Consider the following 72,089-nt stretch of genomic DNA (forward strand, 5'->3'; position numbering starts at 1 on the left):
CTAGTAATACTATTAATATCATCACTATTTCCTTGTGGGTTTAGGACAAAACTTTAGTCACACTGGATACTACCGGATCTCTGCACCACAACATTCAATTCATGGACGTATGTTTCAAAATATAACCAAATTTACAAATTTTAACTATCTCTACCTCACTATCTTTTACCTCCCATCTGGACAATTGCAATTTGACCTCATTAACTCTCCTGCTTCTGTCCTTGCCCTATAACTTTTTATTCTACACACTAGCTATCTCCTTGAAAATGTAAACCAGTCACTTTTAAACCTCCCCTTTACACCTACTAAGCTCATTTGACATGGGTCATGTAGTCGCCACCATGTTCCCTCAAGCACCTGCAACCTTATAGGGGGTCTTTGGGAGTCAAGGATCATTAAACTTGCTGTTATTTTCCTGATAAAAGGAAAATAAACTGTTTTTTCCTGAAGTCACAACAAATAAGCCTATAATTCTCCAGACACAAACAATATATCCTACATTTAAACTCAATTCTGACACTACCAAGAGTTAATACAGACCCCACAGATCAGTGGCTCAGTCATACAAGCCTATCCATCACTTCAGATGATACTCACAAGTAGCTGTCTCCAAGTTACCCACACTTTTGTTCAATTTACCTACACCTTGGAGTTTCCCATGACCACCTCACTGTGTTCCATAATGTGCTGTCACATCTCACAGTGGGAGAACACTTGACTTACTGTTGCAAGTATATTATAAAGAATACAACCCAAGAACAAGCAAATGAAAGAGAAGCATAGAACACAGTGTGTCATAAGGTGGACACAGCGTTCACATCCTTTCTGAGCACTCTACTTTCCCAGCACATCCATGTGCTCACAAACCCAGAAGCTCCTCCAAATCCTATCACTTAGGATTTAATGGAGTTTCTATTGTAAAGACACAATTAAATAAACTTACTGGCCATTGATGATTGTACTTAGTTTCTGGTCCATCTCTTCCCCAGAAATCAGGGGGTATGGCTGAAAGATCCAGCCCTCTAATTTCATGGTTGTTCTGTTAACCAGCCTGCATGCTAATCCATCTAAGGCCTTTCTATCACAAGATACCTATCTAGGCCATAAACAGATACTATAACTCTGGAGAACCCAAGGGACCTAGAAGCTCTTGTGTTAGAAACCAAGAATTAAGAGCAAACAAAAGATGCTACTATCAGCTCAATACTCAGAAAATTAGAAAAGTTTTAGCAGCACTGTGTCAGGAACTGGAGGCAAAGACTAATTATATATAATTCTTATTATATCTCACCCAATATATTCTTCCAAGACCATCACTGGATCTTCCCATTTCAGATATTCTGCTCTATACTTAAGTGGCCCCCTCACCTTGGTCACACTCCCACTTACTATGTTATCTGAAACACCTACATCCAAGTGTACCATTTAATTTACTTGGTGGCTAACTGTCTCCTATTTTCTAATTGTTGATCTTTCCCCACTAGAAGATAATTTCTAACAAAGGGATGTTATAGTATATAGCATTTGTTCCTCTGGCTCCAATATCTAGAAGAGTGTTAATATGTATCAGGTTCTCAGTAAATGCATTTTTAATTAATAAAGGCCTAAAAGTAAGTTAGGTTTCATTTTCTTTCTAAAATCATACAAAGTAGGTAATTCCATATACATTTGAATAAGATGTATGAACTCAGTAGGCATTTAGTACAAGGACACATAGTTGGTAAATAATGAATTCAAATTAATTACAAATATTTGTTTGTTTGTCACCTACTCCAAGCAATATTTTGCTCTTGTCATTGAATGTTGTCTAAGATTTATATGTACAGAATTAAGCTTAGAACTACCAAACTAAGGGTAAATATATATTCTAAAATCCATGGTAATTTATTCTATTCACAGGAAAAAATGAATTTATTTAATCAATATGTATGTGTGTGTATGTATACATGTGTGTATACATATATATGTATATATATATATATATATATATAAGCTTTAAGCTCTTTGAAATATTAACTCAGCCCTCATAACAAACATGAACTTTAGTACTATTACCATTTTATTTTACATATGAGGAAACTGAAGACTGATTCTTTTAAGTATCTTCCTCAAAGATTCCATGAGGAAATATACTACAAGGTTACAGAAAAGAAGAGCCAAGAAACATGTACACAAACACTTGATATATCACAGATGGCACAGCAGATCAGTATATAAAGCAATGTTTTTTGGTAGGGGGGTAATATTGGGGACTGAACACATGAGTGCTGTACCACTGAGTTAAATTCCCAGGCCTTTTTTTTTTCAGACAAGATCCAACTAAATTGCCCTGGCTCACCTTGAACTTACAAATATCTGCCTCAGCCTTGAAAGTCACTGGGATAAAAGGTGTGCACCACCACACCTGGCCAAAGGTTTTCTTTTCAGTAAATGCTGCTACAGCAACTGGTTATCTGTGTGGAGGAAAAATGAAACAGACCTCTACTTCCACTAAATAAAAATTGACACTAAGTGGAATAAGATCAAAAAAGCACAAACCATAAACAAGAAATAGTGATAAATTTTAGCTTGTTAAAATCTTCATTCAAGAAACTATCTTTTTAAAAAAAGAAAAAAAATTAGAATATATTTGAAGCTCACATAAAACAACAAAGTAGTAAAAAAACACATGCATGGACAACTCCTGTAAATTGATGAGGGGAAAAAAAAGATACATGATCTAATAGAAAATGGGCAAATGACCTGAAGTCTTACTTCACAAAAAGAGGAAATACAAAAGATTCTCAAAGTCATGAGTAACCAGAGAAATGCAAATGAAAACCACAATAAGATGCCATTCATTAAATACCCTTGAGATTGACAAAACAAATAAACAAAGAAAACCCTCTACAATAGCAAGTGGGTGGTGAAGATATAGAGCAACAGGAACTCATACTCTTCATGATGGTGCAAATTGGTACAACCACTTTGGAAAACAGTTGCTAACATCTAGTACTACTGAAGATAGGAATTGTCTGTGACTCAGCAATTTCACTCCTAGGTTCATCATCCATTTTAAAAATACAAGTAGCTGTATACCAGGACACATACACAAAAATGTTTATATCTACACTGTAACAGTCCAAAGCTCCAAAATTGGTCATCTGTGACTGAATACGTAACTTGTGGCATAATCATAAAATGGACTTCAATACAGCAAAGAAGATAAAGCACATTCAATTTAGGAATCTCACAAACATTTTAAAAATGAAGCAAAACTCAAAAGAATACATAATAAAAACTAAGATCAGTAGTTACAAGTTCAAATATATTTAGGAAGGCATACACACATGGTAGAAGTATAAATATAAACAAGGAAACTACCCCAAAGTCAAGAGAATGGTTACTTATGTGGAGAAGATGGATGTAACTGGAAAAGGACATGGGTGGTGTCAACATTGCTAGTAATATTCTACTTCTTACCTGGGTGAAGGTTATAACACTGTTTGCTTTATAGTTGTTACTGTGCATGTTTTTATACCCTTTTTGAATGTGTACTTTAAAATAATAATAGGAATACAAGGGCTCTTCGTTATGAAAATATTTGTTATCCAGCTAGGTGCAATGGCACATGCCTACAATCCTAGAAGCCAGGGAGGCTGAGGCAGGAGGATGATAAGTTAGCAAATTTGCAAGGTTCTGTCTCAAAATAAAAATCAAAATATTTGGGGTGTGGGTCTGTGGTAAATCTCCCCTGGGTGCAATTCTCAGTACTAGAGCAATTTTTCTGATCCTAATGCCAGCAACTCTAAGGTTGCTTAGGGAGAAAAATTCATCATGAAAGGACATTTACTAATGTGCTGATCACTAAATGCTAATCACACAAAACTTCTCAACTTGATTAACAACAGCAGTTTCTCTTGCTTTGTAAGAATCCATAAAATATATTTGCAAGTTCATTCCTTCAACAAATATTTACCAACTTCTAAGGCTTGTCAAAGACTGTTCTCAGTGTACCAGCAAGGTCCAAAGTAAAAGGCCAGACAGAGAACCTGAGAACTTTCATTTTCACCCCCATTTGGCCTTGGCCTTCTTACTCTCCTACCAAGTTTTACACACATAGAACCTAAAAGCAGCATTCCAAGGCTCACATCAAGTCATTATCAAAACCATCACCCTAGGGAGGAATCATCCCTTGGATTCATATGATAAAATTAGGGTTTCCTATTTTTAAGTAGGCAGAGATCCCCTTATCAAGAGCTCTCAGTCAAGGCACTAATTGTAACAATGGTGATGATTTTTACACTGCCCAAAGTGGGGTTAAAAACTTTCAAGGATTGCTTTGCCTGGGATCCAGAGACCAGAGGCTTGCGATATTTTAGAAATTATATACTAGATTTTGCATGTATTGTAGTTTTTCTCAGGTTAAAGTCCATACCTTCATGGGATTCTCAAAGTTGTTCAACCAAAAAGAACAGCTGTGATTAAGAACAGCTCCCAACAGTTGAATAGTCGAGCTTTTGAGGGACAAGTCCATGTAGTCACTGCTAGGTTATCTGAATTGAAACCCAGCTGTCCTGACCCCTAGGCCTGTGCTCTCAATGCCCAATACTTACTCTTAGTTCTTTGAAGGCTTCACCTAGAGTGGAGAACTTGTGGCCCTGGTGAGCTTCAATGACCAGATACAGGAAACAGATAAGCTGCCTATCTTTCTAGCAGTTGGGGCTCAAATCAAGTTCCTGATCTGGACACTTCCTCTGGGCCACTCTCTGCTTCCTATCCTATTTCTGGGTGAAATCTGCTTTCTGCCTTGGTGGCATCTCCTCCCTCCTCAGACTCTCTTTTGTTGTCCTCCTCTACCTCCTTTTTTGGTGCATCTTCCATTTCCTTCTCAGGGCCCTCCTCACTCTCTTCATTGCTCTTGTCCTCACTCTCTTCCTCAGCCTCACTCTCATCCTCTGAGTCACTGTCCCCCTCCTGCTTGCTTGCTACCTTTCCTTCCTGCTCCACCTTGGCCTGACCTCTTTTTCTAGGCCCCTCCCTGTTTGCTGGCAAGGTCCAGGTCTGGGTGTCATGAATGTGCTCAGCCAGGTAGTGACCTAGGAACTTCTGCCTGTGCCTTTGGCAGTGCAGTGGCAGTAGCAGAAGCTACATTCTCTGCATCTTTCCTTGTCCCAGAGCCTTCACTGGATGGCACTCATCATGTGCTGTCATGGGGCAGATCCTACAAGGCCACACCCAATCTGGAGGCCAGGTGAGTGCTGTGCCACAGTGGCCTAGGCCTTGGGCCACAGGATTCTAGCTTCCCCTCTCCTGGTGTTGGATCCCCTCAGCAGGAGTCGTCACCATGAGGGGCCATGTGGGTCCCAGAGCAGGACCTAGGGCCTCCCTACTGCCTCCGCCTGCTTCCTGGGTGGTGTGTGTGTGTGTGTGTGTGTGTGTGTGTGTGTGTGTGTGTGTATTTTGCAAAGATTGGAGCCAGGGCCTTTTGCATGCAAAGCATGTGCTCCAATAGTGAGCCACACCCAGCCCTCTATACTTTTTTCATCACAGCATAATGTTTAGGAGACTTAGCTGGAGTTCTGTGTATGAGTAGTTTATATGATCATGGTCCATTGTACAATTGTATCAAAAATGTTTTGTTTTCTGTTGTCAGATGTTTGAATTTTGTTCAACTTTTGGCTCTCAGGAATAATGCTGCCAGTAATGTTCTTATAGAAGTTATTCATGGGCAGTGAACTAATCTCTCATGAGCAAGTGAGGTAGTCCTGAGTCCTAGAGTAGGTATATGTTTGGTTTCATAAGGAACTAACAAATAGCATCCATGAGAGTTCCAGTGACTGCATATTCTCAGCAACCCTTGAGAATGGCCTTTGAAATTTATTAACCATTTTTCTGAGCATCTGTTTGTGGTTTTAATCTGCATTTTTTGGCTCATATTCTGAGCACTGTCAGGATCTATGTTGGTTGTTAGAATGTCTTTTTTGAAGGGCTTGCTTAAATGTTTTGCTCATTTTAACATTGAAATGTCTTTTGCTTATTTATTTGTAGGGTTTCTTAGTATACTCTCTATACAGATTCTGTATTGGTTGGTAGCTGATATATTTACAGTCTTAATGATATCTTTTGATAATGAGATGTTTTTGATTTTAATCAGGCCTGATTTATCAATTTTGTTTTGGTTTAATGTATAGCATGGTGTAATATAAGAAATCTTTACCTACCCCAATCCAATATCAGGAAAAAATTCTGTTTTCATTTGGAAATTTGTTTTAGATTTTGAATATAGATGTAGAATAAACCTAAAAAACCCCGTTTTTTTGGTGTATACCTTGGATGAAGGATAAGAGTTTATTATTCTCCTTGCTCGTGTTATTCCAACACCATTTTTAAAAATACCATCTTGCCCTGTGTAATTGCAGAGGTGATCTTAGATGTAAATGAAGAAAACATGCAGTAATCTCCTTCCTCTTGATTTCTCTGATCCTGCTGCAGCAGGGGCGACCTCTGCAGAAGGGACTGGGCTTAGGGGCAGGGTAAGGGGACTCTATGTACAGTTTGTTCCATTTTTATAATGCCACATAGAGGGTCACTTGTGGGAAAGAGGTGGGATATACCCTGGAAGACTAAAGAGCTCTGCCCTTTGGATCCCTAACCTGTCCTTCTCTTGGACCCCAGGTCCCTTCAGGGTCTAGTCAGCCCCTGCCCACATTTCACTGCGCTGGCCTAGGATCTGTCTGGGACCCCAGCTCAGCTGCCCGTCCTAGGAGGCCCAAGTTCCCTGGGGACCTCACCTGCCCAGCTGGCGCCTCACCTCAGAGGGCAGCTCCGCCTCAAGAATCCCCAGGAGGCTGTAGTTGAGCTAAGGGTTACCCAGGCACAGCAGCCAGAGATGCCAATTTCCCAAGGAGGCAGGAGCTTGGTGCGGGTCCCTCCAGCCCAGGAGCCAACACAGGCCCTCAGAAAGGTGGGAGAGAGGCAGCAATGGCTGCTGGAGGGCTCTGCACTGAGAGCTGGAGCAGGCTGTGAGGGGCCCTGCGTGACAGGAGAGCATTTTCTGCCAATCTCCTCTGCTTTGCGTATTCATAAGACTAAGCTCCGCCTTTGGTTTCTGAAAACCCAGAGAGAAAAATACATTATTCATGAAGAAGCATCGCCCCTCCCAGGAAGGCGGGGCTGATTATTCATGAGACCGAGAGGTCGGTTTGGAAAAGGCCCAGGAACCAGGGCAACAGGTTGAGAGGGAGGCTTTGACCGCTGAGGTGAGCGCTGTCCTGGGCCCTATCTCCAGAGAAAGGGCGCTTGGGCCCTGATAGTCCAGAGCTCTTCATGTTGAAATTTTCTTCTTCTAGAAATTGGAAGTTCAATTTTAAAGTTTTCCCCGAGGGACCTAAATTTTCCGAGGACTAGCGGAAACTCGAGGCTGAGGGGGCGACAGAGGGGAGGCCATGGGTGACACCTGTCCCTCCCTCCCTCCGACTTTCCAACAGGAAAAAATCCAAAGTACAAAAAGCAGATGGAGAAGGAAATAGAAATGTGGTGGGACCCCGTATCCCGCATCCTCCATTGAGCAGCTTAAGGTTGTGTTTGGAGGTGCTGCAGGGACAGGCTGGGTGAGGACCCGCAGCAGCCATCATTAGCCACCAAGCAGCCACAGGCTGTGCCCTGGGAGGAGGTGCCTGTGGAGTTTTGGGAGTCTTCCTCGACCTGCCAGGTTCTCTCCGCCATTGGTGGGTCCCCCTGTAACCACTGCCTTGGTGGGTCCCCCTGTAACCATTGCCTGGTGCAGACCAAGAGATGACCAGGTGGCTCCCAGTCCCCCGGGATGGCCTGGCTCCTCTCTCACCTTGTGGAGGGTTTGCCCCTTAATCTCTGTAGACTTCAGTCCTCCCAACAGACCAGGGCAGCCAATGTCCTGGACCTCAACACTGGCCAATCACCAAAATGTGCCAGGTGTGCCCAGCGCTCCACTGGCTATGCTCCCCTGGTGAAAAGGAAGGAAAAGCTGGTTATTGCCCCTGAAGGGGGTTCAATCTCATTAAGGTGAGACTCCACTCTCTTCCCCATGAACTCAACTATTTGTTGAGAAGACTGTCCTTCTTTTGCTAAGTTCACTTTCCTTTTCTTTAAAATGAAGGGGTCAAACTTATAGTAGAGGAAATTACTGTTCCTTTCTAGCTTTATGAATCTTTCAGCCCACTTTTCCTGATGCTTCCTTTAAGCAAAACTATCCTTTATATCATATATATGTAAAAAGAGGTCATCTAATTGAAATTCAGAATTCATCTGTTGGATACTGACTGTTCAGTTGATAGGAGATTTTCCTGTAAGAACTATGGTTTTAGAAGTTTGATGAAAATGCATAGAAATTCAAAGTGTTAAAAAAATCATTAGTCTATCAAGTATGACTTTTTTGGACAAACTCAACAGATTGTGGGTTTTGCTTCACTTGGAATGGAGGGAAAAAGATGGTTTACTTCTCAATTAAAAAAGCAACAGCTGGCTAATCTTTGTATTGGATTCATAAACTGAAGGGGCAAAATAGTAATTGTGTTATGATTATAAAATAGAGTGTTTGAGGTGGAGGTCAAGAGGTAAGTCTAGAGTCAACTTTTTTTCCCCCCAAAAGATCATGGAAATCTTTATTATCAAGAAGATCATCAATCCTCATCACAGAGAAAACATATCAAACAAAAGTGAATGGATGCCCTATAGAATTTCACATGTTTGTGTATCAAGTATGTAAACAAATATATAAGCAAAAGACATTTTAGAGTTCTGTTCCTAAGATCCATAGTTGAGAAATATCTTTTTAGTTTTTAGATAATGAATCTAAACAAGGTGATATAATACATGTCAGAGCTATTCTCTGAGAATGCGTGAACTCTTGAGTCATACTTCCTGGAGCTGTCAGCCTATGAGCTTTCAAAATTAATCAGGGCTTGTACTTTAGTAGGAGATCTCCACAAAACACTTGCTTAAAGGGAAAAACAATAGAAGCAACCAAATAGTAGAGGTTGAAGGGGCCTGGTTATATTGAGAAATGATTTGGGTCTTTTTCTTGAAACAAGTTCATCCTAAAACACCAGAAAGAGACCCAACCATGTTTAGACACAAGCAAGTAAGAAACCCAACACCTAAGGAGCTATTGATCACTGTATCATATTAGATGAAGTGAAAGAAAAAGGGAATTTTTATTTTCGGGAGACAATCTACAAAAACTCCTACAGTTTAAATCAAAACCTTTGTGTTTTAATTCTCACTTCTGTCACTATATGTCTGACTACCCCTGGAGCAGTCCAGAATTTTTTGGAATCTAGATTTCCTCACCTATAAAATTAAGATATTTGGAGTAGATGACATTTAAAGTTTCTCCTACCTCCAAAATTTTGTTATATTTTCCTAGACCATAAACTCTTTCTTTCTATACTGCTTCTCCATTGGTTCAGCAAATATTTATGGAGCCAATATTTTGTTCCTGTACTGTGACACAATGGATCACATCTTATAAAATTTATAAGAAGTGTTTAAAATAGGCAAATTCATAGAGATGAAAGGTAGAGTAGTAGTTGCTAGGGGCTGAGAGTAGAAGACAGTGAGAGTGATGACTAATGGGACTGGAGTTTCTTTTAGGAGTGATACAAAGATCCTGGAAATTGATAGTGGTGATGGTTGAATGGTAAAGAATGAAATAGATATATACATTTTTGCCCTTATTTTACTTCATGGTATATGGTCAGTATATAAAGGCAACTATGATAGAGTATATTTTGCAATGGGCACATAATCTGGCCTTGATTGTGTTGACAGTGAGAGTCAGGAAATCATTATTTGAGAAAATCATACTAAGCCATCTCCAGTGACTTTGCTCATTCACTACCTTCTTCAAGTATGATTTCATGGCAGTGTCCCCTGATGTTCTTCATTGCAACCCATGAGTGTATTCAGCCTTCCCCCTCCCACCCAGCTTCTCAGACACCCCCCATTCTGTTTTGCTCTGCATTTTTCATGTTCATAGAAATGTAAAGTTGCAATAGAAGTTATTTTTTAAAAGTTTACTTTTGACTGGAATGTAAGGTTTTCTAAGGGAGAGGCTTTCTTAGGTCCCAAGCATTTATCATTTTGATGATGAATGAAAACACAGGGCAACATTACTTTTTATTTCTATGTCCAAAATCCTGGGGTGTAGGGCATGATGTAACACGTGGGGCATGTTGCATCATAAAGGAGGAAACCTAACTTGATGTAGGGCATGCAACATCTAGGGCATGTTGCATCAGAAAAGAGGAAACCTAACTTGATGACTGCTACCCGCTTCCTGGTCCTGGGGCCACATGTGGCTAAGATAGCACCTAGCAATCAACCAGAAGGCATTACTGTGGGGTGACGAAAAATCAGACCACCTCTAGGATAGGCTCAGAATCTCCCCACCCTGCTGACCTTTATCCTCATTGGCTCCTATACATTATATTAGGTGTGTGTTTTCTCAATAAACTGAGATCCTGCTTTGACTGTTCTCCCTGACATGTCTGATTGTCATCCAGGAGGAAGGGCTGGGTGCAGGTGGTCAGTCGACCTTTTCCTTTCTTGGTTCATTTTGGTTGGGGTATGCTCTCCTAATCTCACTTGTAGGTCAGGAGGGAATGGGGGGGTAAAACCCTGACACTGGGGGCTCCTCAGGCTGCTGCGTTGCAGCCTTTCTCCCAGCCACTATGAGAGGAAGCCCAAGCAGCTGCATCTGAACAGCCAAGGGTTGCAGAAGAGGGGGTCAAGGCTTCAAATGAAATGAGGGAAGGAGGGCATTTGAGAGGGAGCAGAGGATTGTCAGGGGAAGGTACAGCAGCAGAACATCCTAGTTTCGCCACGAATATGGGAAGCATGTTCATGTTGCAATCATCTCCCTTCCTGCAGTGAGTTATTTGTCAGTATTTTATTGCCTCACATTTTAAAAGAAATGGAGATCATTATTCATGAATCAATTCAATATTGTTCTCAAAGTTAGATAATGTATTTGTGATAACCCTAAGTTAGCCAGGAATTCTGGGAACATGATTCTCTTGTCTGTTGTTCAAATTGCTGCATTGAGAAGATTGAGCAGCTGCTTGACCATCTGGGTGTGTTCCTACCTCTCAGCATCCTTGCAGGTGACAGGTTTCCTCATTATACAGGTGAGCCCTCAGGGTTAGTTGTCATCATTTGTCAAGGGTATGGCTAGTGCAATCAAACTTCAGACCCCATTCTCTGCTTTGCTTCTTACAGAAAAATAACTTGTGATGGGCCAAACCTGTAAACATTAAATAAGAAACATAGAGGAAGGTTTTAATAATATGCTGATACAAAATCCAGAACCAAGAAAGTGATGTTTGAATATATAACATTAAAACACACTTGTATTCCTCATCATAGTTCTGCAGGTATGAATAAATATCATATTTAAAGTACATGGTGTGTAGCAAATGCCAATAATTGATGCCTGCTGTTTCTTTTTCCACTAAAAATGAATTTGATTGTTGGATGTGTCAGGAGCTGATTAAAACTTTTATACATAAAATATAGTGAAATAGTCTTTCTCCTGCAGAAATAAAGACTCTTAATACTGTGTAAGAGCACAATAAACTAAGAACAATAGCTTCCAGAGTAACATTTTATTTTTTTATTTTTTTAAAGAGAGAGTGAGAGGAGAGAGAGAGAGAGAGAGAGAGAGAGAGAGAGAGAGAGAGAGAGAGAGAGAGAGAGAGAGAATTTTTAATATTTATTTTTAGTTTTCGGTGGACACAACATCCCTGCTGGCATGTGGAGCTGAGGATCGAACCCGGGTCGCACGCATGCCAGGCAAGCGCGCTACCGCTTGAGCCACATCCCCAGCCCCCAGAGTAACATTTTAAATAAAACCACTTTTGTAAGCCGCGCAATTGACTCTTGGCCATTCAGGGAAACAGGATTTACAGATATATTTCACAATGCATTATTTGAGCTTTCATTCAGATATTGCCTTTGTGAAATATCTAAATAAACCTAGAAAGTAATGAAATAGGCTGAAATCCTTTTTCCAGTTATTCTACACAGAAAGATCAGTCCCTCTGTACCAAAAACAAATTGCCTGGATTTTTTTTTCTTCATTCATGTGGCACTTCCTGATGCCCACTAGAGGACAGCAGGCAGGGCCCAAAGCTGAGCTATGAAGCTCTGCCACCAGGAACCAGGGTATTTTTAGAGTCTTGTGAGAATGAGTAAGTCCTGTAACAAGAATAATTCAAGTATCAATAGACGAGATAATTGGGAAACTTTCTTGGAAAATTTTTTCACCTTGTCAATGAAATGATGTTTGGATCTTCAGTGGCATCTTTTTTTAAATTTAAAACCTTGATTGTTTCCTTGATAGATGGGGTTGTGTTGTTCTTTCCCTTTTTTGTTATATAAATTTGTGGCTTTTGCATGTATTCATAAGTAGAATAAACTCCACTGGCTGCTGGACTGCAGGCATTATCTATGAATTCAAGGAGGCATGCCAGAGGTTTTCAAGATCTCCTGGTGAATACCAGGCAGAACTTGGAGCATGTTAGAAATTCAAAAATAGGTTTGCTGGCTTCTGGTCATTGCATTTTATAAAACTTTTCATTTTACACTCTTGATTACCAATAACCTGTGTTTAAGAGATTCCATACAGCTTCCCACTGTCACTCTAAGTAGAGATACTTCATTCTGGCTGTCACTTGCCTTTGTAAAGACATTCACTTTTGCAGAAATGACAATTCATTATAGAGTTTGGGTGAACTTATTTTTTTCCTTTACAGCCCCTAAAATAGAATGACCCAGTTTTTTGTTGTACTGAGCTTTAACAAAACAGTTAAACATTGTTATTACAGTGGCTTATTTTTATTTTTGGTGGTTGTAGAGCTTTAGTTTGTGTTTTGACTTGTGAAATACTTTAAACTTATCATAGTTAAATTCTCTAAATTTGTACTTACATCAATTCTCACCAAATTGATAGGCATTCTGGAGATCGTGTATACAACTGTTCATTTCCTGCTAGGTGTGGAGGTACATACCTGTAATCCCAGTGGCTCAGGATGCTGAGGCAGCAGAATTGTGAGTTCAAAGCCAGCCTCAGCAAAAGTGAGAAGCCAAACAACTCATTGATAACCTTTCTCTAAATAAAATACAAAACAGGGCTGGTTGAGTGCCCCTGAGTTCAACCCCCCTCCTCCAAAAAAAGTTTATTTACTGTTTATTTCCCTGTTTGACCTAACTTTGGTTCTCAATATTATAGTGGTCAGATTATTTGGGGTCTAATCAGTCACTTTGTCTCATTTTTGACACATGCTTCATTTTTTTTTCAGGTTCATAAGGCAAAGTGATAAACCTGGTAATGAACCATTCCTGAGTGACATGTCCCCAGGACTGGATGGATACACAGCTGAGTTCTATAAGACCTTTAAAGAAGAACTCATATCAATACTCTTCAACTTATTTCAGGTAATAAAAAAGAGGCAGCACTTCTAAACTCATTCTATAAGGCCAATATCCCCCTGATTCCAAAACCAGGCAAAGACACATCAAAAAAAAAAAAAAAAAAAAAAAAGAAAGAAAACTTCAGACCAATATCTCTAATGAAAATAGAGGCAAAAATTTTCAATATAATTCTGATAGATCAAATTAAAAACATATCAAAAAGATTGTGCACCATGATAAGTGGGATTCATTCCAGGAATGCAAGGTTTGTTCAACACACAGAAATCAATAAATGTAAATCACCAAATCAATAGACTTAAAGATAAGAATCATATGATCATCTCAATAGACACAGAAAACGCATTTGACAAAATACAGCACCCCTTTATTTTCAAAACAGTAGAAAAATTACAGATAACAGGAGCATATATCAACATCATAAATACTATCTATGCTAAGCCCCAGGCCAACATCATTCTAAATGGAGAAAAATTGAAAGCATTTTCTCTAAAAACTGGAAGAAGACAGGGATGCCCTCTTTTATGACTTCCATTTAACATGTTCTTGAGACATTGGACAGAGCAATTAGACAGTTGAACAAATTAAAGGGACACACATAGGAAAAGAAGAATCCAAAATGGCACTATTTGCTGATGATTTTATTCTATCTAGAGGCCATAAAATTCCCTCAAAAGACTTCTAGAACAAGTAAATGAATTCAGCAAAGTAGCAGGATATAAAATCAACACCCATAAATCAAAGGCACTTCTGTATATCAGTGACCAAACCTCAGAAAGGGAAACAAACCCTATTTACAATAGACCCCCCTGAAAATAAAATGCTTGTGAATCAACTTTAAAAAAGAGGTAAAAGATACTGAGAATTACAGAACCCTAAAAAAGAAGTCAAAGAAGACCTTAGAAGATAGAAAGATCCACCTTGCGCTTGGATCAGCAAATTAATATTATCAAAATGACCATACTATTAAAAGCACTATACAGACTTAATGCAATTTAAAAGAAAATTCAAATGACATTCCTCATAGAAATAGAAAAAGCAGTTATAAAATTCATCTGGAAAAATAAGAGACCCAGAATAGCTAAAGCAATCCTTAGCAGAAAGAGTGAAGCATGAAGAAGGTGGCATCATTATACCACACTTTAAATCATACTAAAAGAAAGAAAAAGTGTGGAGTATTGGCACCAAAACAGACTGGTTGACCAATGACACAGAATAGAGGACACAGAGACTAACCCACAAAATTACAATTATGTTAAATTAGACAAAGTTGCCCAAAACCTGCATTGGAGAAGAGATAGCCTCTTCAACAAATGGTGCTAGGAAAACTGGAAATCCATATGCAACAAAATGAAATTAAACCCCTATCTCTCACCATGAACAAAACTCAACTCAAAGTGGATCAAGGAACTAGGAATAAAACCAGAGACCCTGCATCTAAAAGAAGAAAAGTAGGCCCTAATCTTCACCATGTGGGATTAGGCTCTAACTTCCTTAATAAGACTCCTTTGACACAAGAATTAAAATCAAAATCAATAAATGAGATGGACTCAACCTAAATAGTTTTTTCTCAGAAAAAGAAATAATCTGTGAGGTGAATAGAAAGACTACATCCTGGGAGCAAATCTTTACTCCTCACACATCAGATAGAGCACTAATATTTAGGGCATATAAAGAACTCAAAAAGCTAAACAAAACAACAACAACAAAAAAAAAAAAACCAAAAAACAAATAACCCCAGTCAATAAATGGGCCAATGACCTGAATAGACACTTCTCAGAAGATGATATACTATCAATCAACAAATACATGAAAAAATGTTTGTCATCTCTAGCAATTAGAGAAATGCAAATCAATACTACTCTAAGATTTTATCTCACTCCAGTCAGAATGGTAGCTATTATGAAAACAAACAACAATAAGTGTCGGTGAGGATGTGGGGAAAAAGGTACACTTATACACTACTGGTGGGACTGCAAATTGGTGCAGCCAATATGGAAAGCAGTATGGAGATTTCTTGGAAAATTGGAAATGGAACCACCATTTGACCCAGATGTCCCTCTTCTTGGTCTATACCCATCATACTACTCTGTAGAATGATGACTTAGAAGCATCATACTACAGAGACACAGCCACATCAATGTTTATAGCAGCGCAATTCACAATAGCTAAACTGTGGAACCAACCTAGATGCACTTCAATAGATGAATGGATAAAAAAGTGGCATATATACACAATGTAATATAATCAGTAATAAAAGAAAATAAAATCATGGCATTTGCCATAAATAGATGGAGTTAGAGAAGATAATGCAAAGTAAAGTTAGCCAATCACAAAAACAAACAAACAAACAAACAAACAAACAAATACCAAATATTTTCTCTGATATAAGGAGGCTGATTTATAGTGGGGCAGGGAGAGGGAGCATGGGAGGAATAGATAAACAAACTCTAGATAGGGCAAGGGGTGGGAGGAGAAGGGAGGAAATGATTGTGAAATGTGATGGATAGTGAAATGTGATGGATATTGTAATGCATTCCGCTCTCATATATAAATTTTTTAAAAGGCTGGGGATATGGTTCAGTGTTTAAGTACCCCTGCGTTCCAATCCCTGGTACCCCCCAATAAATAAATAAATGTAAAGAAATAAAACACACACACACACACACACATACACACACACACACACACACACACACACATATATATATATATCATATATGTAGCTGACCTTGGGAGGCTTAAGTAAGTGATTGATGAGTCTTCCCAGACAGGTGGGTATCCTGAAGAGGGAAGGCTGAATAATGGATATAGAATTCATTATGTTATCCATGAAAATTATGTTCAGGTATATCCTGGTATGTCATTAGAAGGACAAATCCCCTAGTTGAGGGGCTAGTTGGTTTTGATGTTGTAGAAATGCTCAAAGCAATAATACACATCAAGTAAAATTATACTTATCAGACAAAATACTGGTTTCATGCTATGTAGAAAAGTAGGATATACAACTTAATTAAAACATGATAGCAACTATGACCTAAAATGAAACTTAGAACTGCAAAAAATATATACAATAAATTTCCAGTAATGATTGTAGGGGATTTTAATTGTTTTACAATTATCACGCACACATTTAAAATGAGCATGTTTTAATAAAAAAGTTACTTATTATTATGCTAAAAATATGAGCTGTATGTTGCTTTAGAGAAGTGATTTCTATGTAACTGTCTAAACAGCAGGAAACAGATCCTGAAACTTAGCATCAGAATCTAAAACCCCGAAAGAAACAGCCCAGAGCTCTATGAAAAACACAGGGAGGTTTAAGTTATTTGACCACTCACATCTCTTGTGCTAAGAAACCAGAGTCAATGAACTGGAAATGATGGAAGTATAGACACACAGGGAACACTTGGGGTTCATGGAGAAATGGTAGTAACTCTTAGAGAAAGCCCTCGTATCTCAAAGAAATTCAGTTTTGTGAGGCAGATGAGCCACATGTCTGTGGTTTGGAAAATCTCTGGAACAGGAACTATGTGAGAATATGCTTGGCTATTTCCCAACCCACCTCCCTAGGACCATGCTGAATCAAAAATGTGGGTGAGTACTCCTATCTTGGTATAACTTTCTCTGAAGGAGTTTCTCAAACTCAAAGGAATTTTTTTCCTGATGGACCCAGAGAAAGAAAATCACAGACAGAACTTGAAAATTGGTGCCCAGTCAGAATTAAGCAGCTCTAAATTTGATTGTCAGCAACTTGGCTGTTGACATTGTTAACTACTAAGAAAGAACTCAGTTGGTTCAGTTAATAACAGAGAGAGAACCAGCCTCAGATTCCAGAATCTGGAGAGCCATTAGCAGCAGCCACCACCCAGAGGCCCCTAATGAGAATAATTCTTAGGTCATTGGCATATATAGAATCTCAAGATATATCAATGGGAGGAACTGACAGTGTTGTTTCAAGAATTTCATATCATATTAGGAGATATAAAAGGAACAAATAAAAATATTTATTATCAAATGAGGCTCAAGAAGAGTAGGTTAGGGGCTAGGAATATAGCTCAATAGTAGAGAATTTGACTAGAATGTGTGAGGTCTTGGTTTGATTCCCAATGCGCTCTCTCTCTCTCTCTCTCTCTCTCTCTCTCTCTCTCTCACACACACACACACACACACACACACACACACACACACACACACACAGTAGATGATGAATAAGGGAAAGACCCAACAAAGCAAAGACAACATTTTTAACTACTCTGATGAATTCAAGCCATTGAAGATTCACATAATAAATTCAGATTGTGAAGATATCTAGACCAAGTTTTCACCTTTGTTGGAAGAAATATATCTATTGTACTAAGAATAATTGATGTGATAGTTTAAAATAATCTTTTGTTTCAAAATAATTTATTTCATTTACTGTAAGACATCAAAAACATAAAAAGGTCATTAATTACCCATATAAATGGTATAACATATTTATGAAAAATTTGGCTAATATCACAAGTATTGTAATAAATGAGAAATTCTTAGTTTGTATTTTAGTTTAGAAAAATCTGCATGTTTTCGTTGCTTTTTTGGTTACAAAAGGAGTAAGTCTGTCATCTCAGGCTCTTATACTCAGCGCTTATTTACTGGGTCTCTGTAAAATGCCTGTGGTTTCTTAGAGGCTAAGATGAAAATGAGGAGTGAGGCATGGTGCTGTTTTCATATACTTCATGATCAACTATTAAATTTAAAATCCCAGCAGTGGATTTCTGTGAGTTCCTTTCTAATAGTGTAAGTGAGACTAAATAAATAGAGCTTTCTAATAGAAAAATTAATCTGTGTGTCACTAAGAATCTTATAGAAGATATCATATTCTGTGAATGAAATAAATTTACTCAGCAGATTAGTGAGCATCGAGCTCCACATGAAGACTGGCATTTATTCTCATGGGCCCATGTTCAGCTGGCTGAAGACCAAGATGAGGATCATGAGAAGGTGGACGTTCAGCTTTCATGGATGTTACCAGAGAGTTTCTCAGAGTGTTTATCAGTTTGCTCTTCACAATAAGGATCATGTAATATTTTGCCTCTATACTCGCATCTGACTTTATCTACTTTGTGTGGGAAGCATCATGCCTAAGACAGAAAATAATCCATAAGGCAATTTTTATTTGTTCATTTTCTCTTTCCTAGTAGGATATAATCTCCTTGAAGACATTGTCAATAATATCCACTGATATATAGCTCAAATTATAAGTATACAAGAACAAACTTGAGACATGTATGAAACTTCTGTTGCTCAGTATCCTCATCAACATTTAGAATTAAGAGACTTTAAACATTTTTGTTAATATGATGACCATTCTCCTCTTTCACCATCTTCTCTTTGGCAAAATTACGATGACTAAGAACACTGTCATCCTCCCAAGGCCCCTTCGCTTTCTTTTATCTCCTTCAGTACCTGTTCTTTACTCTTACTGAGTCAGAAAAGATCTGATGACTAAATTTTTAAGAAATTTCACAAATAAAAATTGTCTAATGGAGTGAGGAGGGGGGATGGGGGCAGGAAAGATGGTGGAATGAGATGGACATCATTACCCTAGGTTACATGTATGACTGCACATATGGTGCGATGCGACATCATGTACAACCAGAGAAATGAAAAGTTGTCTGCAATTGTGTACAATAAATCAAAATGCATTCTGCAGTAATATACATCTAATTAGAATAAATCACTTAATTAAAAATGTCTAATAGATTATCTTTTATCTCAGGTCATGACTGTTGTAGGTACTCCAGTGTAGATAAAGTCAAAGCTGATGGAAATGCAAACTATGTCAGGGCTTCTATTCCTCTCAGGGGTAACTAGTGAGATAATTGTTCTCAGCCTTCATAGTGTAGTCCTTCTAATGGCTGGTGGGGAAAGAGGAGAGAGAGAGAGAGAGAGAGAGAGAGAGAGAGAGAGAAGAGAGAGAGAGAGAGAGAGAGAGAGAGAGAGAGAGAGAGAGAGAGAGAGAGAGAAAAGAATATGAATCATGAAGAAAGCTGTGTTTCTATATTCCTGCAACTAAACAAAAGCATATAATTCTTTGTATCTTAAAACTGTTCTTAAAGATGTGATTTTAGTATTTTAATCTTTGTATCAGAGGTAGATGCTAAGTTTTATAAAGCAAATTTATTTTTGAACAGTCTATCCTTTTTGAATTATGTGTGTTCCTTGTAAAGCTATGTAAATTTTTATTTCTATGTTCTAAATGATAAAAAGAAAACTTTGCTTTTGTTTTTCTTTCTGTTTCTTTATTTTCCACTATCTCCCATAAGTTTCTGCTGAAATTCCCATATCAAGAAATAGTCCGAGAATTTTACTCACTTAATTAAATACTGGTAATGTTCTGATAAAAGACTATATATAAAATCCTGTAATAGAAGATGAAACATAAGTACAGTTGAAATGAAACAGGAATTTAAAATACAACAGTTGCAATACAGGCAAATGATTAACATCATTAATTTATAAATCTTTCTTAAAGCTTAATAAGAGAAAAGGTTATATTAGGATAATATGAGTAAAGAATTTTAAAAGGAAAATTATTAAATAATAAGAATATCTAATATACTAAACTTCAAGTGTAACAGTAATATAAAAATATTCATATAAAGATGCAATAAGAATACATTTTAAAAAATGTATCATACTAGAAAATATTAGATACAGTAAGGCAGTATTGACCAAAAGGAAAGAATGTGATCTTAATAAAACAGATACTGATGAATACCTTATGGAAGATTAAAATCTCATGTCTGGCAAGGAAGCTGGGCTTTAGACTTGCTTCATCACCTTTTTCTCTAATTATGGACTGAGAGTAAACTAAGCTCTGATATGTATTTTTTTCTATTGGAGGGATCTACTCCTGGCACTCCCAGTGACTGCCCCCACCCTTCACCCACCCCATACCCACTGGCTAAATAGCTAAAGTTGAGAGTTTAATTGATTCATGCTTCTCTGAACTGCTTTTTATAACATCTTTATGAAGATATAATTTGAATAAAACTAATTTTATCCCTCCTATCAATTAGTTTTCTTTCTTTTCTTTTCTTCTTCTTTTTTAAGTCTTTTCAGAGTTGAGCAAATGTCACCACTTTGTAAACTTAGTTAATTTTTTCCCACTCCTAAAGAAACTCATATTCATCTGCAGTCTTGATCATTACTCTAATACAGACTGCATCTGGAAAAGAAAACACAGAGAAATATATTCCTAATATATACTCCTGAGATTCTCAAAGATGTAGATGAACCAAAAATTATCAAAACATAATACAAACAAACAAATACTATGAGAAGAAATAATACTTTTACATCTCAAAAATTCAGATATTAAGATTATCAGAAATAGACCAAAAAAGGAACATGTTTAAAATTTACAGATCATAAGTAACTAAGAATTATGGGAAATAGTAAAAGAATACTATACATTTCTTAATTGTTTAAAAATGTAAGATGTTAAGAATTATAATATAAATATTGAGATTAAAATGTCGATGGTTTAAAATTGTTTAGACATACTTAGTCTCTTAATAAGGGACTAAATAGAATATATAATAGAAGAAATTTTTAAAATGCAGAAAGTAAAAGGAAATTTGAAATTTTTGTGTTCAAAAATGAAGTACCTTAATCCTCAGATTTCAATGTCTAAGTGCAGCACTTGAACATGAATGTGCAGGTGACCACCATAGCAAGATTATGGAACTTGAGGGAGAAATGTTTTGCTGCATACATATTACTTAGATTATTATTTTTAAATGGCACAAATGAAAAGCCAGAAATTCATCAAATAAAGTATCAGAATGATGTTTGAATACTACCAACCTCTAACCCTGCTTCCAACTAACTTCCACTAAAGGATAACAGCTAAAATGAAATTATTGGTATGTTAATCCACCACTACCTACCTTTGATCATATATATATATATATATATATATATATATATATATCTACTTTCAGCTGGCTTGATAATGTTTTATTTCTTAAGCAAAATATTGGGCAATGGATCACTTTATATAAATGCTATGAAACAGGTAAAAATAATGATATAAATTACAAGGCACTTATGTAAATAAGAACATAAAACATATGGCCTATTTAAAAAATGCTTCAAAACATTATGGAAACCATATCTTTGTTTATATATAAGATACTAAAATATCATATATTCTCTATGAATATTTATACATACACACATATGAAAAATATGCACAAAACTGATTATCATAACTGAAAGTACAAGAAATGAGTGAAGGTGAATTACAAATGTAACATGAAGGCACATTACATTTTTCTGTGTTGCATTTATTTTTTAAAAAATAATATATGCAAATATGGCTTGACTAGCTAAAATATTTTAAAAAGGAGAAATAAAGACTAGTATACAGATAAATTTTGAAGTGGCTAAACTTAAAGCAAACAAACAAAAATAAACAAGCTTATCATAAATAACATTTATTATGTTGTTAACTTCCTTTCATCCTTAGCTTCTACAGGGTTTTAATCATAAAAGTGTGTTGAATTTTGTTGAAGGCTTTTTCCATATCTCTTTGGATAACCATGTGATTTATGTCCTTGGTTTTATCTATGTAGTGTATTACATTTATTGATTTTCAGATGTCGTATCAGCCTTGCATCTCTAGATGAACTAGCTTGATCATGGCATGTGAGCTTTATAATGTGTTGTTGAACTGAATTTCTTATTACTTTGTTGAGTATTTTTTCCATTTATGTTCATCACTGTTATTTGCAAATGATAAAATTCCATACTTAGAAGATCCTAAAAGCTCCACCAGGAGACTTCTAGAATTGATTAACAAATTTAGCAAACTAACAGGACACAAAATCAATGTACCAAAAAAAATTTGTATACACTAACAATGAATCTGCAGAGAAAGAAATCAGAAAAAAATAGTTTAATCCAAAATAATGTCAGAAAAAAATAAAATATCTAGGAATAAACCTAACAAAATGAAATTCCTCTTCAATGATAACTATAGAATTTTTTTTCTGGTTGCATCTATAGAAAGCAGTTTTCTGGGATTTGCAAAACATAAGGTTGAAAATGATAATAAAGAATGATTTGCAACCACTCAAATTTTCTTTAAAGAAAGGCAGCTAGAACTAAATTACTTATAATTTCTCTCTCCTTTTGCAAATCCAGAAATACATTTCATACATAATTATTTATACAATTCTTAGTTAAAATGGTCAAAATTAGAACTTTTACCTTTACCAGTTCCAAATTATTAAACACCAATAGAAGATCATGTGTGAGAAGAACAATGAAAAACATAAAACAAACACTTCTTTTTTTTTCCAGGAACAGGGGTGTATATATGAGTAGTAGGAGTAATGAAAGTATAATTAATATTAATTTTGAAACCTCTGAGAAATCTATTTTTGATTAGAAACTATTATTTACCTCAGAATATGAAAGGTTAAAAGTCAAATTTATGTACATGTACCTTCTTTCATTTGCTTTTAATGGGGGAAGTACAGAGATCTCCGAGTGGCTCAGCCCTCATTGAGTTCTTTCTATCAAATGACTTGAATGACTCACCAGTCATAACAAAGTGACCCAATCTCTTTCCCCACCAGATTTTTCCTGGGAAGAGACTGGGCCTGTCTGATTGCTGCTGTGAAAACTGGAGTCTCCTCTAACATCTCATAAGCACCTCACTCTGGAAAGAGATGACTATAGGTGGGAACCAAGACTGCAAGTAAGTGTATTTAAACCTACTTAGATTCTTTTTTGCCTGCTATAGTCCAAATACATGAGGTTCTTATGAAATAACATCATATGATACAGATACGAGCAGGCCACAAAATCCAGTCCATCACTTTAGGGTCAATGGACAGACTAGCCAATGGTTCACCTTTTAGGAATTTGAAACATCTAAAAATAGATGAGGTGGTTTCTCAACAACAACAAAAAATAATAAAGAGAGAAAGAAAAAAACATAAAAGGGGAAATAAGGGGAGGAAGGGAAAAAGAAGAGAAAAGATATGAAACCATAAAAAAATCTTAGCTAACAAGAATACTTTACTTAGAAGGAAAAAATGCATAAAATGCATACATTTTATGCAGGTTAATGCAATATTAAACACAGTAGAATATATAGGCCTTATAATACTTTTGTAATATCTCCAAGCACTTTTTAAAAATATGTGAGGCTAATTCAGAATCATTGTAAATAAAAATATACATTTATTTATAGAGAGAGGGGAGGGGAAGACGAGGAAGGTATGGCATCAGGGCAGATCCCCATAGACATAAAAGGATGAAATGTTTTTTTTTGTAATTTTAATTGATATGGCAGTAAAATTGTTGCAAAGATGTAGGCTGATTTGAAGTAGAGGGATATTTTCAAATATAACCTTATAGCTACATTTGCAAAAGAAATTTTTGTGAAAGTTCATTAACCCTGTGGATATGTTTATATCGACCTTTCCTAAAATAAAATAGAAGCAATAGTTAAGAATGGGTCAGGGACTTCAATCCGGAAAATGAGATGAGATCTTTTATATACTTTCATGTTCTTCCCTAAAGCTGGTTGTGAAATGGGTATTCAGCTTTAGTGGGGTATTAATAGGATATCCAGAGCAGACACACATCCAACCATCTTCCTTGAGGACTATGACTGCTTTGATTTTTATACAATAGTCTAGAAAGAAAAAAAACAGAGAAATTTTCTTTAGAAGGATGTTGCCTGTAGATAGGTGGATTGGGGAGAGTAAATAGGAGAGGAAGTCACATGCAGAAAAGTACATTTTCCCCAGCATCCTCCAGTGTGTTTCACCCTTTCTCCTGTGGAAGAAGAAATAAGGGGATGGAGGAATTGCATACTTTATTTTTTTTCCCAAGCACTTTCCTGAGATGGTAAAAGTTGGGGTAAATCCTTCCTGAATATTTCAAGAGTACAGAAAGGGCTAAACTAAGAAACATGGAAGGATTAAAAATTGTTTTTAGGTTTTCCATTGGCTCTGGTGTTCCTCTGGTGTTTCTTATGAATATTGCCTCATAAACAGCCAGAAATGACTTTTTCCTTTCTCTCCAGTTTCAGTGGGATGCTGAGCGACAGGCTGGATGTGGACAATGGAACTCTCAAATCTTCAATTTATTTTGTCTGGCTAATTTGTACGGCACTGCTCCAAGTGTAGATGTCTTCCCCACACTCTCTGTATGAGGTGCATATTGAATTAAGTTTACAAGAATTTCCAAATCTTATATTTTCTCTTCTTACTCTTCTTATGGTTTTCTGTCAGAGAGTTGTAATGTCATGGGATAATGAAACACCATACCAGAATGATAAAGCAAATATCCTTTTAATTTGCATCTTTGGAAGATTATATACAACACACTAGAGTCTACATATCACCCAAAGTCATCACTGATAGTCTGAATGGGCCAATAATTTATAACCCACACAGCTCCACTGCAAAATCTATATGAGAAAGAGAAAATGTATTTTTTCTGGTGTAGTAGCAAGAAAATCAATCTGTGGCTGCTTGACTGATACTGATCTTGTGATTGAGGTGTCCTTAATCAAAGGAGTCATGAAGTCTCATGAGCAGAGTGCATTGGAATAATAAAGAAGAAACCTGGAGAGGTAGAAAAGTTGCAAGCACGGAGCTGCTCACAAGCATCTTCAATGCATGTGACAGGGCAGAATGAATGTGTGACTGTCACCCTTAGCAGCTTATATTTATGGGGCAACTGTGGGTGCATTAAGCACATGGAACTTAATGTTCCTTGTCTACCAATTCTTAGTATGTATTCCTACCTCAGAAACCTTTATTATGGTAGCATAATACTTTATAAATGATTAAACAAGACCATGAATGAATGATTGTGACCGTGTAGCAGTAGGTATGAAGTAACAATTAGGTCCTTTCTGCATCTTGAGGCTTCTTCAAGAATTTCTTCTAAAGCAAGCTCCTTTTCTTTGCTTAAGAGCTCATTTTGATAGCCTGGAAACCTTTGAACCTGTCAGCTGTTCTGGAAATATTTGAATTATTTCTCCTCTATTGTTTTCCTTCTTTGCTGCCCAAAGTTGTTAAAACATAAACCTGAGTAGACAGAAAGAAAGTCAATTTCTGCACCTCCTTTCCAGCCCATAGAAGCCATTTATGGTTATGATACAAACATGAAGTCATGATGATGTGGGAAAAAGACAAGAATCTTTATCAGGTGACCTGGCTAGAATATGGACCCTTTATCCAGAACATACACTTACTCATACTCATCTCTCAATCTGGCCACTCTGGACCTCATTGAGCTCCACAGTGTAATACATAATTCATCAAAGATACCATGACTCATGAAACAGCATTGTTGCTTAGATTTTATAAAAAGGGATTGAAAGTACATGAAGTTGAAGAAGTATCTATTCCTCTTTAAAGAAAAAAACTATCATAAGTAACTGTAGTATCTTACAAAGGTACTTTAAAAATAAATAAATAAATGCTATAGTTGAGCATGCTTTATAAGTTGCACAGTGCTATACAAATATTAGTAACTGTAATCTTTTAAAAATGAAATTTATCCCAGGAGTTATGTCCCTTTTTCAGGAAGGGACATCTCTAAAACTGCTCCTTTTCCCACAGTGTGGAAAACCCACTTACATAAAAAGACATTAGCATAATCTATCAAGAGTGAAAGATACCATGACTCCTGAAACAGTAATACTGCTTAGATTTTTATGAAAAGTAATTAAAAATATATGAAAATAAAGAGTATCTATTCTACTTTAAAAACAAAAACCTATCATAAGTAACTATAGACATTGATAAGAAAGATTTATTTCAATCTACAAGCTTCATAGATCAAAATATTTGAACAGTTCTTAGGAATGATTTGGGGAACATTCAAACTAGAATTGTCTCTGCTTCCTGGAACCAGGCAGGAAGCTGAAATTAGAAAGGAAGCAGGTTGATATCTATATTCCATCTTATCTATATTCAACCGCTCCCTCTAATGATTTGTGCTGGTGCCAGTGGCTCATGTCCATCTAAATGGGGCCACTGTAGATAAAGGATCCAGTGGTGATTGAACCATTCCTTCAATATTAAGAAAAGCTAAAGATTTGATTAGTAATACTTAAATGCTGGCAAAACCTTAAACATATAATGTCTTTAAATGTCAATTTAAACTTCCAAAAGAGTAAAACATGAAAATAAAACTAAAGCACTTGAGAGCTTAATTTATTTTCCATCTAAGACCATAATGAATGTATGGCACAGTCAAGGGCTTCCTACTTGAATTCCCACCATTACACTATCAAGAGGGTGTCAAGTAATATGGCACATGAGTAGGCTAATTCAACTGTTTGTGTTCCCACATATATCTGTGCTCACAGTAACCACTTAGTGAATAAGTACCTCACAGTTTGTTTTGTTCTTAACAATTTTGTTGACTATTTAAATATGTATATGAGTTTTTCCATCTCCTTGGTTTGAGAAATCAGGATATTAACTACCATTCCTTGGAATTAAGAATTATCTGCCCTGTTTCAGCAGCCCAGGTAGGCAGCATACATCAATAACTACATTATATGAATCACCTACTTCTCATCCACTGACTTTTAATGTATGAATTGAAAAGGTATATGCCACACCATGTACTATATAGGCCTGGATTCTCTTCCCAGTGCAAACAGCCTCACAGTTGAAAGCATCATGAATCTTCCATTTAAGCACAGTCATTATAATATCATTTTCTACAGCATGAGATTGTTACAGAAAGACACGAAAGCCTGTGCTCTCCCATAAGGCAGCTATGAATCTTTATGCATGTAATAGATTTTGGAGAGTCCCACACCATTGCTGCTACTGAGAAATTGTGGAAATAGATCATGTAGGAATGACCAGTCCATTCTACTAGGGTCAGGTAACCTAATGGAGGTCTTACTTCCACCTTAAATCTTCTTTAATTTCTGTTTTTGGCAGAAGAAAGATGGTCCAAATTTAGGTATCCACGCTAGAAGAGACAGTGCAGCTCATCAGTGCTCTCACAATCAAACCTAAGAGCAACAGGCCTCCAGAGACTGCAGACAAAGGTGAGCACTGGGCTGGCTTCTGAATATTTCACACAGGCTTCATCAGCTTGCTTTCTCCAACATAGGGAGTGGGAAAGGTGTTTCAGCAGCACTGATGGAACCAAGTGAGGGATGCCTGAGCACAACCAGATGAGGCTGATCCACTTTGCTACCTTTTAGTAAAAGCCCCTTTTGTACCTGATTTGTAATCTAGTCTATTAAGATTTTTTGTTTTTATGTTTTATTTAGAGACAGCATCTCACTAAGTTCCTTAGGGAAGAATGGATAATGTTTGGCTGGAAATAAACTTCTCCATGCAGTGTGCATATGATAATAAGTCAAAAGGTTAGTGTCATGTCATATTCAACCAGCCCTATGTGGTGTTTATGGGACTCTTTATTTCTGTATAAAACTTACTTAAATGTAAATTTTAGTCCTTCTGAAAATCATTACCAGATAATGGTAGGATTATTGTACAGGAAGGATGATTAACTTTGGGGAGGGACATAATTAATTGATATTAGCAGATGCATTTACCTCCATTATGGACTTAACTAAGGTACTAGACTGTGTGGTCTGTGACCCCTCCTCTAACAAGTATTATTCAGTGTGGAAAAGCAATGAAACCTCCCTTGGATTCTTTTGGTTGGGAAACAAACTAGAATTAAAGGCCTTGTCCTGACATTTGGTGCTACATAATCTATGGTAACACTCTTTTAGCACCATCTTATCTTGTAGCAGGCACTCCCAGATGAGGCTTATTGTACATCTCTCAGAATGTTAAGGATCTTTAATATCCAGTTTCTATGCTATTGTCACCTGGCTGCTTAAACTCTTTCCATATAAATATATATAAGGCTAAATTGTGCTATGATGTGAGTATCCCTTATCCAAAATGTTTGGAACTGAAAATGTTTCAGATTTTCAGATTTTGTAATATTTGTGTGTGTGTGTATGTGTGTGTGTGTATATATATATATATATATATATAAAATGAGATGTCTTGGATACTAGTAGTCAAGTCTCATAATGAAACTTATTTATGTTTCATATATACCTTATACACACATATGAAAGTTGTTGTAGGGGAGGACTCTTTTTCCCTATTTTGTTTTTTGCTGTTTTGGGCCTTGAACTGAGGATCTTGCATGGAGTAGGCAAGCACTCTGCCTTGAGCTACATGCCCAGCCCCTGACAATAATCTTATGCAATATTTTTAGCAACTTTTTTTGGGTAGATGCTGCAGATTGACCCCAAAGATGCTTAACTACTGAGCTGCACCCCCAACCCTTTTTATGTTTTATTTAGAGACTGGGACTCCCTAAATTCCTTAGGGCCTCACTAAATTCCTGAGGCTGGCCTTGAACTCATAATACTTCTGCCTCAGCCTCCTGAGCTGCAGGGATTTACAGGAATGGGTCACCATGCTGGATACACCTTCATTTTGACTGCAACCCATCACAGGAGGTCATATGTGGAATTTTCTATCTGTGTCATATCATATTGGCCCTCAAACATTTCAGATTTGGGAGTATTTCAGATTTTTAAATTAGGAATGTTCAACCTGTTGAACATATTCCAGTGGGATTTCTACTTGAAAACTTAATGTAACCTTGATTCACTTCACTTGTCTATGGACATCTCAGTCCAAGCCTTGAACTTCACATAATCACTATGCTACTTAATTCTCAACTATTTCTCTTAAATTGAATACATAGAAATTTCCCTACAATTGCCCTACTTGGGTATTAGATTTTATCATACTAAACCACATGTTTGTTACAGAATGAATACAGAGTTTCATGTTAAAGACATAAGCACTGCCAAAATTTTCAGAATTCCTTGGAGACCAAAATTATAAAGTGCTGAGAGCCATTGCCAAGTAGAAATGATGAATGGCAATTTCTTTGTCAGCCTACTCCATGTTGCTTAGAGGAAGGACTCTCCATTGTGGAAATGGGCTTGCCTTTGGACCCAGGTCATTTGCAGTGACATTGCATGTATGCTTGAGTAAGGTGACCTTGCTCAAGGACCAGGGCAGATCCAGGTTTAGGGTGGATCAGGTTTTAGGGAGTATCCTGCTACTTGGGTTTAGGGTGGTTCCAGGTTTAAGTTGTACCCTGCTGGGAATAGGGCGTATCCTGCTGCCTCAGGCATGCCTGCTCCTGGAGTTCCCATTGAGTTCTCGTGGGATTCAGAGAGTATTTGGGATTCAGAACGTGGATTTTTCCTAGAACGTGGATTTCCCCAGAACGTGTGTGTAGAGTGTTGGTGACAGTTCAAGAATAAAGAGTTGCTGTTTGAATCTACAAGGTGTGAGTGGCTCGTGATTTTGTGCCCAGCCAGACTGTGGCAATTGGTGGCCCATGCGGGGAATATCTGAAGAGAAGGTAAGTGAAATTGCAAGGTCACCTTACTCAAGCATACATGCAATGTCACTGCAAATGACCTGGGTCCAAAGGCAAGCCCATTTCCACAATGGAGAGTCCTTCCTCTAAGCAACATGGAGTAGGCTGACAAAGAAATTGCCATGCGTCATTCCTACTTGGCAATGGCTCTCAGCAAGAAAGCTTACCAACTAGGACAGCTGTCTGCTTACAAGGAGTCTCTAGTGTTGAAGGTAAATTTTTATACTTTGGGATAATTGTGGGAATGTGTAATGTAATACATTTTAAATGATTTTTAATTTATGAAAAAAATGCATCTAATATTTATTGAGTACTTCCTATGGACACTTGTATGTATTTTCTCATGTACTCCTGGTGCCTGTCCTGGGAACATGAGTATTCATGCATTAAGCCCATTTTACTGATAGGGAAAATGTCTAATTCTGAGCCATAGAGAGCTAGTTAAGGCAGAATTCAAGCTGAGACTTTTTGCAACCAAACTTGCATTCTAAACCAGTATTCCATCTGGTTTTTCCATTGATCTTCTTCAGTGTTGGAGACTAAATCCTCTCTTTGACTGTGAGGACAAAACGAAGTCCTTTTAGATGTCAGACAATTGGTAGAAATTCTCTAATTCTGTTGGCTGAAATATTGCCTTGAGAATGAAAAAGATACAGATCATCTGGTGGCACTGTTCTGTTTCTTAACTACCAGAAAGAAAATTGGAAGGGGTGGGTGTGGAGAAGTGGAGAGAGAATACTTTTGAAAAGATACAGTCTTTGGGGCTGGGGCCTTAGCTCAGTGGCAGAGCACTGGCCTAGCACTTGTGAGGCCCTGGGTTGGAACCTTTGCACCACATAAAAATGAAACAAATAAAGGAATGTTGTTCATCTACAGCAACAACAAAATTTAAAATATTCAGTCTTTGAAGTGTATATGGTCCTTGAGTTCTTTTTTGGTTAATTGAAATCCAATTAACATAACAGTCACCCTCTTAAAATGTAAAATTGAGTGCTTTTTGATATATCCACAGAGTTACACAACAATTACCACTATCTAATTCTAGAAAATTTTTGTCACCCCAGAAGGAAACTATGTAAATATAGAACAATCATTCATTCCCTAGCTTCCTTACTGGGTTTGGGATTTTTATATGAATGGAATCATAATAAGTGGCCTTGTGTATAATGTTGTCCTGGTCTGTTCATATTGTAGCATGTATCAGTACTTCATTTCTTTTTTAGCTGAGTAAAATTTCATTGTATGGACACATCCCATTTTATTTATCCATGCATGTGTTGATTATTGTTTGAATTGTTTCCATATGGGGACTATTAGGAATAATACTGGTGTGAATATTATTGTGCAGGGTTTTGTAGATATGTTTTCTTCCCCTGAATATATATCTAGGAGTGGAATCGCTGGGTCATTGCCAGATGCGCTGATTCTGCACTCAGGCCTGCAATCCCTTGTCATCCTGCCTGAGAGACTACCATGTCTTGCAGACACAGGTCATTATCTCAACTTCCTTTGTTCTAGTCAAGAAGATTCACCAGCTTACAAGCCCCAGGAACCAATTTCTTAGTGTTCTTGTGGGATTTATATCTGTATGGGGTCCTCACTTACCCAACCTAGTCCTTGTGTTGAGCTATAGTCAAGCCTCACCTGCCAACTTCTCAGCTCTCTGAGAAAGATTGGGTAGTGATCTGAGTTTGGTTTTCATTTGCAATCTTTTAGCTATTCTGTGTGGCAGCTCCTACTGCTTCTTTCTTTAGTTTCCCTCAGTACTGCTTCCTAATCCTTTTATTCTACTGATATATGCCTGGCATCATAATGTTTACTTAAAGAGCCTCTCCATTATTCAGAGAGGCAACAGGTCCTGTAGAATTCCCAGAGGAATAGAGTGCCTGGCTTCAAGGTGCTGTAACGTACCTGGAACCCAAGAATGGGTCTGCGGCAACAAAGCTGAGGAGTGGACACTTTTCCTTTGCTCCTGGCTGTTTTGCATTCTACAGCAGTTTTCTTTCTTTGCATTGCTGCACATAACCCCTCCAACCTCCTGTGCTGGCTCTGCTGGTCACAGTGGAGAATTTTAACTCCCATGGGGTCAATGGCCTGTCAAGTGGTTTTTATTGATAGCTTTTTTTTTGCTGTGTATCTCATTGGCTTGCTTACCAACACAAACTGGTTTTGGTTTCTTTCATACCCAAACCAGAACATATTTGGGTATCCTGAAACTTTATAGAGCATGCATTTTTTGTTATATGAACCTAACCAATCAGAGGGTTGGGGCAGAGGGGATCGCCCGAAAGACAATCGGGAAGGGGATGGGGTCTGTCACTCTGGCATCCCATTAGGTGAGGGCTGCTGTGGGACCACCAGAGCAGGCTGCAGGGGAACAGGGGCTTCTTCTTGGGGGGTGCTGCCTCTGAAGGCATAACGCCTGTCTTCATGGAGGTGTGACTCTGATGGAAGATCCAGAATTTGGAGTTGAATGTCAATATTGGCAACAGCCTGAGGAGGGCCTATTCTGATCGCGGTAGTCATGCCATGTCTGCGTCGTCTGTTGACCCAGTACAGCAGTGGGCTGTAACTGAAGGTGGCAGCTCTCATCACCTCCACCCACTGCTGGGCACGCTGCCTCCTCTGCAGGTTCTTCCTCCAGTGTAGTAAGAGGATGCAGCCACTAGTTCTCATGGTGCAGAGCCCCAACAATCTGAAGAACCATGGGACCCACACTGAGGCAGTAAAAAAAGAAAGAGGCAAGCTGACTGACAGCTTTAGCTTGGGACCTGAACTGTTTCTCATTCCTCTCCTGGATTTGGCTTATTCTTCCTCTCATTCCTTCCCACACTTCTCAAAGACATGCCTAATAATTTCCTGATTCAGTCAAAGCTATATTTGCAGGGCACATAAGAGACCCCATTAGCCTTTTACAGATAAGGAATACTAGGTGTAGAGGGGCCATGACCTTCCCAGACTCAAGTCAGGCCTTCTGACTCCAGTCCAGCACTCATGCAGTCCTTCAGACTGAGAAGCCTCATGAAGGGCAAGGACCTCAATTGTATCTTTTCTGATTGGGCAGAACATGGTCTCTGCCTTCGAGGAGTCCTTAGTTTCCTAGAGGAGTCTAACTCTTAACTAATAACACTCCAGTCAGGCTGCCACCTCCCCATGCATGCAAAGGGTCTTCCCTGAAAGTTTGTCCTCCACACTCAAAAGTCTGGGTGTACTTATGGCCTGGAAGGCCCAGATCCTTCTTTTGCAAATCCATAAGGTTCACTCTGTTTACCAGGCCTATAGCTCTTGAAAGAGTGAACTCACCCACTACTCTGCCCACCAATGGGAGTCCCCAGAAGGCCCCAGTCCCAATGTTCTCTAAAGATCAGGTCACTGGGTTCTGAGCTGGTTCTGAGAATTCTAGGGCTGGTGCTTGTAGAGTGGTTGACAGTTGATGGAATAAGGGACTCCATCTTGTGACATCTCATGAGCATATTGTCTTCCATGAAAGACTGGTCCACCATAGAATTGTTTGTCCCCAACTTTGTGTGATGAACTCACAGGGCAGCCTCCAGGAAAGGGCCCTTACACCCTCAGGGGCTTCTACTTGTGTTTTCAGTTGTTAGGGAGTGGGGCAGGGAGGACAGTGAGCATTGGACAGCCCTAGCCTCAATAAATATCTTACCTAGTTGTCAGGGAACAAAACATCTCAGAAGAACCAAGTGGTCAAAATCTCCTCCTTTGGCTCCTACCATCTATGTTTTGTTTCTTCAAGAAGTGTTTTTTTGGCATCATCAGGTGTAAAGGTCAGGCGAGCATCAGAGGAAGAGACCACCAAGAGACTGTCTCATGCAATAGCAAAGGGTTTATGGGGGTCCAGCATGCTGGGGCTCAGAGCTCACTTGAATAGAGCAGAGAGCCCTGGGAACAGCTTAAGCAGAGCTTATATACTTTCCTTGGAGAGGGCAGGGACTTCACATACAGCATAGCCAATCATTTCACGGTTTCTGGGAGAGGTTGTTTTCGTAGAGCAACCAGATGATCAGGGGAGATTTCAACATACATTTAGTGGGCCTTTCTGGGAGTTGTTTTCAACTTCTACATGAGTTTCAGGTTCCAGGAAAACAACTTAATTCTTACAGTCTTAACATTTTCACAGGTCCCATGGGACCTCCCCCCATGTGATCCTGCTTCTCTTTCCAGCTCCATCTCCCTTCCCACCCGTCATATACCTTTCTGCCCTGGGCATGCCAGATTCCCACAGACCCTGCTTATTCCCCTCTGGACTTTTTGCTCCCTGACTCAGGAGTGTCACTTACCACATTTCCACCACACTGAACACCTCCTTATCCTCCCAGGTGGTCAACTCCCCTACTCTGAGACAAATAGTCCTTTCAGTTGATTTCCCAGTTTCTAGAACTCTGAAGCAGATGAATTTGAAACAAATTGGTCCCAGGGGAAGAAATAAAAGTGATTTCAACAACTATAAATTTGTATAAAGTGGAAGCTATAGTGTTCTACAGATTTAATATATTATTTTTAGAAAGTTGCTCTATTTGAACTGGTATAAAAGTGATGCCCTTTTAAATAACACCACCTGCCCACCATGAACAACTAAAGTTCAGTTAAGTATAAATTAAATTAAAAAAATTAACCTGAAAAACCCCAGCATGATGATCTGCCACTGAGTCTTATTTTAAAATTGACATTTTCCCCTCCCCCTCTCCCCATCTCCAAACTGGGGGGAAACAGGATTACTTTTTGTCCCCATACAGTTATCTATTCTTGAGCACACACCCACCATGGGAGTGAAGAAATTCAGAGATGGGGATGGCAGCAGAAGACTTAAAAAATGATTATATCCCAGATTAACAAGTGAAGAAGATCTGGGCACACCTGAAATCACATCATTAAGAACCCTCTGTTCCCCCTGATATGCAGAATCACAGCCTCTGGGACAAGAGTCCCCTGTGTTTTTCCTTTGCTTTCAATGCAATTAAACTTCTGTTTATCAACTAATATACAGATAAACAAATGGGTATATCCATCCAACAGAAATTATGTGTGGATTTGTGTATGTACATATACATTATATTTATATAAGATTTTGATATTAGGGATGGAACCCAGTATTTAGTTATTGAATAAACAATACAGGAAGCCTACATCAATTATTAATTGATTAGTAATTTTCTCTCTTGAAAAAATGTTAATAGCAATTATATTTATTTTCTACATCTATATTACTTGTTGAGATGTGCATATATATGCATGTTTGTCTATAATATATTTATAATATAAAATATATAATACATATACATATATATCTACATATATCTATATCTATTATCTCTCTATATCTATATCTATATCTATAACTATATCTATATATCTATATATCTATATCTGTAACTATCTATCTCACTATCTATCTATCTATCTATAAAGTTAGGGCTGATGCATTAATACTATGTAGGAATAACAGTTAACAAAGAGATGTGCTCCTTATAAGTAATCTTTATTTGAAGGTCCTTGGAAAGATCAATTATTGCTACAATTAAGAAATCAAAACCAGTTGACTTGTATCTAATTTTTCCTATTTTATTTCATAGAATGCTATGTGAAGTTCTCCTCAGCCTTAGAGATTCACAGATATTCAAGAGCACAGTGTCCATGGTTTGCAGGTATCACTTCTTTGATCCTGGAGATTTTTAAGTCTCTGGCTCCATCCCAGCTGTCTCCTTGACCTCATCTGTTTGTGGAGCCCGCTGCCCAGCAGGGATAGCAGGAGTGGTCTTGATGTTGAGAGGAAGGGTCCCTTCACCTAGGATATGGGTGCCTCAGAAGAGACTCCTCCCTTTTTATTGCCCTACCTGTGTAAATGTAACTAAGACTGTAAATGGTGCTGTATGGGTGTGTGGCTACTGGCCACAGGCTTTTAAATAGACTCTAAGTGTTGATGTTCTAGCACCCTGAATGATTCTAAGATGATTGAGTAAACATCCTAATTTTTAAATAATCAAGCTAACTTTCATTGTGGTGAAAAAACAGATACACACCAGCTTTTTTTTTGTTAAAAACAATTATAAACATGGAAATCTGTGAGGAGAAGTGCATGGAGTACTGCATACATGGCATACCTTATGGGTGTCTGAGAGGCAAAGCACTCCCCTGTGCTAGGCGTGTGAGTAGCATACCATTCACCCCATAGGCACAGCCCTAGGCATGAGGCCACATGTTGCAGTACCAGCACTTGGTCCATGGCCCCTCCTTGATTGGTCGCTGCCAGAACAGTTGGACAGAAATTGTATTGGTGGCTGCCTATAGTCTGCTTATTGCCTAAGTTTATATACATGGTAACTGTGCAATAAAATCAGACCTGCTTCCTGCTTGGTCTCAGAAGGTCTTGATTAGTGACTGTACATCCACACTCTCCTCCACCCTGTACCATGGATCTCCTCACTGGGTGAGAGAGAGCCCACAGATATTCATCTCCAGGAACTGTGATTGACATGGTGATAACCAGGAAGCAATAGTATGATGGTTTTAGTTTTGCATCTGAATCTATAACATTCTCAGTTCACCTTGGCAAAATCACTTAATTCCAATAACTTCAACTTAGAAGGATTTTCTGATCCTTGACAACTAATTTGATCTATATTTCTCACCCTTGACCAGGAACTCTTCATTTGGATTTAGAAATTGTGATTAAGTTTCTTAATCAAGTATTTGTGTCTGTGACAAAATCAAGGTTAATTTTAGTGTGCCCCTAAAGCCCCTTCAAGTGTGAATATGAAAGTAGCAAGTTATGTGTTTGTTGCCAGGTTGGAGTCATCACAAATCAAATATGAATTATGCCCTATCAAAATGTTTAATTATTGAATAGCCTGAAGAGGTTTTCTGTTTTTAAAAATGATTTACTGTTTTTAAAAGGGACAATATAAAAAAAGATTCTCTTACGCCACTTATCCTTAAGAGCATAGACAAATGATGTATTATAAAGTAATATGAACATTGGATAAGCCACAATATACAGAGTTATTCTTACACTGTCAGCTCTACTATCCATGAGAGCAGTTACTTATAATTTTTTAATGTACAGAGTTATTCTTACACTGTCAGCTCTACTATCCATGAGAGCAGTTACTTATAATTTTTTAATGTAAGGAAATAATCCACCATGAGTGAGAATCAGCAAGCAAATGACATCAGGATCAGACATTCAAAAATATTACAGAATGAAATGGTGTAAACATTTCATAGTAAAGTATGCTTAAAGGGGAAAATTATTAATGGAATAAAAGTCATAAGAAAAGAAACTAAGAATGTTGAATTAAAAGGTCAATTTAGATTTTGATATTTAACAATGGTAAACTTCACAAAAATAAAGGAAAATTGGAGGGAGTACCAAAGAGCAGTTTACACCCAAAGAACATGTTTAACTAGAAAATACATGAAAATATCCATGGTTTAGTTGAAAGCCATAAAGATATGAAAGGGAAGAAAGTAAATTATAGGACAAAATAAGATCTTGCTGTATATCAAATAGAATTTTCCTTAGAAAAATGTGGTTGGGAATATAATCAAAACAGACTCTGAGATGTTTGAAAATCATAATTTAAGCAAGATCAATGAAAATAATTCTTCACTTAGGCATATTAAGAATACTAGGGGGCTGGGGTTGTGGCTCAGTGGTAGAACACTTTCCTAGCATGTGTGAGGCACTTGGTTCGATCCTCAGCACAACATGTAAATAAAATGAATAAAATCAAGGTCCATCAGTGTCTAAAAATATTTTTAAAAAAGAATACTAGGAACAAGAAAATTTACAACAATTGGAAGAATAATATGTTTATAAAAACAAATCATAAATGTATTATTTATTATTCAATACCAGTAGTAGAAACCAGAATAAATTCTATTGTATCCTTAAACTTGTGCCAAAGTAATCAAAGTAGAATTTGATTCCCAGCTAAGCTATCATCAAGGGTGTCTGAAATACAAACATGCTTACATGTATACATAGGGAATACACTGAAAGCCTTGATTTCATAAGTAATGAGTAACTGCTAGGGTATGTTAAAACAAGGTAAAGTCCTATTTTAAAATTGATATGTGTGTGTTCAATGAAAACTCAAAAAGATAGATCTATAATACTATAATAACATTTACACAGTAAAAGTTTAGAGGATTAAAACATTTTAAGGTTGTTCAGTTACTGGGAAAAAAAGAGGTGCTGGATAAATTTAGACTTAACATTTTATTTCCATAATTCAGTTGTGTGAAACCACAATAGGAAATAAAACATATCAATAGAAGGGAAGAAAAGAAGTAATAATAAGGAAGTGTAGAAACATTGATCAATACAGTAGATGCAGGGAAGGACTAATTGAAAAAGCTAAAGTATAATAAAGTCTTACCTAGTGTGGTGAGCCGTTCCTGCGGACTGTGGTCGCCATTACATGATGGCGCTGGCTCCGCTGTGGTCTGTGAAGGACAACTCTGTATCAGAGAGAGTTGGCGTGTTGTCAACTCCTTATCAGAGAGAGTTGGCGTGTTGTTTTCTAGCACCCTGTGAGAAGGGTCCACGTGGTAGCTTCGCATTGGGGTTCGTGGTGCTTTATTAAGGCTGGGAGGAGCATCCGAGGATTATTCCGAGGATTATTAGAAAAATATCAAGGGCCTGAATAAACTGCTGAAAGAAGATTCCTGAGTCACGTCTTCCTTGCGGGCAAGGGGGTCCTGATAAGTGGTGCCGAAACCCGGGAGAAAAAACCAGGAACCAGAACTTTCAGCAGCCAGGGAGGCGCGCCGGTAAGTCCCAGGTAAAGTGGGACCCGCTGTTAAAAAGTGGAAAGCCCCTCTATAAATACAGAGGGAGCGTTAAAAGGTAATTGCTCCTCTGTAAATAAAGAGAGGGCGTTACATCTCATAGCAATTGCACTCTGTATTTTTGTTTTTGTTTTCTGTGTATTTTCGTTTTGTTTTTTGTGTATTTTCACTTTTGTTTTCTGTGTTTTCTTGTGTTGCGTCATGGGTGCCGTGACTTCAAGTCCACTTCTTCTGGCCCTAGATGGCCTTTTACGTTCCAAGGGACTGGAGGTGAAACATAGTACTTTAGAGAAATTTTTACAGAGGGTGGATACTGCCGCACCGTGGTTCGCATTTTCGGGCAGCCTCACTACACCCAGCTGGGATAAATTAGGCAAAGATCTTGATTTTGCTCGTTAGCAGGGCATACTAGAGGGCGGGTGATACCCCTCTGAAAGATGGTCCGTAGTTGCCTTACAGATGGCAGATGCCAAGAAGCGCTTGCTAAGGGACAGGAAGTTTTAGAACAATTGCATGAAAAAAAGTCAAAAACAGAGAGCGAAGTGTCTCAGGAGGAGGGGAGTGTGCGGGGCATGGAGAACGGGAAGAGACGACTGTATCCAGATCTCAGTGTGCTGCGCACGCCCCCATGCGAAAGTGGGTCAGAGGTAGAAGACAATGAGGAGGAGGAGCTGGGGACGCTGTCTTGGCAGCTAGGGAGTCTAGCTAAAGGGAACAGAGATAAGCAAGGGCTCAAGAAAGGACAACCTCCTGATCTGCCTCCGTATGGCGGGGGTGTTTCGGGACGAAGTTTCCACGCCCAAACATGGAGGGCTGTTAACGTTGAGATGGGTCTTGCTTATCCAGTTTTTCAGGATGATAATAGGGGAAGATTTCATGAGCTTTTGGATTTCAAAATTGTAAAGACCCTAGCGGAGTCTGTGCGCACTTATGGGGTCGATGCCACTTTTACACTAACTCAGGTGGAAAATCTGTCTAGATACTGCATGACTCCCTCTGATTGGGCTAGCCTCGTTCTGGCTTGTGTCTCCCCAGACAAATATTTGGACTGGAGAGCATTTGTGCTAGAGGGTGCAGCAGAGCAGGCCGCCCAAAATCATGCAGCGGGACACCCCCATTGGGACAAAGACATGCTTTTGGGACAAGGGAGATTTGCTACTGTTTCTTTTCTATTCCTTTGCATCCTAAAGACTCACAGCGTTTTGCCTTCACCCTTCCCTCGTGTAATCACGAGGAACCAGATCAAAGGTTTGAGTGGGTTGTTTTACCACAGGGAATGTCTAACAGTCCCACGATTTGTCAGATGTATGTAGGGAAGGCATTCGCACCTCTCAGACAAAAATATCCTTCCATCAAGATTATTCATTATATGGATGATGTATTATTGGCAGCCAAATTAGAACAGTCAGTTAATGAGGCCTATAAAGACTTGGTAAAGTTGTTAGCTCAATATGGATTACATATTGCACCTAAAAAGGTTCAAACAGGGGATTCTATTAAGTATTGATAGACGATTGGATATGACATATTAAAACCACAAAAAGTTACTATAAAAACTCAAGATCTCCAAACTCTAAATGATTTTCAAAAACTGTTGGGAGATATTAATTGGATAAGAGGTTATTTACATATTCCTAATATCGTGCTCCAGCCTTTGTATGCTATTCTTAAGGGTAATCCAGATCTTACTTCCCCTCGTACCCTCACTAAAGAGGCCAGAGTGGCCCTTATAAAAGTAGAAGAAGCTATACAACATGCTACTCTATGCAGGCTCCAGAGTGATAAACCTTTCCAGTTATGTGTGCTTGCCACTATGCGGCAGCCTACTGGAGTACTGTGGCAAGATGGGCCTTTACTATGGATCCACCCACATGTATCCCCAGGAAAATCTTTAGAATACTATCCTGATACTGTTGCAGCGTTAGCACTTAGAGGGATTCAACAGAACATTCAATTTTTTGGAAAAACACCTTCTTCTCTTATCATACCCTATTCTAAAGCTCAAATTAATGTTTTGTGTGCTACTCTAGACAACTGGGCCATTCTATGTTGCTCGTTTCAAGGGGATATTGATAATCATTACCCTTCTCATCCATTACTCCATTTTGTTAAAGAACATCCCATCATTTTCCCTAAAGTAACTTCACCCACTCCAATTCCGGGGTCTGTTAACATTTTTACTGATGGCTCTAAGTCTGGAATGGGAGCTTATGTGATTAATGACTCTCCCCCTGTCCAGCATCAATTTACTCCTGAAAATCCACAATGGGTAAAACTACAAATTGTCATTGAAGTTTTTAAACAGTGTTCTTTTCCTTTCAATCTCATTTCGGACTCCATCTATGTGGTACAGGCGCTCAAAATTCTAGAGGCTGTAGGAGCTATTAGTGACACCCATAATGTATCTACTTACTTTAATCAGCTTCAACAGCTTATCCGTAGCCGTACTGCCCCTTTCTATCCAATGCACATTCGGGCTCACACCTCTCTTCCTGGCCCGTTATCACAGGGTAATGCCTGTGCTGACTCAGCAACTAAAAGCCAGTTGGTATGCTTGGCCTCCTCCTTAAAAAAAGCTAAATTGTTTCATCACAACTTTCATGTCAATGCTATGACACTGCACAGACGTTTTTCCATCTCAAGAGCGGATGCTCGTCAGATAGTATTACAATGTCCCCATTGTGTCACATTTCTTCATCCTCCTACTTATGGTGTAAACCCACGAGGATTGAAGCCATTGGTTGTCTGACAAATGGACGTAACTCACGTGCCTGACTTTGGTAACCTCAAATATGTCCTTGTTTCTATTGACACGTGCTCTGGAATTATTCATGCTTCTGCTTTATCGGGAGAAAAGGCACGTAATGTCATTACTCATTGCTTAGAGACATGAACAACATGGGGTGCACCTACATCCCTTAAGACTGATAATGGACCTGCTTATACTGGCAGACAGTTTACATCTTTTTGTTCTACTATGGAAGTACAACTTACTCATGGGTTGCCTTACAATCCTCAAGGGCAAGGCATTGTCGAACGTGCCCACCGCACCTTAAAAGAAACCTTAGAAAAACAAAAAGGGGGAATAGGAGTTGACCACACTCCTAAAGAACGCCTGTCCTTAGCTCTTTTTACCATTAATTTTTTGAATTTGGATATTCATGGCCGCTCTGCGGCCGATAGACATGTGTCCCCTCAGCCCTCTGTGACTGGCTATGTTAAGTGGAAGGATGTTCTTATGGGCCAATGGAACGGCCCTGACCCCGTGCTGACATGGGCACGAGGATCTGTATGTGTTTTTCCCCAGGATCGCACGGAGCCGCTGTGGATCCCTGAACGCCTGACAAGAAGAGTCTCGAGATCTACTAACCAGCAGCAGGAGGTGCCACAACAGTCCCATGATGAGGAGCTTCATTCTGATGAGTGCTCTGGCTCTGATGCTGGTGCCAACGGTACAGATGACACCAATGCAGTGGTGGGCAGTGGCACGGGCATGGCCAATGCCAATGCCAGTTCATAGTAATTCTAGTGTCCTCCCCACTCTTTTTTCTACCTCATGTGAGATGTCTGCTCCTTGTACCTCTCCTAGAGGGGACATGGAAAATATTTTTAATCAGTCTCAAGTTAATCTCACAGGAGTTTTTTGTTTCAGCCTTGGGAACACTAATTGTATTAGCCTTAAGACCAAAAATTTGACTAACTGGGAGGACCCATTGCGGTCCAGTCGAGTCTCAGGGAGCATTCTCAGTGCTGTATTGAGCCAAGTAGTTTCAGGGAAGCAATCAGGCTCAGGGACACCCGCAAATAGCTCTGTTTTAAACATAACTACTTTAGCTATTATCTCCGAGTTACTAATCCCAATGCCTCCTTCTTCTAATAGTACTTGCTATGCCACTCATTTCAAGGCCTCTCCTTACTGTACCCCTAATTTTGGTTTTCCCCCAACATTTACACCTTGTCAGGATCATTCTTGGGAGAAACATCATGTTGCTAAAGGTTTCTCCTTTTCCCCCCCTCTTAAGAGATATGTTTATAACTTTCACAACAATGCCAACTCCTCTACAGGAACAGGTTGGTCCTGGTTTCAATGGCTCATTTCCAATGAGAAGGGGGCTTCAGCCGATATTTCTGCATTGGCTCAATTACTAGGAGCCAAAAGTTGGCTGGCTGATGTTTCTGGCACTACTAAGGAGTGTGAACGAGGTAATAGGCTTACATCTGTTTCGTTCAACTCTCTGTTACATTATACCACATTGCCTCCTGCAATGGTCTGTATCCAATCCCCGTTCCTGTTCCTTTTAGCTAATGACACCTCATCGGGGATGCTGGATTGTTCTAATATTACCTGTTTCTTATCTGAGTGTTGGAATGGTTCTTGGACTGTAACAGTGATTATGAAAATTCCAACTTTTGTCCCAATCCCAGTCACTGCGGATCCAGATAAATTTCCTATTGTAGAGCTACTTAGAGTCCGCAGAGATTTTGGAATCACGGCAGCTATAGTGACAGCCGTGGCGGCATCTGCTGCTGCAGCAGTTACGGCCGGAGTAGCCATGGCCAGTCAAGTACAAACTGCTGCCACCATTAATCAAGTTGTTCAACAAACGTCCACTATACTTAAATCGCAAAATGCGATTAATCAACATATTTTGTCAGGGATTTTAGCTGCCAACCAAAGAATAGATTTTCTTCAAGCTCAGGTAGAGGAATTGGCTGACCTAGTACTTTTAGGCTACATTGACCAACGTGCACATTTATGTATAACCTCTGTCAGATTTAATGATTCCAAAAATACTTCCCACATCATTGGTGGATATTTGGCCGGGAATTGGTCCATGGAAGCGAAAGACATGATCCAGTCTCAACTAACCCAGATAGCTGTCTTAAATAGTACCCGTGTCGATCCCGTGACTCTGGGTCAATTCATCAATTGGATATCTTCTGCTTTTTCCTTTTTTAAGGAGTGGGTGGGAGTAGGCATTTTTGGTGCACTGTGTTGTTTTGGTATGTTCCTCTGTTTGTGGTTTCTCTGTCACCTTAAAGCTCGTAGTGCTAAAGATAAGGCTATGATCATACAAGCTCTTGCAGCTTTAAAAAATGATAACTCGCCACAGGTCTGGCTTGCGCATCTTAAGCAATAAACTTTTGACATGTCTTTCCTCGTTATTCTCTTAGTGTTGGAAAGCCCTTGCACTCTGCAGGCCTTGCTGCCATTGCACGCAGATGGGTTTCCACACTAATGCCTTTGACATGGTCGTTGCACCCCAAGTTATTATAACATTGCACTGGGATCAACATGTCCTTCTTTTGTCATCCTTCTAGTGTTGGAAAGCCTTTACACTCTGCCGGTCTTGCTGCCATTGCACGCAGATGGGTTTCCATGCTAGTGCTTCTCTATCGCCTTAAAGTTCGTGCCTTTCTTTCAGGGTGCTGCCAACTTGTTTGTAGTTGTACTTCTAGACAGCCACAGTTCAACCTCAGCTATTCCCTCTTACTCACCATCGTCACGATACAGGATGCGAGGCAAGGCACTGCACTTGAGTGATCCATTGAGAAGAGGGACCTCAAGGGGAGCATGTCCTATTGCATGCGGGTTTGACGTGTCTCCGCCCTGCCCCACGAAAAAAGGCGTCGGCTGATATGGTGTCAGATCTGGGGAAGGCGCCCCCTAGGGCTGGGCCATACTATGCAGCCACTTCTGCACAGTGGGATAGGACCTCTACTCTCGCCTGTATTGTCTTAGTGAAACAAAAAGGGGGAGCTGTGGTGAGCCGTTCCTGCGTACTGTGGTCACCATTACATGATGGCGCTGGCTCCGCTGTGGTCTGTGAAGGACAACTCTGTATCAGAGAGAGTTGGCGTGTTGTCAACTCCTTATCAGAGAGAGTTGACGTGTTGTTTTCTAGCACCCTGTGAGAAGGGTCCACGTGGCAGCTTTGCATTGAGGTTCGCGGTGCTTTATTAAGGCTGGGAGGAGCATCCGAGGATTATTCCGAGGATTATTAGAAAAATATCAAGGGCCTGAATGAACTGCTGAAAGAAGATTCCTGAGTCACGTCTTTCTTGCGGACAAGGGGGTCGTGACAACCTAGGAATGTACACAGCCTCTTCAGTTACTGCCATTTGTATCATGCAGCCAGGACTTTGAACTCTCCTTCTGCCAAATATTAACTGGGTAAATTCTCTGAATCACAGTTTCTTCTATAAAATGAGAATATTACTACTTATTTTAAAGGGTTGTTTTCAGAACCCACAATGAAAGTAAGGTTTGACCATAATCCTTTACTTTGCATCCTTGGCTTATAGTTTTAACAACACTTCTTTTTTTTCCTTTTTCTTTTTTTGTAATTCTTAGTGAAACAGCATTTAACATTACCACTTAAATTTTGTGTCAAAAATACATTTGTAAACTACTAGCATATTAGAATTTTGTTATCTATGACTTCCTTCATTTTGCCAGATCCTTTCTGCCAGGATTGGCAATGACTAGCTCATCTTGCAGACTGGCAATGCAAAATAGGCTGCATGGGATTCAGAATGAAGTGAGTGGAATAGACAGGTGATAATTTACCTTTCCTACCATGTCCTCTTATTCCCTGTTTTCCTGCCTCCATTGATAGTACATATTTTGAATCTTCTGAAGTTCACATTCTCCTTATGTTTGGTGTTTGGACAAATGGAAATAGGATGATCACTCCAAAAAGTATTTAGACTCAAACACAATTCACATTACACATTGTTAAAATAAGTTGCTTACTCTTAAGTCTATGAATCACTATAGTTTTAATGACTTACAATTCAACATAACTCTACCAATGCCATAAACTTTAATTTTCAATGCATTCAACGAACTAATAATGTTAAGGGGTTAAGTGCAAAAATTGTTTTCCTGATGCACATACAACTGAAATTTTACCCATCCACTTGTTTTTATATTTTCATCTCCTCCTCCATATCTCATACTTCCTGACATAAGGAATACAAACTTTTTGGATTACAAAATTTTCACACAGGAAGTTGCAAGGATGATGGCTTTTAACCTATAAAATCTTGGCAAAATACAATGAAGAAGTACCAATGTTTTAAATTGAATAAATCATGAAGAAAATTCAGCAAAAGAATAACTATTATTTAATTTTCGGTTGCTTTTAGGACACCGTTAGAAACTGCACAAATATAGGGGCTGCTATTTTTTAAGGCCACAACAGCTAGCCAAAGTGGAATCCCTTCCTGGGATGCACAGTGCTAGTGGGATTCATTGCTGGTGAAAAAGCATCATCTCATGATTTTTCTCTTTCCTTCCTTCCAACTGAAAATTAATTATGATACTGAAAAAAGGAAGGCATGGAGAGAAGGAAGGGAGTTACAAAAGCAAGAACACATATCACACACTACAGTGCTGCTATTTGAAAAGAGCCACATAGATTTGTGCATCAGATAGCCCTGAAGATGACAGTGGCCTTGTCCAAATAAGTGTATTGCATTCCTAAACTACATTTCAGATAGAAGAATGACCTGGCTGACATCAATGTCCTGCAAAAGGTGCCAGATGAGCTGACCCTAGCCAGAGCTGAACTGGAGATGCTGACTGAGAACCTGACGAAAGAGTTGGCCTGTCTGAAGTAGAATCAATCATGAGGAGGCCAAAATTTGATTTTTCCCCCCAGATCTCAAAATTAAAACATCAGGTTTGCAAATCTGGAGTTAAAACACGACCTGTTTAAGTGACCATTTGTTTTGGATGTGCCTGTGCATGTACATTGCTGCTACTGCTGTTTATAATGGTTCTTACTAAGGCTTAATTAATCAGAGACATATTCTGATTTTGTCATTTTCATTATAGGTAATAATTTAGGTAATAAGAATTTTAACTCTCTTGATTTAGTGATTTTGAAAACATACTATATATATATATATATATATAATTTCAAAAGTTAGAAAATAAAGAAGTCTACCAATAACATAAAATGCTATCTGTGTCACACATGGCACTCTGATGGACCACAGTGTATACCAGTGACTGGTGTAGAGAATAGACACTGGCAGTAAGTTTTTACTCAATTTTCAGTGATTCTACCAATTCTGCAGGATTAGACACTTCTTGCAGCCCTTGGCTTAACAGCTCTAGATGAAATCTCTCTAGCAACTTGCATACCAAGTCTCCCCTTCCTGTACAGACAGGACAGTGGATTCTCTAGAAGGAGGGTTAACTAATCCTTCTGGTCCATAGACACAGCATATAGAGTTCATGGTCACTTAAATATCCTGTGAAAATATCTTTAGTTGTTATTTTGTTGTTGTTGTTGTTTGTTTTTAGTGTGCCCGAGAACATTTACTTTTATTTGTTCTAACTAATTATATGTGAAAGTGGAATGCATTTTGACAAATCACACATAAATGGAGTACAAATTCTCATTCTTCTGGTTGCACATGATATAGAGTTTTTCTGGTCATGTGATCATATTGTAATGGGCCAGGCTATATGGATAATAACCAATAAGACTCCATTTTGCCCTGAGACTCCACATAATGTAAGAAATGCTTCTCCCAGGAAAATCTCCACCTCTACCCATCAACAGTTGGTTAGCATAGCATGTTTGGCAACACAAAATGGCAATTCTTATACAATGTAAAACAGTTTTCTTTTTGGTTCCCACTTTTATTGGACAGTGTGTTATGTCAAAGATTGATTATCTAGATATTAGTAACCATTCTTTACCATGTACATGACATTTTTGTCCATGCTGGGTGAACAAACAACAACAACAACAAGTAACATTGTCTTTAAAGTTACCAATGCAGTTTTGTTTCTAGGTCATCAAACAGTTGTTGAATAAATGTGAATGTCTATAAAATGTCTAATATCCATTGTTTCTAGGATTTTTCCTCAACTGAAAAAAAAACTGATACTGTTAAGTGCACTTCTCTGATATCTTTGATTTTAAAAATTAGTAAATTTTATTTAACATATATAGAATTAATTTTAAATAAGTTTGTTAGAGACATCTAATTGGCTTACAAAGTTAAAATGTTAACTGCTAAATATAACATCAAGTACTCTTGACTCCTAAATTTTATAGGGTAACATATTTAAACATTAAAAGTGTTTTCCTAAATTGATAAATAACAAGAATTTAAAATTACTTTGTGTTATCTCTAAAAATGTGTTTTTCATTCTGCTTATGATTTTAGATTTCATGACATTTGTTTATGGTTTTGAATTATACAAACAGCCACTTATTCTTTAATGTGGTTTTGGACTACAAATGTTTACTCACACCCCAGGTGGGGGTTGAAGGGTATAGACTTGCAGACTACCTATCCCTTGGATGGTGGATCTGTACTATCCGATGGTGAATAAAGTTTCCATCTCCTGCTTTAAAATCAACTTAGTAATTTATTGCAATGTCACCTTTACAATATATGCACATAGAGTAATAATTTGCAATTATTTCTGTTCTTCTTCCTCCCTTCATACCCCTCTCCCCTTTCACTCCCCTTTGTCTAATGCAAAGTATCTCTATTTTTTTTTCCTAGCTCCACTTCCTTATTGTGCATTAGTCTCCACACATCAGAGAAAAACATTAGGCATTTTGTTCTTTGGGATTGGCTTATTTCGCTTAGCATAATATTCTCTAGCTTCATCCATTTACTGATAAATGCCATAATTTCATTCTTCAAGGATAAGTAATATTCCATTATGTATATGTATTACATTATCTTTATTAATTCATCTCTTGAACAGCACCGAATTTGGTTCCATAGTTTGTAACTGCTTTGCATGACATCTTTGCCTTATCATTGTGGAGAAGGTTCATTTACTAGGCTCATTTGCTGGATGAGAAAATTGAATCTCAGGGAATTCAACCTAATTATTCAGAGATATTTTGTAAAGCAGAAATACAAATCTAGTTCCATCATCACCCCCAATGCATCCTACTTTTACACAGTTAATGGCTGACCTTATCTTACCCAAATCTTACCCACAATCCATCCTGAGCAGGTCCCAGAATGAAATCAGGCTGGCTCTTCCCAGAGCCCTCTGGACAGAAGTTGGCCTCCTCCACTCTTAGTGTTATTTTTTCTCTGATTGCCTGGCTCCTCTCCAGGCTCTTCAAGCTGTCCTCTCCCATCTTTGTTGTTCAGTGACATCACCTGTCATTCATGTTTTTATAGACCTCTGAGGAAGAGAAAATCCACATGGATTTCAGAATGGCTCAATTGTAAATGACTGGTCATAATTGGACACCCCAAAAGGGGATGGTATTGATGGCACAGGGGTATAAATCTCATGATGGGCCAGAAAACTCATTTACAGAGCATCCAAAGGTTTATGTAGATCCATAAAATGGCCACAAACAACCTGAAAATCTGGGTAGTAACTCATCTGGATCAGTCATAACCTCTTTCTTCTGGAGAAATATCAGTGGCTTCTTTTGGAATTGAATTAGGTGTGAAAAATAGCTCCTATGCCATTTGGCTAGGAAAAATGTTAATGATGATGAAGGTGATAATGCAATAGCTTATATTCATAGACCACTTTGCATAGATATTTCATTGAATATCTACAAAGTCTTTTCACTGACTGTCCTAGTCAGTTCTAGCTGCTACAACAAAATACTCTAAGCTTAAGAAACATTTATTTCTCCCGATTTGGGAGGGTGGGAAGTTCATGGTCAAGGTACTGATAGATTGAATTCTTGGAAAGAGCCCTCTTTTTGCTCATAGCTGGCTGCTTCTCACTGTATTCTCAATTGGTGGAGAGCAAGTAAGCCCTGGTCTCTTTTTGAAATTCTGAGAAAACTAACCTCATTTTGGGAGACATGCCCCCCCCCCCAACCCCAGGCCTATCGAAATCTGATTACCTCCCAATGGCCCCACTTCTCAGGCCATCACATTGGCATTAGGGCTTCAACATGAATTTGGAGGAGACACAAACATTCAGTAGGAAATGCACTGTGGAGTCTTGGGCATATTCTGTATCTTCTCTGTGCTTCTGCTGCCTCATAAAGAAAAAGGATGGTAATAAATCCTGATCAATGTGCCTCTGTGTGTGTGTATGTGTGTGTGTGTGTGTGTGTGTGTGTGTATCTGTGTGTGTATGATTACATTGAATTAAAAACAGGTGATTAGATGATATATGCAAGTAATCCTCGATTTTAAAAAACTGAATATACAAACACAGGTGTCAAAAGCTGAAACCAAGTTTAAGAAAAAGTTTCAGTGTGGGAATAGAAAATATTTCCCAGGAAGAGTATAAAAATGGAGTTTTTTTTCCTGATGATATCAACGTTTTAGGAGATCTAATAGATATTTATGAAATTTAACATGACAATTTAGAAACAATGATATATGCTTATATTATACATGTATTACTTTATTCTGATTCCACATTTAGAAATCAATTTTTAAATAAAACTCATCATAGTCCTCTTCAGCTTTGGTGCTTTTTTACCCTCTCCAAAACAAATTTGGAGTCTTAAAGGCAGTTTCCAGGACTTGGGTTCTGTTCCCTCTAAGGCGAGGGAAAGACGGGTCCTCGTGAATCAGGATGATCTTGACAAACCACAGTGAGGCCTTCATGTGGCTTAGTATATTGCAAGTTCATCCTACAGGTGTATGTTTGCGACCACCACAATGTGTATTCCTTTTAAATGACTGAACAACACTTGTACACAACACTATCCATAGACTCAAACCCAAGGCCACATTCCAAGGAATCTTAGCAATCTGTACTTTCTATCTGATCTACCCCAAGCATAAATTGCTGATTTAATAAGAAGTAAAACAAGAAATAAAGACTGTGTTTAACTTTGTTAGTAGAAAATAAAGAGTTTGGCTAACCTCGGACCCCAGAACCACTCAGGTGTGGCCCACATTTGGTCACCCTGTTCATCAATGCAGTCAGTACCCTGACTCCAGAGACAGGCAAGATCTAGGAGGGTGTCCATTTTTTCTCCCTATGCAGCAGGAAATGGTGACAGAAAGAGGAAACTGTAAGCCTGTGTGGGGGGGACATAAACCCATCTTCCAGTCATTTTCTCAAAAGCACTATGATTTCATGACACTTGGGAAGTGGAGGAGCTTCTGGTTCTGGCCACTCCAGAGGAAAGTTCAAGATAAGTGCCAATTCAGCTGTGTGGCATGAGGAAGGACCTATAGACTGAGCTCCAGGACCATGTTCTTGGCAACCCAACTCCAACTTTGTCACCCACTGCAAGTCTGTGCTGCACTGGCCCATCAGGTGATTCCATTACTTCCAGGACCCTGATTCCCAATGCAGCCTACTGGGCAGCACCTCGAACTGGGTTCAGAAGGATACCATGCCAGGAATTATCCCACCAGGAGAGATGAGCACTGCCACAACCTCACCCAGCGGCCTTCACTGATTACTGAAGGCCCAGTGGACCCAGAAAAGGCCATGGGCAATGCAAGGGTCCCAAGGAGCACCCACTTGGGACAACAGTCCCAGGTGAGGCTCCCTCCAACCTCACTCCTCCAGGTCCCCACTCACTGATATTTTGCCCAGTTCAGAAGCAAGCCCAGGACTCCACCAGTGAGGAGGGGGGATAGTTCTTAATAGCTGAGCATGGAGGAGCATTCAGGGCTGCTTAGTGGGTTATGGGAAGCTTGAGCTTGAAACCTCACAGCTAACCCTGGCAGGGTGCCCTTCCATCCAGGAAAAGCCAAGACCCATGACAACTGGAACCTCCAAAGAGTGAATGCTGAGTGGATCTCTGAGTCTGTAGGTGTCTGTGTTGGATTGGACTGGTGAAAGGTAACATATCTTACACTGTAGGAACAGTAGGAGGCCTAGTATTGTCCCCAGAACAGCTAAGCAATGAAGAGAGTCAAAAAATTGGAGAGCTGGGGTTGTGGCTCAGTTGCAGAGTACCTGCCTAGCACGTGGGAGGCGCTGAGTTCAATTCTCAGCACTGCACAGAAATGAATAAAGGCCTGTTGACAACTAAAAAAATAAATTTAAAAATGGGAGAATCTTGATAACCAAAATTCAAAGAAAGCAACCCAAATATAAATAAAACTCGATTTTGGAGCACACAGCTGGGTTTTTCTGGTTTCCACACAAAGAGAAAGGACTGTGCACAGAGGGTGGCATTCCCTCCCAGCCTGCCCTGCTGAACTCCTCAGCCAGACTCTGGGAGATGCCTTAAATGCATTCTCAGCAGCTGTTCCCTCCACTGTTCCCAGAGGAAGTGCAGGAAGACACACAGGCCGTGATCCCAAAGCTGCCACCACTTGCAAATGCTGCTCAGCCAAGAAACTTGCCCCCCAGCAGTTCCCCCTCTGACTGGCCAGGCCCAGGCAGGACAGCAGACAGAGCTCAGGGGCGGGGCATGGGCTGAGGGATTCCTGCCATTGCAAGAGCTCCTGGCTGTCAAACTAAGTCGGGCCCACCCTCACAAGAGCAAGGCTAGATACAAACACTAGTTCACACTTTCAAGGGAGGACAAGGTGTCCTTGCCCAGCCCCAGCAAGCAAGATCCTGGAGATGCCACCACCACTTGCTCCCCTGCTGGTGCACCGCCTATCTAATGACATTGCTTTCCCCTTCAGAGGCCCAGGGAGGCTACCCCCTGCTCCAAGCTTGGAGGTATGGGGGGTGCTTCTATTGGGGCCATGCCACTTCCCGCCTTTTCAGAGAAGAGCACTCCTGAAGAGGCCCCGACCTGTCCCTGTACCGGAGGTGCAGGTACTGCCAGCCAAACACTTGCTCATCACCCTAGTCCGCACATGCTCCACACCCCAAGAGCTACCCTCAACCCGCAGCAAGAGCCTGCTCAGCCCTCTGACTGCCCCCCCTGTCCATTGGAGTTCAGCCCATCTGTGCTGCCATCCTGGCTGCCTCTGGGGAGGGGCAGGGTCGTTGCACCAGTCTGAGGGGAGAGATCCCTGGCCTTGCCATAGCTGCCACCCCTCAAACCCAACATCTACAACCCTTCCGAGATGATCCGGAAACCTCACTGGGTCAGGAGGTGGACCAGCGGGATCTGAATCAAATCCCAGTGTCAGCACTCAACGGTCGCCCCAGAACCCACGCACGCACCAGGTACGCAGTTCCCTTGTCTATTTCTTCCGCATCTGGTGCAAGCACCTGGACTTTGCACGTGCATGCAGACTTTGCACACGCACGCGGAATTTGCACACGCACGCGGAATTTGCACACGCGCGTCCGTTCCTGGCGCAAGCCTGCCTCTTGTCCAGTATTGACGGTTTTCCTCACGTGCTCGCATGTTCTCCACTCATTCCTTCCTCAGCTGTGCCCTGGCAACAGGTCTGACAGCCATTTCGCCTGAAGCTCCATGAGCAGCTGAAGAAGGCCTTCTGCGATCAATGCTAGAATTACCCACTAGCGCCTTCACTAAGACTGCCATGGAGACTTCTCACAGCAAGTGTTGTCCCTCACCCCTGCCTCCGGCACTGAGGGGCAGAGACCTGCCAGAAGGGTCCCACCAGAAGCCCGGTCATGGGCCTCGCCCACATCCCTATACTTGTTGGCCACTAAGGGCTTCCTGGGCTGGTGGCACCACTAGCAGGTCATCTTGCCGCCATCCTGCAACTGCTCCTCAGCGGTTGCGCAATGTGCCTGCTCGGTGCTTTTCCAGGGTCCTGAGGACCCTGCGATCTTTTCTGGGAGACTTGGATATTGCCTCCTCCCTCCGCATGCCAGGTCTCCTGAGGAGGACGCTGCTGTCAACTGCAGCTTTCATGAATTCCTGCATCCCAGGCCGCAGACTCAGACAGCCGCCTTGTAGGGTGCAGGGGCAGGAAGTGGCTCCTTGCCAGCTTCCAGCAGCCCAAGAACCCTGCCCAGGGAGGACTGTGATCACAGCCCCTGGAGACAGTGGCCAAGTGGTGGCTGAGCAAGCAGAGCACCCTGTAGACAGAGAGTATCAGAGGGGGCGCCCTCAGGTCACTGGAAGATCATCTGCTTTTAGGCCCCTGGGGGCACATAGCTGTGTGGCTGCCTTTGTGCCAAGGCCTGGGCCTCTGTGGAGAAACCTCTGCACCCAGAGCTCCCAAGACAGAGCTGAGAGCTCCCGGGCCATCTGCATGAGCTCCTGCCCCCAAAGAAACCCCATCAGCAGCTCCTACAGCTCCACGCAAGGTCTCCGAGCCCTGAAGAGGAGGGCTCCAGACCCATCCAACCGGGAGCCGCCCCTGGGATGTTCTTCATCCCCAGGGATTCCCCCAAAGAAGGCCCAGGGTGAGAAGGTGGCAGAAGGCAGGGCGGGACACCCATTTACCAAGAAGAAGTCCTCACCCACGGGAGACACCAGTAGGCCACGGAAACGCAAGTTTCCTCTCCTGCAATGCCGCCGAGGGGAACCTCTGAAGCCTCCACCACCTCTGTTACTGGCCTGTGCAGTGACGGCTGAGGACCTAGACAGGGAGAAGAAGAAAGCTCTGCAGCGCATCAACGGTCTTCTAATGGGTGAGACTCAGGCCATTGGGAACAGCTGTGCCATGGCCCCACAAGCTCATGGGGGGGTCCCCTCTCCACCGGGAGGGGCCAGGCCTCTGGCATCAGTGGGCTTCAGCCAGACCTTTCCCCATCCCCCCAGCAGCACAACCATGGTGGCCCACACCCCAGTGTGGGTCAGCTCTGCTGTCTCTTCCCAGAGCCATCCTCCCATCACCAATATTACAGGACCGCTCTCCCCCAGCCTGCCAATTGCAGCTTTGGCCCTTCCTCCCAGGCCCTCTCTCAGCACACTGGCAGGCTTGGCTGCACAGCCAGTGGCCCCCTTTGGGGTCACACTCTTCAACACCACTCTGCCTTCACAGCCCCCACATCTGGGGCCTCCCTCCACCTTGGGTAGGAGCTTCCGGCGCTCTCACCAGGGCCCAAAGCCCTACTGTACTCACAGGCTCTCACCTATAGCAAACTCCAGCTCTCCAGCTCCACGGGTGCGAGGACACATTCCACAGGGGAAGCAGCCTCTCACCCCTGGAGCCACCGTCCCACCCAGTTCTGGGGTTCCTGGTGGGATGAAGCCTGGAGCCCCTAGCTTTGTCAGCTGTCATCAGCATGGACACGTAGGAGCTCCAGGTCCAGGGGCAGCTCCGATGCCACCCTTGACTGTGGGCCCAACAACCGTGGGCAGCCTAAACTACTCAGCCCTTGGGTCTGCCAAACATACAAACTCCACTGTGAGTCCTCGTGGCAGCATCCAGACACATTCAGTGACCTCAAAGGCAGATGGGAGGAGAGACTTGTCCTTGGGTCGGACATCACGCAAGCAAATATCTAGCTCAGAAAGTAGAGAAACCCCCAAAACTAGAGAGCACCGTGGGGCAAGTTTGGGAAATGACAACTCCAGTGCCTCTAGCCAGAGCACCACCATGGCACCCAGAAAAGAGGGTAAAAAAGGGCAAGGAAAGAGTGGAGTTCCTACCCCGAGTGCCATTCCTCAAAGCCTGCCCATCCAGAAACACCAAAGCTCACCTCAAAGGACAAGTACTACAAAGGGTATCTCTAGTTGCCCTTCAGTCCCTGGGACATCAAGGAGATCAGAGAGCCCAGACTTGCTTCCTGACCTCATGGCAGCCTTTGGGGCCTGGTGTAGCTCCTCCCAAATAGGAGAAACCCCAAGCAACAGGCAGCAACAAGGAGGAATGTTGGAACAGAACACCTCCAGTGCCCCTAGCCAGAGCACCACCATGGCACCCAGAACACACACACAAAAAGGGTAAAAAAGGGCAAGGAAAGGGTGGAGTTCCTACCCCGAGTGCCATTCCTCAAAGCCTGCCCACCCAGAAACATCAAAGCTTACCTCAGGGGACAAGCACTTCCACTGAAAAGGGTGTCTCTAGTTGCCCTTCTGTCCCTGGGACATCAAGGAGATCAGAGAGCCCAGACTTGCTTCCTGACCTCATGGCAGCCTTTGGGGCCTGGTGTAGCTCCTCCCAAAGAGGAGAAACCCTAAGCACCAGGCAGCAACATGGGGCAAGTTTGGAACAGAACCTCTCCAGTGCCCCTAGCCAGAGCACCACCATGGCACCCAGAGAGCATACAAAAGAGGGTAAAAAAGAGCAAGGAAAGAGTGGAGTTCCTACCCTGAGTGCCATCCCTCAAAGCCTGCCCACCCAGAAACACCTAAGCTCACCTCAGGGGACAAGTACTACCACTGAAAAGGGCATCTCTAGTCTCCCTATGGCCCCTGTGACATCAAGGAGATCAGAGAGCCCAGACTTGCTCCCTGAAATGATGTCAGCCTTTGGGGCCTGGTGTAGCTCCTCCCAAAGAGGAGAATCCCCAAGCAACAGGCAGCAACATGGGGCAAGGTTGGAACGGAAAACCTCCAGTGCCCCTAGCCAGAGTACCACCATGGCACCCAGGGAAAACACAAAAGAGGTTAAAAAGGGGCAAGAAAACAGTAGAATTTCTACCCCGAGTGCCATCCCTCAAAGCCTGCTCACCCAGAAACACCAAAGCTCACCTCAGGAGACAAGCACTACAAAGGGTATCTCTAGTTTCTCTTTGGTCCCAATGACATCAAGAGGATCAGGGAGCCAAGACTTGCTCCCTGAACTCATTACAGCTTTTGGGGCCTTGTGTATCTCCTCCCAAAGAGGAGGTACCCCAAGCAACAGGCAGCAACATGGGGCACAGTTGGTACAGAACACCTCCAGTGCCCCTAGCCACAGTACCACCGTGGCACTGGGGAAACACACAGAAAAGGGAACAAAGGGGCAAGGAAACACTCATGTTCCTACCCTGACTGCTATTCCTCAAAGCCTGCCCACCCAGAAACACCTAAGCCCACCTTGCAGGACAAGCAGTACAGTCAGTAAGGATACCTCTAGTTACCCTTGGGTCCCAATGACATCGAGAGGATCTGGGAGCCATGACATGCTCCCTGAACTCATTATAGCTTTTGAGGCCTTGTGTATCTCCTCCAAAAGAGTTACCCCAAGCAACCGGCAGCAACATGGGGCACAGTTCGAACAGGACACCTCCAGTTCCCCTAGCCAGAGCACCACCATGGGGACCAAGGGACAGAATGCAAGGCACACCCCAGGGAAAGCTACCTCTGGTGTGGCCACAGTTACTGCCATCCCCCAAAGCCTGCCCACACAGAAAGGCTTAAGCTCTCCTGGGGGAACCAGCACCACATCCTCAAAATCAACCTCTACTTTTATGTCCGCCCATAATCCATCTATGAGCCCTGGGAGCCTAGACTGGCTCCCAGATCTGATCTCTGCTTTTGGAGCCATGGTCATCAGCCCACGTGGAGAAACAAGAAGCGCGAGCAAGCGCTAAGAACACACTTGGGCTTTAACACCTTCAGCCCCCCTACCCAGGATAGGATGATGCTAACTTCTTAAAGGACTGACACTGCCTAGATCCCAACAGTCCTCCACTGCCCTCAGCTGCGCCTCAGCTGGCCCTGCCTCCACTCCATGGGGCCACTGGGCATCCTATCACCTCCACCATAGGATGGTGAGTCTGGCATGCTGTAGCCCTTGAAGACCTGTGAGGGTACTCAATTTGGCCAGGGCATCCACCCCAGTGAAGCTCCATGTGTCACTCAGCAGGAGTGAGACTTTTAATATCACAATCTTGAAACTTTTCAAAATAATTGTGATATTTAGTGGTGTTATATGGGATTTTGTTTCCCCCTTTTTATTTTTAAAATCGTAGAAAAAAGTTGATATAAACTGGACCGCCATTAGCTTTAGAGAATGGCCCAGCACTGTATAAGTATTTAAACAGCAAGAAGTGACAATACATATTTTTATTTGGCCAGGAAAATTAGCAAGAGGGACCTGTGATGCAAGGAAGGATTGTTAAAAGTCCATGCTGTTGAACTAAAGAGGGCACCACAGCAAAAGGAGGCCTAGATTTTTGTTGTTTTGTTTGTTTTTATGAGTCTTACGGTTTTCTTTTGTCTCTACTACTGGGCTAAGCAATAAAAGTATAAACTGGGGCCAGTATGGATACTAAAATACAGAATTACAACTTGTTTGTCTTATAAGTAATCACCTTATTATTATAAATTACCTTCAGTTGTTACATTAAAATTTGTAATTGCATAAGGCTTTACAAGATAATAGTTTTAAAACTTGTAAGGATAATACAATATAAAACTAATAAGAGTAAAAGATTTAATTTTATAATAGTTATAAATTAAGGAATATAATTTTTATAATTTGAAACATTTACTTATTTATATATAGTGTTTTTGTTTACTTTAGGAATAGAGTAATCTTTATAACAAAAGCCTATCTTCTGAATTTAATTTTAAATAAACTTGATAATTGTCTTAACTTGGAATGATATGAAAGAATTTTAACTTAGGTATGGTGGCCACTTGTTCAATCTTAGGCAAGATGTTTTGATTTTGAAACTAATCTTAATTTTTTACTTGAATATTATTTTATAAAAATTATACAGAATTTTAAAATTAATATTAACTAGTGAACATAATTTATTATTATATATGAAACATAAAACAGACAAGGTAAGAGAGCCTTTAATTCCCTCTTAAGGGAAAGAGGCAAAATATTTTTAAACTTTTAATAAGTTAGGCTCTCTTTGTTGTCTTTTAGAGATATATTTAAGTTGACTTCTCAGGAGAACATAAAATTTTATAACATTTCTCGGTAGTCATCATGAACCATAGAGTGAAGCTGCTTGAAGAGGTATCCCATCGGCTTATAGGAGGGTGGAGTTGGCTGAGCGAGCAGGCCAGTGGTGACACCCTATCTTTCATCCATAATGAGGTGGAAAGGGTGTTTAGGGTTAGGAAGAGAGAGAGAGAGAGTGTAAGAATATGTAAGAGCATTCCTGAGCTTTTAAAAGGAATTGGCTACTAGCTTAGGGGAGGTGAGGGTCCAATGAGGGGTCTCCTTAGTGGCCTTGTATAAGGGGTTGGTAAGAAGTGCAAAGTGGGGAACCCAATGCCTGAAAAAGTCTGCCAGACCCAGGAAAGAGAGGATGTATTCCACTGTTTTGGGTGGTTGTAGGTCATGGAGAGCTTGAATTCTGTCTGATGTGAGGCTTTTAGAGGTTGAAGTGAGAAGTGTACCTAAATAATTAACTGAAGAGGTAGTAAGCTGGGCTTTGGCTGGAGAGGCCCAATAGTCCAGGGACCCAAGGAAATTGAGAAGCTGAGCAGTGTGAGTTCACAAGCCTTGAATGATGAACCGCATAGAAGGTCATTCACATATTGTAAGAGTGTGCTGCCCCCTAAGTCACAAGCAGTTAGATCCCATGCCAAGCCTTGCCCAAAGAGATAGGGACTGTCCCTGAAGCCTTGGGGTAGGACTGTCCATGTCAGCTGATGATACCTTCCCATGTAAAGGCAAAGAGTTAATAAGAGTCAGGATGGAGGGACAGTACAAAGAAGGCATCTTTAAGATCCAGGACCATAAAGTGAGTGCTCCAAGGGGGGACATGAGAAAGAAGAGTGTCAGGGTTGGGAACCAACCTGCTTTCTTTGTATTTCTTTATATTGTTCTGCTTTCTTTATATTGTTTTTGTATAATCTGACACTTTGCCCTCACACTTTCACTATTTGTGTCTGTGAAATTCCTTCAATGGATGAACAAGGCAAAGAACGCAGTCAATCCCATGGTGTGTGTCACAAAATCACTGAAGACTGATTATGTCAGGAAATTAGATTGATAGGGGAAATGATATTACCTACTGCCCAGCTCCACATCCTGTCTGTCCCCAGAATGGGGCTGCAGTTGAACCCTTATGAGATCATTCAGACCTCACTAAGAAGAATGCATTCTCCATTTTGAAAATATGAACACAGCACTCAATATTCTTTACAGCTGCCGAAACGAATTCTGACCTCCATGCAGGAATTTCCTTTTTCTAGGACAACACCCTCTCCTCAGGACCCTTCTCATACATTCTAGGCAGGTACTCAATCCTACTTAAGACATAGAAAAGCCAGAGATCAGAAGTGCAACTCATGGATAAGAGGACTGGCTCTCCTGAATTTCTCCTAACCATGCACTCACACATTTCTAAGCCTCCTTCACCACATCTGAAGAGGAAGGACACCACCAGAAGATGATTGTCCTACTCATCCTGGGAATCCACAGTCCCTGGTTAGCTGACAACCCCTCTACAAATCTCACATGTCTGTTCAGGAGACAAGCCCCAGATGGAACATACCAAGCTTTCATGTGTTCAATTACTGTTCCTCTTGACCTTCTCTATCCCTCCCTCAATCCAGGTCAGATTCCTTTCCGCCTGGTTACAGATTGGGCTCTCAGTTTCTGATCTCCATCATCAGGTCGATGGCTGGGACTTCAGAGAGCTCCCTCTGCTGGACACTAACTTGGAAAATTCAGGCAGCCATTTAAAGTACCTGGCAGCAGTCTCCTAACTGGCTCAGATCAGGGGGGACTGCTGCCATGCCCAACCGAAAATGCCTCCTTCCCCCTTCTAACCAGGAGAGTCCTGAGATGTTAAAAATCAAGGCTGAGAAGAGAAAATATGTCTCTTCTAGAAATAGAAGGATTCAACACCACTCCAGACAAAGGCAATGGAGTAGGTAATGGAGCCAGATGGCTACTGGCAGGAGAAGCTGAATGGGTGAGAGATCCACCTCATGTATTGGTGCCCTACATGACTTTTGTGGGACTCTCCACCGAGTAGATTGGGCTCCCTTAAGATGTGGAATGCAACCATCACCCCAAAGGAGACTGTGCCTTGGCCTATAGATGCATTCTTGCAAAATAAAGCATCCCCTTTTCTGGCCTATTCAAAATATTTCTTGAGTTGAAGGGATGCTGGCCCCTGATCTCTCGCCCCCACTGGAAGTGTAAAGGGAAGACTCACACTTGCTGTATGAGCTGCCACCTGTCACCCAATTCCTTGGTCTGAATCATCTGTCACATCTACTAGGGGCCCCACTGCCCACACTTTTCCCTTTCTGAGGTGGCCTCTTCTTTTTGATCCTTTGTACAGTTTGTGAGTCTTGGGCCAATCACCATCACAAACATCTTAAAAGAGAGTGCAGGCCTGGCATCAGAACACCTGGGCCAGGAAGAACAAGAAAAGAAAACTCACTTTTTTTAGGGAAAAATTAATTCAAGGGTGTAACATATTCTTGAGGCATTGGTGTCATTCTGCTTTGACAGAGGAAGAGTGCCCCCTGAGTACATCTTCCCACTTTCTGGAATTGGGATGGTAGTAGAGTGTTTTCTGTGTGAACAAAAAACTTAATCACAGTAGAATACACTAAGATGGTTATTCTGCACCTATTTTATATATTTCATGAGAATAAATTGAACGGTCATAACTACTACCCAAAATGGGTCGGGGGAATGTAGTATCCAGGAGCAGCTCTTGGTTGGGTCATCACCTCTAGGATTCCAGCTCTCCTTTAGCTTGATTTGGATCACTTCACCTTTCTACCAGGACACTTAATTTACTTCACATTTCTACCAGGACACTTAATGTTGCCTGCCTCAGAAAGCTGACACATGTGAAGATTTGTGTTGGAGTTTCCTTTAGGGCTTCCTCCGATGTCATCAAACAAATATCCTGTGGCATTTTTTCTATATTAAAGGGTAGGCTAATTGACAAGTCCCCTCTCTCCCCACCCCCCAAAACAAGCAAACAGTGGTTTTATGTGAAATGAGATACCTCTTAGTTTTTGAGAGCTGTTCCATTCCCTTAATGACTGGTTGTCTCAGTTGTTGGGGTTAGTATCAAGGCTTCCTGGAAATCTTTATCATTTTCCCCATATTTTTACTGATGCAATATGGCTCAGTTCCCCTACCCCTACCACTTGGTCCCTTTTCTCTACTCATCTTTTCCACATTCCTTTTCCTTTTCTTTATTTTTTGCATACCAGAGAAAACGTACATCCAATATTTATGCATCTAAGTTCTTTGGGGGATGTTGATGTGTAGGTTTTGTTCCTTGATGTGTCCTTATCTGGTCTGGGTATGTGTGCAATGCTGGCTTTATAAATGTGGAATGTGTTCCATCCCTTTGTATTTCATGGAGTAATTTGAGGAGTTTTGGCATCACTTCTTCAAAGATTTTTGGTAGACCTCAGCTGGGAGTCCATCCAGCCCTGAGTTTTTCTTTGTTAGAGACAGTAATGAAAAGCCTTCCATCTCATTACAAGTCATTGGTATGTTTGGGTTTTCTTTTGCTCTGGATTCAGTTTTGGGAGATCCTATTTATCTAGAAATGTATTCATTTCTTCTAGGTTTTCCAATGTATTGGAGTACAAGTTTTCAAAATAGTCTCTAATGATCCGCTGGATTTCTGTGATATCTATGGTGATTTCACCTTTTTAATCTCTAATTTTATAAACTTGGCTTTTCTCTGCTTTTTTCTTGGTTATTTTAGCATGGGGGCTTTTCAATCTTGTTTACCTTTTTAAAGAAACAACTGTTTCATTGGTCCTTAGTGTTGTTATGTTTGTTGTCAACTTCATTAATGTTGGTTCCGATTTTATTTCCTTCCTTCCTTCAGTGTTTGCTCCTCCACCATAGCCTGGCTTTTACACCATTTCCCATTTACACAGTGCATGCTGTCGGCTTCCTCAGTAGAGGGCGCTGAAGTGACACCGCAGGAAGCAGAGGCCTCTTGTGGTTAAGCTACTGCACCATTGCTCTGTGATGCTGGTATGAGTCCGCGTGAGGGCAGCGTGGATCAGGTGAGGAGATCCTCAGATCCTGAGGAAGGCTTTGGTCTCCAGGAAAATTTCCCAACACTTTCCAAGCTGATCTTAGGTGATGGTGCCCTCCTAGTGAATGGTCCAACTGTGGTGGGAGGCACCTGACCCTGAGTTTAGAACTTGGCAGTCCCTGGCTCTACCCATGCCCACCTGAGTTGTAGCACACCAAACACACTGCCCTTACCAGGCACATATTCCCAAGGGTCCCCCATCCCTTTCTGTTCAGAGAACGCTGTGAGAGCCATGGCTGCTGCTCCCTCAGGTAAGGAAGATCAAGGTGGGCTCGGGAGTGGACAGCCCTGGATGCTCCTACCATATGGTCACCCATGCCCACTGGCTTGTCCCCTAGAGATGAAGACCTGGCATAAGGCAGAAGCTGCTGTAGAGTATTGAAGCTGTTGCTGACCTTGAAGAGGAAGGTAGGTGCAGGCTGCACATCTGGGAAGGCACAGCCAACTTGGGTGGGGGCCAAGGGTTCCTGGAAGGGTGCTCCCTGGTGACAGGAGCTGCCACACTGTAGGCAGGCTCATCCAGGGTGAGCATCTACCTCTGGAGGGCTGGAGGGGTAACCCATGTGTTTAGGGTTCTGGGGCTGGAGGTATGGGGTACCTGTGGTATCTTTAAGCTGTGTGCAGGGGAGGATGCAGTGTGAAGATCCTCCAGGTTGGGGGCATACCTTGAGGTGTCTGGTTGGGACTCCGTGTTGTGCAGGAACAGTTGTGTGGGTCTCAGTGAGGGGGCCTTACAGGAGAGATAAGCTCCTGGGGACAGGTAGGCCTGTTTGGGGAGGACCATGTTGAGTGGGCCTGCCAAAGAGGGCCCAGCATTCAGCAAAGGAGAGGTTCAGTTTGGGGACAAAAAGACTCCCTCCTGCATGCACACATTCGCAGTACCCAGAGCCACCACCACCAGGAGACAGAGGCCACTTCTTGGGGTCTCAGGTCTGTGGACTGCTCCATTGGCAGGCAGCGTCCCATCATCTTAACCACCTTTCACAGAAGAATGACAAACAGACTTCTGCTGCCCTGCTGCCCATTTACTGTCCCTTGGGCCATGGTGGAGATTAGTCCAGCCTCTGGATTTATAGCTAGTCACCTCTGAGGTCCCTGTAGAGGCAGGGAACATTTAAAGTGGCGGGGCTGAGAATGGCATTGGCAGGTCTGGACTGAGTGTGCATGGGTACACACATGGCTGTGTGTGTGCGTGTGTGTGTGTGTGTGTGTGTGTGTGTGTGCATATGTGTGGAGTTTGGGCTGCAGTGTGTGAGTAAGAGAATGTATGTGCATCTGTCTGCAGATGTCCAAGTGCATTTCCAGACATTGCATGTGAATCAGTGTGAACTGTTTTTGTGAGTTTGTTTAGTGTAATGCATGAGTATATATGAATAAATAAGGCTATGATTTGTGTGTGTGTGTGTGTTTGTGTATGTGTGTGTGAGATTTGCCCTTCTCTTGTCACCCCCCACTATTGCTCAGCCTGGCACCCCTTTGCAGCCATGTTTGCATCTTGTGAGCTGTCAGCTCGAGATCTTGCATGGTGTAGACATTTTGGGCCAGCATGGTCTGTGTGTGTGTGTGTGTGTGTGTGTGTGTGTGCGTGTGTGTGTGTGTTAGGGGTGGCATCATGTGGTAGATGAACTGAGCATCTCTGAGGCTCCCCTCCCCGTGCAGATGCAAACTGAGCACTTACTCACATGCTTTCATTGAGAGTACAATCCAGTCTGAGGACAGGTAGATAAATAATAAGTTCCATGGCAGAAATAAAGGTCAGAAAGACAGGGAAAGGGCTCACCAGAGGTGGTGGTCAGCTTGGCCACGCTGAGGGGATAATGTTTGAGCAGAGAGTTGAAGGAAGGGAGGACATACACTTGTTCAGGAAGGGTGTTCCTGGCAGAATTATCAACACCTGCAAGATCTTGAGCTGGAAAGACAGAGTATCAAGGTGGCCAATGAAACCAGAGCAGATTGAAGGAGAGTTATGATGCAGTCAGAGAAAGAACAGGGTCCACCTTGCAGAGTCTCGTGGCTGCTGAGGTGTTTGGCCCTTACCCTGGGTAAGATGGGAGCCCTGGGGGAGTTTGGACCAGAGGAGGAACATGGAAGTATCAGGGACCAGTAGGAAGGAAGCACAGTCACTAGGGTGTCAGGCCAAAGAGGAAACTTTGGCCTATTCTTTGCAGAATTTTGCCTCTGGGCTGGGAACCCCAGGCTCAGCCTTCACTTTTCAGCATTCAGAGTAGGGCTGGCAGAATCCTTGTTCATGGAATGGGCACAAGACTTCCAAGAAGGACATTTCTGGGTCCCTGAGTCCTGTAGGATTGACTCAGTTGAGCCTGTGTGTAGGCTCATGGGGGCAGAACTTCTCATGAATAATGCAGTCCCACCCATATGATGTGTTTTGAGGCTGTTTCAGGACTCTGGCAGCACAGATCCTGGGAGCTTTGGATAGTGTTGGGTGTCTGGTAGCCTTGATCTTCCTGGTTATCAATAGTGAGAGTGGCAAGAGGGGCCTGGCTTTCTTGTTTGCTTGTGTCTCCTGTGCCATGCTGTTGGGTCTCCCTGCAGAAGCCTCATGAGGTGCTGTAGTAGCTTGGGGGAGGATTTTGTCATGGGTTAACAAGTAGGAAAGGGCACTTTTGTCACCCCCAGGGGCCTGTAAAATTGCTAAGGCTTCAGACACCTGATGCAACAGGACATGGCCTGAGCCTTGTTCCCAGGCCTCTGTCCCTAACAACCATGTGATTCCTAAAAAGTCCCTGCTCATATCCCCCTGTTCCTGCTTTCCAAACACAGGAGGTTCTAGAGCTGACCACCACCTCTGGTGAGCCCTAGGTTCTAGCCACCAGCTGGCACCACGTTCTGTGACCGGTTCTCCCTGGAATTTGCCAAGGCTGTACTTAAGATATAATAAAACAGCAGCTGATAAGGCTTGCTCCCCTCCAGGAAGCCCAGGATTCAGGTAAAGACATCTTGAGTAAATAAAGGCATAAAAACAAACCAACAAAACAAAAAATTATCATATGATACCTAGCTGTTCAATAGACAATCTCATTTAACCACCCCCATGCTCTGTGGAGTGAACAACACAGCTTCACTGATGCATTAGAAAACTGGGACAAGGACATGGCAGGTATCTTGCCTAAGGTCACAGAGCTAGTGAGTGGTTCACCCAGAGATCTGGCTGCAAACCGTGGTTTACCTTGCTCTGCAGCTGCAACCAATAGCCCACAGGTGGTTGTGACCTATGCTGGGAGTGTGAGTTGGAGTTGGCAAAGGGCCAACCTCTGATTTTGAGGGCTATTTCTCCTCCTTCACAGGGAATGTGATGATATGCTCTCCCAAATGTAAGCAAGTAAATTGGGCCACAGCTGCTGGAGGCAATTATAATACTTGATATGGTGCTAGAGCTGCAGGAGAAAACACCCATCATGACTTTCCTTGGGCCTTTCCCAATTCACACGAGAACCCTGCCTCTGAAAATAGTCCTAGCCCTCCTCCACAATTGGCCATCTTCCCAGACTAGGTTCCACCAGCTGAAGGATGTCAGAGTTGTGTGTCTTGAGAACATATGGCAGATCCCAGGGGCACCAGCTGAGATTCCTCTGCACACACCTTCAGTTATGATGAGAAGGGGAATAGCTGGGTCAAATGCTGGTTCCATTCCCAGCTTTCCAAGGAATCTCCATACTGCTTTCCAAATTGGCCACACCATCTATTTTATTTCTCTTCAGATCATATAAATCATTCACCTTTTCTATTTTATTTTTTGTGATGCTAATTCTTATGGCATTGTAAGTATTTTAGTGGCATTCTTTTATGTTGACCTAAAAGTGCTTAATCCATTCACCAGGCTGTGCCACCACCAGTACTGCGTAGCTGCTGATGGAGCCCATGTAGAGCTCATAGGTACTGTGAGAGAGGATACAAAAAGCCATCCAGGAGGAGGTGAGATAGATGCCCTAGTTATGGAGCAGAAGGGACTGACTATTGAGTGTTGAAGATTTTAGGCCATTAAAACTCCTACTATGATCTATTTTAACTGTCATGTGGCACTACAAATCCCACTCATATAAGACAAAAACCTTAATATGTACATTCTTATTGCTCCACAGATCATGGCTCACCATCCTCTTATTCTTCAGGACACAATATTGAAGTTAGAACCGTTAATGACTCAGTAATGGTCTGTACTGTTTAAATAAAAGGAAGAGTCTTAGGTTTTGCACTTCAAATAAAAAGCTGTGCATCTTACACTACTTTGTCACACTGAGAATGCAAAGGAAATGTTCAAGAAAAAAATTAAAGTGCTGCTCCAAGGCATATGTAAATGACTAGAAAGCGAAAAAATGCCTTATTCCTGATCTGGAAAAACTTTTTATATTTTGAAGAAAAGAAGAACACCCCATGTTCTATGAAGATGAAGCCAAATCCAGATAAGGCCACACTTTAGATTGTTATACTGACAAGAGAAGTGAGAAAGCTGCAGAAGAAGTTTGAAGGTGCCAGAGTTTGGTCCATTATGTTTTTGGCAAGAGGCCCCTCTCCATAAAATAAAAGTGCAAGGCAAAGAAACAAGTGCCAATGTAGGAGCTCTTGCAAATCATCTAGAAGGTCTTGCTAAGCTATTTGATGAAGATGTGTTGGGCTTTAGGTAGTAGGTGTCCCCAGGAGCTCATGGGTGAGCCAATACAAGGATTATCAGTGAAATGATTCAGTTCTGAGAGCTTTAACCCAATCAATGGTTAATTCCCCTGACAGATGTGAATAGGCAGCAGGCATGGAAGGGCATGTGCTGGACCCTTCCCAAGCCTGGAGGTATAGGTGGCACATGTAAAGGCATCTAGTGGCTGTGAAAGATGTCTGGTTTCTAGGACTGAAGCATATAGAAGACAAACTCAGCATTCCACAACAGGGTTTTCATTGGAGGTTTCCAGTGACCAGGAGCAGGGTCAGAATCCTGTAGCAGGGGCATCCATCTGTGGGGAGAATTTCAAACAATGAGCCTAGGTGTCTTAACGCAGTTTGAGGAGCCCAGATGTATCAATGACTGGATGGATATTGGACTCAGGCTTGAAGGACAGGCATGGGCAGGAGCCTGGGCAGTGAAGCCTTGGCGTTTGGAATCTGTGGAGGTATTGGTGTCTGAAGTTCAGTTTTGGTAGTGGTGGCAAAGGCAACTGAGGAGTCTGTAGGTGGCAACGTCCAGCCAGGCATCCAGAGAGTTGTATTCTCATCCTCTGTCAGGGGCAGGAGTCTGGTCCCAGTGCAGTGATGGTGGCTGCGGCATCACTGGTGGCCCTGTGGGAACTCCAGTGGCTTCAGTGTGGAGCTCTGTTTGCAGTGATGGTGACAGCTTGGGACAGCAGGCCTCAGAGTCAGAGGGCGACTGGAGGCTATGATGTCCTCTGAAGTAGCTCCTCCAGGCAACTGGTATTGCTCCTGGTAGGGCCTGCCTGCACACGAAGCAGGGCACAGGAGCTGGTGGTACCCAGACACCTGCCTAGGGCCTCATTTTGCCCATTCCAGCAATGCCTGGCATTGGCTTTGAGTCCACCAGGCTGCTCACCTAATCCTTGAGTTCACCCTGCCCCTCCCTGAGTTTCAGCCTCTGAGGGATGAGTAGGTCTGCTGCCACCTGGGGCAGCCTTGGGAGAAGGCCCCTCACCCTCCCCAGGTACATCTCCCCTGGGCTGTGGTAGCAGAGTGCAGAGGTGGGAGGTGGGGGGGCCTAGAAAATCCTCACCCTCCAAGTGCATTTCTGGGGCAGGACAAGGGTGGAGTGCACAGGTCCCAGTGGGAGTGTAAGCGCAACGGATTTCTCTGCCTTGGTCTTCTGCCACCCCTAGCCACAGAAATGCACTTTGGGGGTGAAGATGTCCTAGGATCTCTGCTTTCTGCACCCACAGTCCACGCAGAAAGTGGATGGGGATGGTGAGGTTCTCTCCCAAGTTTTTTGTCTTAACAATGAGGCGGCGGTTTATTCTCTGGAGTTTCTGGATTCTTGATTGGAAGACTCGCCATCCTATAGTTACAATACAAAAGAGAATTAACAGCAAAGAGAATAATCCAATAATATACCAAGTTGAGTGTTTAAGAATATTTCCAGGGTTGAATCCATTTAACTCCTTCAATATTTGTTTAGCCAAAGAAGAAGGATCTGAAAAATCAGCTCTATTATTTTGAATGTCTTGGATATGGTGATGAAGTTCCAAAATATCCAAGCTATTATTACTATTTTGCCAAATACCTAATAAATGGTTTTTAACCTTCTCCCAATCCCAGAGAGAAGCATTGTATTTGGCAGCTGCAACACACACATATTTATAATTAGCATGGCATTTAAGCCTTTCTTTAAATTTTAAGGCTGAAAGTTCATTACCTATGTCTATAACAGTTGCCTCTAAGGCGTTTAATTTAGTCTCAATCCTTTCATCAATATTGACTTGATTACGCAGAGCCTTGGAAGTATTTTGAGCTAAATTATTAAGAAATTTTGCATGCTAAATATTTTGAGACAACGTCAGGGACGCAGAAACAGTTGAGGCAATAAATGAGACCAGTGCTAATACACCAACAATTATGACTCCAATAGCACGTTTAGGTCTTGTTAGCTGGGCATGAATTTGTTGTAAGACTTGTAAGCCAGCATCAGCATACCATGGCTCTGAAATATTATCAGGTAATAAAACGAAAGAGGGCTGATGAAGTACCAGCACTCCTTTTCCTCCATTATACCTAGTAATACAGTTGGTTAGGTTGCATTTATTGCATGTAGTAACATATCTGTCACCTATCCATTTAACTTTTACATTTCCAATAATTAAAACATAAGGAGATTGGACACAAGCTCTTAAGCCATAGCAAGATCCCTCTTTACAGTTCTTGCCGACAAATTTTGGTAAAGGTTTATCTGTAAAATGTAAATACTCTGAGGCAGCAATTAAACGCCAAATATCTTTTTGAATACCTCCTTCACTATAAGTCAAAATATTACTAACAAATCCTGCAGGTGTCATAGCAGAATTTCTTCATAATTGTCTCTTATCAATCTTTGGAGACCAGTCTAAAATATACCCACTATCTTTAGACACCTTATGTTGTACAGGAAAGGCATTTACACAATCCATCCATTTAGGAAAGGTGCCAATCTCAATTATAGAACTATTTGGACAGTGAGGTAATTGTGGAGGTTTTGCAGAAATGACTGGCTTGTTATGGGAAAGTCCCATCTTAATACTGATCTAGTATTAGTTTTTAAGTCCCCATAAATAGAATTATTTGTCAGTCTAGGTTTACCAATCGCTGTCTTTTCTTCAAATGATACTTTCAGACAGCCAGCATGTTTATCATGTGACCAACACAAAGGTAATTGGGCACTGTAGCCAGAATAATTAAATCTAGTCACATAATTGGGAGTAATATGAGTATCTGTAAATCCTCCCATCATAAATGAGTCATTAGTAAATACTGGAATAGATTCTCCAGTCCACACAGCTGGGTGTACCAGGGGTGGATCTGGGAAATATGTCCAATAAGTGTCTACTTGATTCCCTTTTACCTGACATCCCAGTAGGGCAATCACTGTCGCTACCATCATCACTGGGGTCCTGCTCTTTCCTAGGCGTCGAAGTATTTGGGAAGCCTGGGTCGTTAGCTTCTTCACGTCTTTCCACGAAATCAGCTTTTCGACTGGTTCAATCTGGTCTTTCTTCATCTTTTTCTGAAATCTCCTCCTTCTGGGTAGTGGCTCCTCCGGGTCGATCCTCAGTCGCTTGAATCTGGGTTCTATCTCCTCCATGTCTGATAGCACGTTCAGGCACCCAAATAGGACAGAGAGAGCCTTCTGGGAAGATACAAGCATGGCCTTTTCCCCACATTATTACTGGATCTGGACCCTTCCACTGACCAGTCTGTAAATCTTTCCACAGAACTCTGCCTAAGGGGCCTGTTACTGAAGGAGATATCTGTCTCTCAGCAGCAGTGTGACCTTCTGAGTCACAGTTTAAAAAATTTAAAACAAACAAGGCATGATTAAGGCTATTTTGGGGAGTGACAATCCTATTCCCCCCTTTTAATTTTTGTAATTGAAGTTTAATAGATAAATGAGCTCGTTCCACAATGGCTTGACCTTGGGGGTTATAAGGAATTTCTGTTTTATGATTAATTTTAAACTCTTGGCAAAATTGTTGAAAAGAAGAGCTTACATAAGCTGGAGCATTATCTGTTTTAATCTGCATAGGGCACCCTAAAACGGAAAAAGCTGCTAAGCAATGAGAAATTACATGTTGAGCATTTTCCTTAGTACGTGCTGTGGCAAAAATAAATCTAGAATAAGTGTCCACTATGACATGCACATAACATTGTTTACCAAATTGAGGAATATGAGTTACATCCATTTGCCATATCTGATTTGGTTTTAATCCACGGGGATTTACCCCTGATGGTGGAGATGGAGTGTGAATACCACACTTAGGGCATTGGCTTACAATCTGACGAGCTTGTTCTCTGGTAATACTAAATTTTTTACGTAAGCTAGAAGCATTTGATGATGCAAGGAATGGGAAGCTACTGCACAGTTATATGAAGACATCTGTTGACAAAAAGCTACTAACTTATCAATTTTGTCATTACCTGAAACTAGAGGTCCAGGAAGATTAGTATGTGCTCGAATGTGTCCTATGAAACATGGGTACTTTCGCATTAGCACTGTCTTTTGTAAATTATGAAATAATTTAAATAACTCCTGTGATGAAGTAAATCCAATCATTGAGGTTTCAATATTCTTGGTAACTCCAACTGCATATAAGCTGTCAGAATAAATATTAATAGGCTCATTTGAAAAGTAATCTAAGGCACAGATCAGAGCTTGAAGCTCTGCTCTTTGGGCAGAAGTATAAGAAGTTTGTATCACCTCTGTGTGAACACGACTGAAAAATCCTGCCTTACCGGAGTTGGAACCATCCATGAACACCGATAAAGCTCCCTCTATTGGATGAGCTCGTACAATTTTTGGAAAAATGAGTGATGTTAATGATGCAAATTGTATAATCCTATCACGAGGATAATGTCTATCTGTCCAGGAAAATCAGCAAAAGCTGTCTGCCATGAATTGGAAGTTTGAAAAAGCCAGCTAGTTTGTTGAACAGAAAATGGAATAATTATGATATCAGGCTCAGATCCAATTAATTGCAAAATCCTAGTTCTACCTTTAATTACTAATTGAGCTACAGAATCATGAAAAGGAATTAATGTTTTTTGAGGAGAGTGGGATAAATAAATCCACTCAATAACTCCTAATCTTTGCCATATGGCTCCTGTTGGGGTATGCTCAGTTGGAAATATTAATAAATACACTATTTCTTTAGGATCTATTCTAGTAAGCTGTGCATTTTTAATTGCAACTTCAACTTTTCTTAAGGCTGCCTTAGCTTCTAAAGTTAGCTGACGTGGAGAGGTTGGAGAAGGATTTCCTTGTAATATTTGAAATAAAGGACTTAACTCAGAAGTAGTTAGTTTTAAGGATGGCCTTAGCCAATATCTCCCAATAGTTTTTGAAAATCATTAAGGGTACGTAACTCCTTAACTCTTATCTGAAGATTTTGAGGACGGATTGTACGTCCTTGAATTATCTGACCTAAATATTGAAAAGGAGACACCTCTTGAATTT

At 41.0% G+C, this 72,089-nt stretch overlaps 1 long non-coding RNA gene and 1 pseudogene across 1 annotated transcript; one reads left to right on the top strand and one right to left on the bottom strand.

Annotated features, from left to right (window-relative positions):
* Nucleotides 1–4,577: 4,577 nt before the first annotated feature.
* Nucleotides 4,578–7,310, bottom strand: LOC144368517 (tripartite motif-containing protein 44 pseudogene; annotated as a pseudogene).
* A 6,015-nt stretch (nt 7,311–13,325) lies between these two features.
* On the top strand, nt 13,326–27,902 carry LOC120891271 (uncharacterized). Its single transcript, XR_013429936.1, has 4 exons — nt 13,326–13,455; nt 23,082–23,203; nt 24,542–24,671; nt 27,432–27,902. It is a non-coding gene; the product is annotated as an uncharacterized LOC120891271 (long non-coding RNA).
* The last annotated feature ends 44,187 nt before the right edge of the window (nt 27,903–72,089 follow it).

This window comes from Ictidomys tridecemlineatus, chromosome 2 (assembly GCF_052094955.1).
Source record: "Ictidomys tridecemlineatus isolate mIctTri1 chromosome 2, mIctTri1.hap1, whole genome shotgun sequence".
In the NCBI taxonomy this organism is placed as follows: domain Eukaryota; kingdom Metazoa; phylum Chordata; class Mammalia; order Rodentia; family Sciuridae; genus Ictidomys; species Ictidomys tridecemlineatus.